Below are 72,089 nucleotides of genomic sequence, written 5' to 3'. Positions count from 1 at the left end.
ACTTTTGCCTAAATTTTAAATTTCCATGTAATGTTTACCGCCGGTTTCATGGCCAATCCCCCTTTGTGGGTAAGAGCCACTAGAAGAGGATCAAGCAAGCAAGCAAGCTGTTCGGTTCTCTGTGTTCTTGCTTGTTAATTCGTTAGTTGTAATTGCAGGTTAAGCGGACTTACTAGCGAGAGTGTAGCTTATTGAACGCCCAAGAATTTTTCCTTCAGTTTGATTGATTAACTGATTGATTGATTGATTGATTGATTGATTGATTGATTGATTGATTGATTGATTGATTGATTGATTGATTGATTGATTGATTGATTGATTGATTGATTGAAGTTTCTATTTTCTTTGTCATGGAGAAAGAGGAGAAAGTGCTAAAGGCCATGTAGTATGAAAAAAGACATAACTCCTATGTGCGTTAACCATGCCAACACATGATTTAAATAAACTAACAAAATATGGGCAGTTTATTGTACAAACACTTCATGAATATACAGTTCTCTACATGAAATCATTATGCACCTTCAAATTGCAGTACTAACTGAAACTTATGTATCCAGTGTACATGAAAATGTTACTGAAATGACAATTTATTCATATGTGATCATAAAATGTAAGGCAAAGGCTTTCATACATTCTTTAGAGTGGTTTACATAAAAATCAGTTTTATGTTGAAGAGTGTTTACTAGCCGAAGTATTTGATAATACAGACCCAGACGTCCGCACTTAGTAAGCGCGAGTGGTGATATCCTTATATGATTGCGTAATATGTATCGAGGAGGAGAAGTGGGTAGCATTACAGGATGGAGTCTGTGATTTCTCATACAGAAAGCGGAACAAGAGCTAAAGGCCGTGTGGTCTCACAGAGAATTTAACTCCTATATGCGTTGGGCATGCATGGAAATGATTAATAAAATGCCTGAGCATTTTACAACACTTCCTAAATACTCACTTCTAATATGAAATTATTATGCACTGTCAAATTGCGCCACAAAGTGAAACGTACACTTCCGGTGTATGTGAAGATAACCGCCAGTAGCTCGATCCCGTTGAATTTTTTTCGCCTTGATACGACCTACCACCACTTCGGAGATTTATAGGAGTTCGTGCGCTACGAAACGAGAAATCGTATGCGAGTTCGTACATTCTTTCCAATTTCGAATCGCTCGTCAAGTGAAGGAACGATTTTGTTCTCTGGGCTCTCGCTCCAAAATGCGTCAACGGTATACCTGCTGGGCGAATGGAGGACATGCGCGCGAAGACTTTTTCTGAATTTCGGGACAGCCCTTATTGTAGATTCTAGAGACCCAATTCACATCGTTGCGCCTTCGTCCCGCGAATCTTCGGCTGACAAGCTCATTCGTTTAAGTGTTTCGGCTCCGCTGCTGTGACAGAGACATGCCATCTCCGTTTATAGCAGCGAATAAGTGCCATTCTGTTATCGTGCGCGCCATTTCAACACAACGTCTTTGTTTTAGTGTTTATATATTTTTTACTCTTTGTCATCGCCTAGCCCGAAGGCACTCCGCAGAAAGAGCAGCTGTCCGTAGGCTCTCGGTGACATGCATATCCGACACTGGGCTGCTGCCGCCGCCTGAATAATAAGCGGATGTGTTCTTCCTGTTAGCGTTTTTGCCAGCCTATAACATTCGTGAGTGCCGAGTCACCACGGAAAGACTATGGCCTCGGGCGGCCTCTACGGTCTTCGTCATCAACCTGCCACCGTTGGTTCGTGTGCTGAAGCAAATGGTATTAGTGATCGTTGCACAGACACTGGCTCTTGTATTCTCAAAAGGACCGCAACCATTAGCATAGCCGTGAAGGAGAGCCGTATTTTCGGCACGCGCAATCACTTTTTTTTTCTTCCGTCAATTTCACATCATTCCTTCCATACCGTTAATATGGACGCTGCACAACTCCGCGCCGGTCTGAAATAAAGTTGGTACCGTGTCTTCCTCCAGGTTATGATCTCCTGTTCTTTTCGTCTTCACGCGCGGATTTATATTCGTATAAGTAATGAAGGTTGTCGTACAAAGCAGTAGTAAATATATAGAATGTGTATATCGCCTATTATGATTACACTTTTGCATTATTTTATTAGCGCTCGCGATTTTTTGATTCCCAACAGTATCCGTAAATAAACTATCAATTCCTTTCGCAGAGGAAACATTGTTCTCATCCCAATACGACAAAAATATCGTGTAGCGTTGCATATCACTGTATTTGGGAGAGTTCTAGCTGTATTTTGCTTATGACCGTATTTAGAAAATTTTGATTTCTGAAAAAGTTGAAACTAGACAAGTTGCCGCTCAGGGCAAATTGCGAAACAATCAAAGCAATGATTCTTGTAGTTTTTAGTTGTCATTATTTGGGTGACGGGATTTAGGTGCACGTTAAAGAACCCCAGCTGCTCCACATTTCCGGAGCCCTCTATCACGGCGTCCCTCATAATGATATCGTGGCTTTGGGAAGTTAAAACCCAACAACTATTATTATTATTATAGTTGTAGTCATTTATCTTGCTTGTGGTAGCATTTCAAAAAAATTTTTGAGAGTGACCCGAAAACAATATATGTGTGAGCAGTTTTCAGGAATAAGGTTTTACGCGCCCAAACGGCGAGATAATAATGAAAGACGACGTAGTGGGAGACGACAGGTTAGTTTCAGCTACATGGAATTCTATAGGGTACAGTGAAAGCTAAATCCAGGAGCGTTTTCCCTCTGCATTTCGTCCATGTGGAATTTCGGCTACAGTGACCAGGCATCGAAGCCGCGACTTGGTGTTTAGCAGCATAGGGTCATCGTCGCTAAGTCACCGCTAGTAGGGTGTCATGCTATGCATGCGAGAAAAGGCTTGATACAAATTGAGAAGCACGGTTTTGTTCTACATCTGCAAGTGCGATGCTTTCCTCTGTTAAATCTTCTGAGGGGGCGAATTTTATTCCCCTCGTTTTCTTTGCTGATGATGTGAGAATGTCAGAGCAGGTGTGGGACTCAACAAAATGACACACAGCCTCTCACAACGCCTGAACTTTGACAATGTTTGAATTGAACGGTAAATTACAAGATCAGTTCTGAGAGCGAAATTTTGTCTTTGTTAATTCTCAGTTGCTCTCTTGTCATTCTTAAAAAAACAAAAATCGTATAATTACTCACCGGCTTTCACTCTCTCCGGCAAATCGTGCAGATATCAATATAAATCTCGATGAAATTTCTCTTATGGAATGCTTACGGGAGTTGCGTTCGTCTTCAGTGGGCGATGTAAAATGTTACAATATGACATCGCGAATACGTTACGAGATCCTCTGTGTGAGAAGTGGTAATATTGTAACACGTTTTGACAAACGAGAAGCGTTATTCAATGAAATACACAGCATCGTCTCATTATGTACACTTATGAAGCTGTCTTTAATGCTTATTCGCTTATCAAGATCGTTAAATTTGCTCCAAGAAAGTGAATATGAAAAACTCACGGATCCCCTACAAAATTGCCTAAGACGACTCGAAGGTCAAAGCCATCTTCTTCGTTTTTTTTTTTTTTTTTTTTGTCAGACGATATATTGATCTTCCAGCCTCCGCCTCCAAAAGCTTTCTGAAGGTATCCTAGTTTCGCACTGCCTCCAGGATAGGAGGCAGTGCACGTTTTCGGCAACTCACAAGGTTTTGCACAGCCTCCGTGATCGGCCTGCCTTTGACCAAGCGGCAATGTCCTGCGATGACGTTATCACAACGTCAGCATGAAGTCACTAGTCCTGGCGATCTGTGACATTATGGCAACGTCCCATGATGGCGTCATTGATTGCATTATGTTACATAGAGCTCATGTGGCTTTTCATTCGCGGACTGCACACACGCCGGCAATTGAGTATCACGTGACCTTTGACCGAAATTTATTACTTAGTTGTTTGTTGCGTCAATCGTGTTGACACCGACAACGGTCTTGCGATCTATTGTCAGGTCTCAGCGGTGCCGCAAAGTATCGTCAGGTCTCGCCAAATCTCGAAGACGCCAACGGTCAATTATCGCTATCGATGAGGCCTCCAAGGATTTCGCCTTAAATATATGCGCACCATATTGTGAAAATGTGGGTTCGCGTCTGCGCCCCTCATTTGTTTGCAACAAATTACATAACCAAGTTCCTCACGTTCAAAATAACCGGTGTTGACAGTGCAGCCATAGCTTGTCCGCGGTCATAAAAATTGTTGAATATTGGCCGCGAGGGCCACCACAGGAGAGACCGGCGCTGCTATCGCTGTGACGTAGAAAACACCATCACGTGACTCTCCTTTGCCGCCGAAAGCTTTGCCAACGCTGCTCGCTGCATCTCATGCCCGAGGGTGAAGCTTTGTTTTTTTCTTCAGCATGGTGTATTGCTCTGTGCCACAGTGCCGAACGTATTCGACCGAGCCCGGTGTGAGTTTCCACGAGTATCTCAAAACCAAGAAGCAGCGAGATGCGTGGTTGATAAAGCTTCGAATGGGGAAGCAACCCAGCACCCATTATCGCGTGTGTAGCAAGCACTTTCGCGAGGATTTTGTGTACTGCATTGGAGCTAAAATGTTCGGTAAGTACTACGTGAGACTTTCTGTGACTGTACACATAGGAATTTACGACGTTTATTCACGCCAAGCTGGAAAAGACGGTGCCTGGTTCCCGAAGCAGTGCCGTCGCAAAACCTTCCTGTCCGGCCCTTGGACCGTCCAAAATAAGGCGGCGACGCTCGGCACAAGGGCGGCGAGAGTGACTGTCTCGGTGTTGTTCTAAATTTACGCTGCATATTCGGACGTGATCGGCCTCATAGACTGCCTCTCCCTCCGTTAGCAGCCGCGATCTGCTGAACTGCTGGTCAATGAACTCGCTGATGCCAGAAACCGGCAGAGTCACTGAAAACGAGATACGGTAATTGTAATTAGTAGTCAAACAAGCGATTCTCACGTGTTGGCATGATATCACATCAGTCAATGTACCCCTCGCAGTGAAGCACACGAAACGGAAGCGTGGATAAAAAAGACAAAAATATATGTGGTTGAACTTCCACTTATTAAAATATATCTGTTATAAATCATCGTCCGGCAACAGTTCTGGCTAAAGGGGTAAGCCGCACTCACCACAAGCGTTGTGTACATTACTGTTATTGCGGCAAAATAACGTATGGCTACCTTTACGAAAGATCTCGCGAACGTAATAACCAATGTCGAAGCATCGTTTGCACTCGGTCATTTGATTACGCGCTAAAAACTAGGGCAAGGCGTTGCCGTGAATTGTGCGCGGCAGTCCGCGCCGATCGAAACGGTACCTCTCGGCCGCGCAACTTCCACGCAAAAGCAAGAGATAGGTGCGCGATGTCGCGCTTGCCTCAATAAACATAAATGTACACGAGGATGCGAGGATGCTTCGAGTTACAGATTATTAGGTAAATTACATAACTCACCTTTAACAAGAGTGGCCTCTTCACGTTCGGTGTCACGTACGGAGCGGTGCGCGCACTCGATCCGTCGAGAGTGCACGACGCGACGATTACAGCGCGTTGGCTCACGAAAAACCTTTGCTGGCAAACACACTGATTGCTTCACAGCTAATACAAGTGCATTCAACGCTTGCAAAACAAGAAATACCGCGGCTGAACACTGGCGACGTCGAACACTCCGCGCACTCGGTACCACGTGATGCCGTTTTATACGTCACGGTTTGTACGTCACGGAGAGATTCCGGCAGATGGCGCCACGGTATGTCCTCGCCGCCAATACTGTTATGGTGTGTTCTAAGCGATGTTTGATGACTCACAGACTTCAGCATAGAGCGCGAAAAACTTGGCGCCCGCGAGCGCGAGGCATTGGGGCCCTCGAAGGTACGTCGGTGACACGCGTATTTCTGTGCGCCGTTTTCTAATAATTGATGCTCGCTTGATGGTGGGCTTGTCGGTGGTCTGCCCTTTCTGATAATGCAATCTGATCTTTTATCGATGCTATCGAGATGACTTGTCATTTTACGTTGCCACATTTCATTGTTGTTCGGCTATGAACGCGTCACGGTGTTTGTTGGCCGTAGCAACTGAAGTGTTGCGGGGCTAAGCACGTGGATAAAGGTGCATGTCTCGGCATGGAGGAAAGAAACAGTTAGGATGGAGTATTACGTGATGCTAAATAAATAAATAAATAAATAAATAAATAAATAAATAAATAAATAAAAGTAGCATACCCGACATGCAGAAGCAAAGCTTCGCTTGCCTCTGTTTTCCCGACTGGGCATGGGCACCTGAATTTTTTCATCAGTGAATGGCAATTTTATTGCCTCAAAAAATCTTAATGGCTTTGGCATTGTGGCGGCTTCCGAAAGAAAATTTCGTAAGTACGTCTCCAAAAAAAGTTCTTGCTTCACTCGCGCATCTGAAAGCGAACGTTCTTCTCTTCAGACATAATAGGATTGGCATGACGGAGAAAAAAACAAAAACAAGTCATCTACTCAGAGCACATCCCAATGTTGTCGTTTCGGAGATGCGCACGGGTCTCCAGCAAGGCTTCGTCCATTCCTTGATCCGTCCATTCCATCCCTCGTGAAGGCGTGTAGGAATGCAGTGCAGAAAGAGGTCTCAGCCTGAGGACGCAGAAAGTGGTGTCAGCCTGATACTGTAGAATTTCAACCCTCGAAGCAGGTGCTGGCATTTTCTTCATGGAAGAAATACAAATGACACAGTTTCTCATCGCAGAGGAGTTGTCGAGAATATAATATAATATCTGGGGTTTAACGTCCGAAAACCACGATAACATTATGAGAGACGCCGTAATGGAGGGCTCCGGAGATTTCGACCAGCTGGGGTTTTTTAACGTGCACCTAAATCTAAGCACACGGGCCTCAAACATTCTCGCCTCCATCGAAAATGCAGCCGTCGCGGCCGGCATTCGATCGCGCGACCTTCGGGTCTGCAGTCGAGCGCAATAACCACCAGACCACCGTGGCGGGGCACGTTGTCGAGAATGGCCACCGGGTCGTAAGTTTACAGTCAGCGTTCGGATACTTTCCACGGTGATCCATGGAAAGGCGGTGGCTATACAGGAGTTCCTGCATCGCGACCGTAGAAAGTGAAACTGCGGATATTATCATGGCTGTTGTCTCTGTTGTCGCCTGATTATCTCAGCGGCTGGAGGACCGCACAACGCGAGCAATTGTTACTACCGGCGGCTGTTTCGATAACCCGAAATGGCGTTGGTTTGTCCACTTGTGTGGGCTTTGTTCACGGCTTGTCGGGGTATGTCCAGTAGAGGAGCACAGAAGCACCTCGCGAGACTTCACGTGGTTGTGACTGTGCATAACACAGCGATAAATCGGTAAAGGTTGGTCAACAAATTGATCCTCGTTGGGCGAAGCTGTGGCCAGCAAAACATAACGCTCGCAGATCAACGACAGCGGCGAGCACGGTAGTCTGTCGACGATAACGAGAGCTTATATTGTTGATAATAAGGGCTTATACGAAACGGAACGTGATTTATACATGAGACATCCTATATTCCATTGTTATCGCTGGTGTTCGCGTGAATCCCAGAATGTACTCAAATAAATTATTCGTGCATACAATTGGAGAAGACCATTGGGAAACATTCCACAAAACGCCCATAGATTAGGGCCTGGTCTGCATCGAATGCTATCAAAATAACAGAGAGTTAAGCTACTTGGTAAGTATTCATGTTAAAGAGACCGGCCGTTAAAGAGACACCACAAACGCCTACTAACAACTGAAGTTTACGTGCCTTCTTTCTCTTCCGCCGTTGTGCGCCTCTTCAATCGTTAGTCGGCGTTTGTGGTGTCCTGACCTCTCTTGTGTCCGTCTTTGCACGCCCCGTCTCTTTAACGTGAATGCTATCATGTGTAGAGGTTTTGTACGGTGAAACATGGTTGCCATGGAAAAGAAAACTATTCAGAGATCCTTGCACTACTCTGAAGATGGAAGCCAGCGGCTGCGGCTGTGTATTTTGCGGCAGCGGCGTTACGTCGTTTTCGCGATTATTCGCGCTCCTGTGCACGTTAGCGCTCCTTCAAATACCGCTGTTCGTCCTCCGAGCAAACGGCACGCGTCCGTCCCATAGCGAGTTCAAACAGCTGCTATTCAGAACAGCGCTAGCGTGATCTGCACTCCACGAGAGCGCCACCGCCGAATATCGCTACACTTGTGGAAGATGTATGGTGGGCGGGGTTGAGGGAAACCTGTGTCGAGGCACTGAGGGGCGGGCAGAACGCGAGGGGCGAGTGACACCGAAATTGTTGCTCTACGCGTATTTCGTCTACGGACGCGATCCGTCATTATACTAAATACAGCTTCTATGTAAGAACACGTATGCGTGTGAATATAGACCAAAAGAATGCACAAGAGATGACCGTACTGCTAATGTGTTGTTCTTCGTTACTATTCATTCGTGCCTGAATACTTAACCAATATTCTGTACGGTCTTAAAGAGTGTATTAAGAAACGCAGACAGTCATGAATCATATTTTATGCTCTAGCAACGTGATAATAAGCCTATAGCTGAATCAACTACATGGGTATTCAGGGCGCTGTAACCCATTCGCGAACTTTAAGGCGATGACACTATTTCTGCTGTCCAATACTTCTCTGACAGTTCTTGAGTATGTAGTTTAATAACAAGCGTTACGAAACTACAAAACATTCTGGTGAGTTGCTATTGCGCATTAATCACTGTGTCTACTCATTCCCTATCTCTAAATTGAACCACTGACTTGCTTGCTACGTTTTTAATACTGGGCGGAAGATTAGAAGGGCAAATGTTGTACGAGTGAATATTTTTTTTCACCATTAACTACTGCTTGCATGAGTTGGCGCTGTGATGCGGTCAGAAAATCTCGGGTATTAATTTTCAATGCGACATAATGAAAGCCTGCTGGCGGGGAAACATTAGCGCGAGCGAAGTGAGATGAAGGATCAATATTTAATTTCGCGATGGAAACCACAAAGAAACTAATGCGGACAGCGGTTAACCGGAATTCTTGATTCCTTTGCAATAAAACAAACAAAAAAAACCTCTGTAGAGCTAGATTTTATGCCCCAAATAATGGCCGAAAGGCTGGATCAGAAAGGTTACTGTTCTTTCTGTAAAAAAAAGGCTTCACGCAGTAAGAAAAAAAAATCCAAAGTCGTGCCGTCCACCATTCTCCTCGTTTAATATTTCCGTGTTTATTTCAGTGTGAGTTTTTTTTCGAGCTGATAAAAAATATTATAACAGGAAAAAAAAAAGCTGTCGCGTCGAAGCTCCGTGAGCGGGGCGGGCAACAGCGCAGGGCGTAGCGGTCGCACCCAGAGCGTATGCGCTTCCTCTAAGAGACACATATAAAAGGCATCGCATTCATTCACGTGAAACTCTCATCTGTGTTATTACAAAATGGCTGAAGCATTCATGCTTCGTCACAGATTCAGCGCTGCCACGCGTGTAAAGGCGTGCTCAGTCTACCGCTGCCTCTCTCTCTTTTCCTTTCTTTATGTGCGCTTGGGAGAGAGAATCGCGGTCACGTGGTACATACAATGTGACTTTTCAGAAATGCTTGTTCCCTGGCCACCGCTTTTGTTTGAGAAGCACGGATGTTCATTTTACAGCGAAAGCTGTTATGAGATCATTTCACCGGCCGTTTTTGGCGCCGTAGTTGTCCGCCGCCGCCGCCGCCGCCGCCGCCGGTGTCCGTAACCAGTATCGATCGAAATAAGAAAAAAAACCAAATAAGAAAAAAATTCCAGGATAGAACGAGTTTCGAACCTGGGCCCTCTGCGTGGGAGCCCAGCATTCAACCTCTGAGCCATTCCGGTGCTTGAAAACGCTTGGCAAAAAGGTCCTATACAGGCTTCATGTCGGGAAGGAACCAGTTTAGCATATGCAATATAGCGTGGTAGAAGAGTAAAATAAGCACCAAGCGTCGCACAACGCGAATTCTGTAACCAGGCGTCACACAATGCGAATTGCGCAACGAGTAGGTTGTGAAATGCTTCCAACCCATTACAAAGATCTCTACCATAATTCTTCGTCGTCATCAGGCACAGCATCAACAAAGTGCGCATAATGCCTTACATGCGTTTAGCAGGTACCACGGATCTCCGTAAAATGACGAAAAATGGCAGAGTGCCTGCTGCCCTACTTCTCAAAAATTAGAATGATTTAGAGCGTAGTGGGTTCCTCGCAAGTGCACTTGTATTGGTTGCCAAGGAAGCCTATAAGCGCAGATACATTTCCTCGGGGTCTCAGTAAAATTACAATGCTTTATAGCGTAGTGGGTTCCTCGCAAGTGCACTTGTATTGGTTGCCAAGGAAACCCATAAGCGCATGATCCATTTCCTCGGGGTCTCAGTAAAGTTCTTTGCCCCCCCCCCCCCCCGTCTCTCTCCCACGTCAACGTCTGGTATACAGCATGACGGGAGACGGAAATAGTGACCGGGCGTCACCCAATGCAAATTACATAACTGGTGGGCCGTTTAAAGCTTCCAACCCATTACAAAGGGCTGAGCCATAATTCTTCATCGTCATCAGTCGTCGCGTCAACAAAGTGCACATAATGCCTTACAGACGTGTAGCTGGTGCCTGGCTTCTCCGCAGAATGACGAACAATGGCTTAGTAGGTGCTTCCCAACTTCACAAAAATTGTGATTTATGGCGTAGTGGGTACCTTTCTAGTCTACTTGTATTGTAGCCCCAAGAGAGCTTACAACGGGATCTAGAAACGCCGCTCTTCCACCTTTCGCTGTGACTGTGCTGCGGTTTCAGCGCAGGCCTGGCGTTTTTTTCTAAGCTCGAAAAAGGGGAAGCATGCATGGAGCGGAACAAAAAGAATGTATGGACGTGTCAAGGTGAACAACTCCGTGGGATGAAACTAGGCACTCGGACGGGAGTAGAGGGCGCGTGTGTTAGCTGTGTATGTAGCGCTCAAGTCGGTTGGGCAGAGTGTCCCGCGAGAAATCAGCCCCGAGCGGTGAATACATAATTCAGGCCACCATTTCTCTTTTCTCTCGGCGGCATCTTTGAGCTACAATAGAATAAAATATGCACGAAGCAAGGCGACCAACGTAGACAGCGAGCTACTGCGTGGATACGTCCGTACGAGAGAAACATTGACCCAAATACCAGTTATTTATTTGCCTCTCTCCACTCCATTATATAGATACTGAAGCAATTGCGAATAGTCAGGGTTTTCCGTTCTGTTTGAATACCACTGGCGTTTTACAGCGAAAGCTGTTATGAGATCACAAGGGCCGTTTTCGGCGTCGTAGTTGTCCACCGCCGCCTGTGTCCGTAACCACTATCGGGCGAAATAAAAGAAAACGTAAATAAGAAAAAATATCCGGGATGGAACGAGGCTCGAACCTGGGTCCTCTGCGTGGGAGCCCAGTGTTCTACCTCGGAGCCCTGCCGATGCTTGAAGCTGCGTTGCAACAAGACCCTATACAGGCTTCGTGTCGAGAAAGAACCACATTAACATCTATAATGTAGTGTGGTAGAAGAGTAAAATAACAAGCAGGCGTCACACAACGTGAATTCTCTAACCGGGCGTCACACAATGCGAATTGCGCAACGAGTGGGTTGCTGAATGCTTCCAACCCATTACAAAGAGCTCTGCCATAATTTTTCATCGTCATCAGCCATGAGACTATTTGGCGTAGCGCGCAACCACGAGGACAAAGGAGGACAGCCACAGCATCAACAAAGTGCACATAATACCTTACAGGTTTTTAGCGGGCACCACGGTTCTCCGCAGAATGGCGAAAAATTGCATAGTGGTTGCTTCCCTACTTCACAAAAATCATGATGATTTATAGCGTAGTGGGTTCCTCGCAGGTGCACTTCTATTGGTTGCCAAGGAAGCCCATAAGGCTCCCATGATCCATTTCCTCAGTTTTCCAATAAATTTATTTCCCGCCTCTCTCTTTCTCACGCTAAAGTGTGTTATAGAGCATGGTGGGAGAGTTAAATAACGAACGGGCGTCATAGAATGTGAATTACGTAACTAGTGGGTCGTTTAATACTTCGAACCCATTACAAAAGGCTCAGCCACAATTCTTCATCGTCATCAACCGTCGCATCAACAAACTGACAAACTACACATAATGCCTTACAGATGGTACCTCGCTTCTCCGCAGAATAACGAATAATGTCGCGGTGGGTGCTTCCCAACTTCCCAAAAATTATGATTTGTGGCGTAGTGGGTACGTTGCAAGTGTATTTGTATTAGTAGCCACGAGAGAGTTTATGACAGGCTCTAGAAATGCCGCTCTTCCAGCTTTCGCTGTGACTGTGCTGCGCTTTCCGCGCAGGCCTGGCGTTTTTTTGAAACGTAGCCCATTGGTGTCACTCTTATTGCTCCGCTTTCAGCACAGACACCATGCCTATGCCTGTAACGGAATATACCTGTATTCTGTACGATTACGTGCTGCCTCTGGTCCCTATATCAGCTGTGTTTTTTTTTTCTGGTACGGAACTTAATATTAATGTTCTAGTAAAGCTCTGTTTGACGAACCTCCTGTTATATGTGAGTGGTTCGTGTTTTTGTACGTACCGATAGTTTATACCATAATGTTCACAGAAAACCTGAAAAGTCCTTCCCAAATCTGCCCAGCATTTTATACTGAAATGCGAATATTTAAAATCTAATTTCTGGTTGAGGCAGACTGTAGTAGCACGCGCCTTTTGGTAAATAATTTGAGCAAAAGCTGAGGAGCTATAGATTTTGGTACCTCTTTTATGCCTCTTTTTTTTAAATTTGATGATAAAAAGTGGCGTTCGTGCATAAAATTTTCTGAGGAGAAGTGTCACCAGCTGCTTCCGTAAAAAATAAATTGTATCTTCATGCGTTCTGCGAGAGCTGTAAGCGACTTATTAAAAAAATTTCAGACTTCTAAACTGCCGTAAGTAGAGGAGAGTAAAGAAAGTGCAGCGTTAAGTAGGGCTCTTTAAATAATGTTATCATTTATACTGTAATGAAGATGAAGTACACTGACACAGAGGCAGCAGCATAGAGCGTGCGGCAGAGGTTCGGGCTATAAAGGTGTTGAGGGTGTATTGCGCGAATTGTCACCCGCTCTGCGTTCACTAAATCAGCTTTGTAATATATAGCTATGTCTTAATGAATAAATTGTTCGATATTGCGAATCTTCACAGAAAACTGAAATGACTAGGCTAAGATAATCTGCCGCTTGAACGCTTATACGAATATGCTCTTTCGAACTTGGTGAACAGTTTTCTTTGTCGAAACATTAGTACTTTCCTGACTGCTATATGTGCGACGCCCGGGGCTAATAACGACTAACGATGTATTATTAGAAACAAGGCATCCCAAGAATCCACTCTTGGGATTCCTGCACCATCAGCCGAAAATTGGTCCTCTCGATTTCTATTTATAACAACCACATGGAAACGAATGTGCTCCTTTTAGCCGTGGCCTCGTCTTCGTATATTTTCTCTTGGCATGGACCACTTCCGTAACGTACATTTCGATTGCTCGGGTCACTAGTATAATGACTGCGATGACATGATTAAGGCGCAGCCGTACCTCGCGGGAAAACCGCAATTTTCACGAGAGCCTTCGGAATGGAAAATACGACGCTACTCAAAGCAGAGAAAGAGAGAGAGAAAGAAAGAGAGTGAAAGAGAGAGAGAGAAAGAAGCGCTAAATGTCGTAGGGCTCTGATGGCAGCCGAAGGATCACGCAGGCGCAGTGAACATCCTCAAGTCATGCCCACGGGGGCGTGGCAGGGAGAGGACCGAGGAATGTGGATCCCGGAAGTGGAAGGGGAAGTGAAGAGAGGGAGTGCAAGTTTTGAGGTGGAAGGAGGTCTAATGAGCGGTACGCTGACAGCGCTAATTAAAAATCATAACCCAATGGCAAGAAGAAAAGATTATTCGTTCTTTACTGAGAGTACAAAACGAATAAAGGAACGCTTTCTTGGTGCAGTCAGCTGTGTTCGCGGTGGCATATTCCTGTATCCTAATTAAAACACAGGACACCGCGGTCCTTATTGGAAGCGCGAACTATATTGGGAATCCGCGTATTTTGGTCTCGAATAACGATAAAAAATCGCCTTTGGGAGCTTCGAAGCACCTCGAGGTTGAAGAGGCGAAGGGCTCATGGATGGAGTGAAAAAGTAGGGGTAAATATAAAAAAATATATATATATGGAAGAAGCACTGTACCGCGAAGGAATAAAATAAAACCAATGATATGCAGTCGTTCGTCGTTTTGTCAGGATACGCGGGAAGAGAAAGATGATGAGAACAAAGAAAAAAATGGGAGGAGGTCTACGAGGAGAGGTATCCCGAAGAAAATGAAGGTTGAGGCGCGGAACGCTCAAGCGGCTCGGAAATAAATGTGGCCCGCGGGAGCAATGCTTCGCTTCTTGCCGTATATTTTATGTACAGCAGTCTTTATCCCACCGCAGGAGGGCCTAGCGTTTTTAATTAAAGTGCGTTTCTCGCTTTCTCTCCTGGCCGATATATGACCGAGCTAAGGAGCGAGTGCACTGTAAGCGGCGTGTCCGGATAATCATCACGGACCGGGGTTAAGTGCCGGTTACGCGCCGCGTTATGACGACGATGTAAGCCTTGCCTAGTTCCGTGCATCATCGTATTCGTGGACCTTACTTTCCAAGATGGAGTAACGACGAAGTCACTACTGTTTAACTGCCGCGTCTAGCCGGGGCGGATAGGAAGACAAATTCTCGTTGAAGTGCTAATGCACCTTGCGATTTCGGAGCGCTGCATTACAGCTATTAATTTTAATTCCGTCCCTTAGAACCAGAATAGATGGCCGTAGAAAAGGCACAATATTCTATTGATAATGCGCGGTAATTTTAAAGTAGAAATACACATTTCGTAAAAGTATTGCACGATGTCAGCTTATATTGTTTTGTCAGATGCTTAGTATTGCATAATAAAGACTGGGGATAATGAACACAATAAATGGTGGCTAATGTAGAATATTTGTGCCTCAAGTACGCGTATAGGTGGAGAAAGGTGTAAAGAATACTGACAACGAATTATATGGTTAGTGTAAAAAGACAATGCAGGATTCATCGAAAGAAGTGCAATTAACACAGAAAATAAATTGAGTGCGAAGGATGTACACAGAAAAGATGATATGGAGATACACTATTACATGTTGTTGGTCTCGCTGACGCATCCTATTTAGCAAATATATATCGAACCAAAAACCAAATGAACGCAGAAAACGGGGAAGCCGACGGAAAAGCGTCTGGAGTACCCATAAACGAGATCACAAGGGAAAATATGTAGGGCATGATGTAACACAGAGGGCAGCGCTTTACAAGTTGATTGCCCGAGCTGGCAGCCTGTGGACGAAAACGCGCTGAGCAGATAGCAACAAGATGAGGCATGTGTCAACTGCAACTAAAGCCTAAAAACTGCTCAGCGCATATCTACATGTACTCTGTACATACGTCTGCATATTCACCCATGTACGCCTCTAGAAGGCGTCCTTCTTTCAAAGGCGAACGAATTGAAAGCTAGTTCTAGTAGTATGTCAGAATGCGACATCAGCAATAAGCGTTTAGTACATTAGTGGAGAACAAAAAAAAAAAAGTTGGAAAACTGGTGTCATTAGAGGTGTAGGGAGTGTGTGATATGGAAAAGTCTTCGTGAAGATCGAGCAAACGAAGCCAAAATGCTATGCTGCGATGGATGTAATAAGCCAGGACTAGATCAAATAGACAAATCCACTATTTACGGCTGCCGCGCTTCAAAGGGTGCGCCAATAAAAATAATCAACATAATTACGATCATCCTAACCACGACTATCCTGTCAGTCTCTCTGCCTGACTTCGTGTATCCAATGCGAGCTTATCAATAGAAAAGAGTTGCGATGCACCCACTGTGTACCGGTAGTAATGAGCTTGCTCGACATATATAGAAGATACATTCACGTGCCGGTCCCAGTAATGTGTTTTCCTTGTCGGTGCCGTCTCTCGGAAGGAAAGATAAAAAGAAACAGGGGCAGCTAGCTTCACTACAAGTGAGGAGAACCACCGATTCATTGGCGTCATATTGGACATTATGAGGGGTACACTGATTAACGCTGCGGGGATAGGGTTGCCATGAGCCCAAGCATGTGCCTGTCGTCTTCTGACACCCATGGTCTCCTCTTTGTCGGCTGTTTTTCATTTTGTGCTCACCTGTCTGCTGCAGCATCATACGCATCGTTGCAAACGCTCTATATGATCGCGTCCTTACATTTAGGGGTAAATTCGGTTTAGTTGCCTAGTTTCATGCCCGAATCGGCAAGTTCTCGCAGGCCTTGCTCGTCGCTAAGCGCAGGCGTTCTTTTTTTTCTTCAAACGTAGTGCACGAAGGACATAATGTGGTACCATCGTTTTTAAACTCCATGTTCAACGCATGAATATTTAACTCGACTCAAGACGCGTTTATGAGTGATTGCGTAGCTATGTCAGAAGAAAAGTAATTATGTATTTCGGAAATTAGAATAGAACAATACTGCAGTGGATGAGGAGCATGTTATATGAATCGTAATGAAATTGTTGACGACGTGGCAGTGCGGGTATACGTGTGGAATTCTCTGTCGCGATTCTTGTAAAAAAAAGCGTGAATGGTGTAAAAAGGCTGTACGCGGCAATAATCATGATGATAATCCTGAAAATTTACATACACCTGCTCTTTACATAGTTCCCATTCAATAACGCGCTTTGAGCCAATATAGAAACACGTCGCGTTACGATAAACGCAGGAAATAAACTGCTCGCCTCACTACGACGCGAGCACTTGACACAATTCTCTCGCTATCATGCATTTAGAACTTATTTCAAATATTCTTGTAAATTAATCAATAAATAAATAATGCAATTAAATAATATTGCCTTTTCACATTACGTGATAAGTTGTTCGTCTGATTTTGTGTGACACCAACCCTTCCATATAGCGCGCACACGAACCTAGCTTTGTTTGAAAAGTGTATGGCTTGAGCAGCTCCGTAGAATGGAGTGGACTGGAACCAGTCGCTACGTAAAGTACGAGGTATCTCTTGAATTTAAAAAATGTGATATATATATATATATATATATATATATATATATATATATATATATATATATATAGCTCTCCGTGTGATATCATTATCATGCTCACAACAATAATCATCGTCATCATCTCTCCTTCGAGTTCTGCTCTCCGATCATGGTCTTTTGATTTCAAAGCGAACTGTCCGCGGATCTCTCAAGAAGTCAAATCAGTGGAACACAAAAATCGACGAGATGCGAGAGGCGAGAGGACAAAGCGGCTTTGAACAGCGAAACTCCATTGCAGCTGTGGCATCTAGAGTTTCCATTAAGTGCCAGTTGTGAAGTTTTCTCCGTACGATTCGACCGGAAATGACATAGGTCCTCTTTCGGCGGCGCGCTTCCGACCACACGGTTCGTTTGTTTCCGTTCGTTGGTGGTTTCATGGTTGTCATCTTCTAATCGGCTACTCAAAATAGACTGAAGAATGGTGTTTTGCTGAGCGAGTTGGTACGATAACGTCATTAAAATAGCGCAAAAAACACGGAAGCGCTGTGTGGTGTGCCCCTTTTTGTGTCCGTATTTTTTACCCTGCGTTTAATGATGTCATCGCAATAGATGTCGGCTCTGGTTTTATTTCGACAGCAAGTTACTAATTCAGACTCGTACTGGAATGTCTTGCTGAGCTCACAACCAGAGACATTTGCGCGGTACGAGATATCTGAGGGAAAGGCCATACCGCAAAAACAAACTCGAGATTTGAGTCACACTTAAAATTAAAACTACATCACGGAATACAGAAAATTGTTACCGCGAAAAGAATTGACATGTCTGTTCAGAAGAGTGGTGTTCACTCGAACTGTGTGGTCATGCTACAGGTTCTACGGGAGTTTTCCCTATTTAATATTACAAACACCGAGGAGCCGCGTCGGTAGCTAGTATAACATATTTCCGATATTTCTACCCTTGAGTATGTGCAATATACGATACCTTCGCATCACATCGGCTAATGAAAGCGGATGAAACAAAGCTTAAACATGAATAAAAGGATACGCGTGTATTCTTACTTGAAAAAAAAAATATGGCAACGTTGCAGTAGGGATGGCAAGCCTGAGGACAGTGCGGAGCAGGACGGCCTTCTTTCGCTTCAGTTGTCTCTTTCTTTCTCTGTTCCTTTGTTTTCTCTCTTCTCTCTGTTTTCTTTTGTCCTTTTTTCTGTTTTTATATGTTACTTTCTGTCTCTCTATCTACTTCTTTCTTTCCTTGCTCTTTCTATGTTTTTTCTCTCTCTCTATTTGTTTATCTGGCCGCCTTTCTCTATATTTCTATTTGTCTTAAAAGAATTGAAATCTGGGCGAGTTTGTAAGATTGCACACTTGAGCAGGGAGCACAAAAAACGAAGACACAAGCGAGGAACAGAGATACAAGACGAGCACTGACGAGAGGTTGGGGAGGAGAGATGTTAGGCCGAGGAGGATGGAAATGATTAGGGGACAAGGTAAAGCATAGCATAGGTAATATAGCATCGCATAGCCATGTGTAGGTATAGTATAGCAAGGGATGGCACATAGAAGGAAGGGTGAAAAGTGATGTGAGGGTGAGAAGGCGGGAAATGACAAGGGGGAGTGTAGAGAATAGCATAGCCATGTATATTATATCAAAAGGGCGGGGTGAGGTTGAGTGATGTGAGTGATGTGAGGGTCAGCAGGATGGATATGAGGACGGGAGAAGGTAACGAGAGCGGAAATCTGAGCGAGTTTGTAAGAATTTATCATAGAGCAGGTAGCGCAAATATTACGGGGATGCTCTAACGTACTTCTCTGGAATCCCGCCAATCTTTCATCATTGATTGCAATCTACATTTGCCGCGCAAGAACGACATCTTGGTATGCGAAGGCATCGCTACGTCTGCCGGGAGTTCAAGTTAGCGCTCGTCTCGTGTTTATGTTGCTTTCTTGTGTCCCCGCAATTTTCGCGCTACCTGCTGTACGGAGAAGGTAAATCATAGCATAACCAGCATGGGATAGCATAACCATGTGTATAGTACAGTATAGCAAGGGTTTGGGAAAGGGGAGTGAAGAGAAAGATGTGAAGGTGAGGAGGATAGAAAGGAGGAGGGGGAGGGTAAAGCATTGTATAGCCATGTATACTAGAGTATATCAAGGGGTGGACAGCGGCAGTGAAAGTGAGGAGGAGAGATGTGAGGGCGAGAGGGAAGGAAAGGGAGAGGTAAGGGTAAATGAGAGCAGCATTTTGGGCCAGTTGGTAATTCATAACTTCAGTACGACTGCGCAACGAAATACACCCACCTTGCGCTAGGTGTGTTCTTCTCTGGTGTCCGTATCTTTATTATTTATTTATTTATTTATTTATTTATTTATTTATTTATTTATTTATTTTGCGAAGTCGTACTGAAGGGAGTGTAGAGCATAGCATAGCGGTGTATAATAATTGGAGGAAGGGCTTGGAAAAAAGAAGCGAGTTTGAGGAGGAGTGATGTGAGGGTAAGGAGGAGGGGAAATAGCGAGAATGATTCACAAATGAAAGCTTCCTTTCACGCCATCGACGCCCAGCACGCTGCACGTTCGGAACTCCAGCACGCGCTTGCCCGTAAACGCGAGCGTCGCTGAAGGGCAGGCGAACCACTGATCCGCACTTCCGACAGCTTTCACGCTGAGTGTAACTGAATACATTTTTTTGCTTTTTATTTTTTTGCTTGGCGCGAAGTGAAATAGAAACTGCATTCAGCTAGCGTAATTCTACTCAGTATGGTTAGTTTCTGTGTCCTTAACTAACCAAGACTGGTCGCAACCTGTAGATCGCGCGAACAGTACTCGGCATCACTTGTATGCATGAATCATTTAGATAGTGTAGTCTATCTTTCTGAGACAGTGTAGGTCGGCAGAAGTTTTTCCGTGTACGCTCTTGTCGCTTTCTCTCTTGTTCTAACTTCAGTAGTAATGTACTCAGTACTCTAAATAATCAATCATTTTTCTAACAACAAATTGAGCCTAATCTTGACCTCCAAGGTGGTGCCGGTGGGAGATTTTTCCTGTGCGTTGTTGAACAATAAAAAATTCGCAGCGTGCGCGTTAACTAAAAGACGAATTCTTCTGTCTCTCATTCCCCATTAGCAGCCATTGGCATGTTCCAGTAGGAAACGTTAGTAGAAGTAGAAGTGTAAGTGTTAGCTAAAAGCCGACTTCTTCTGTCTCTCATTAGTAGCCATTGTTTACCTCCAAGGTAGTGCCTGGTGAGATTTCTCCTGTGCGTGATTAAACAATAAAAATTTTGTTCAAAACGCAGTTGATTGATGAAATAAACCAACGAAAGACGCCGGATGTTTTCTAAAAGCAAAACGAAAGAACGCCAGATGTTCCAAAAACAAAACGAAAAGACGCCAGCTGCTTAACGAAAGACGCCCGATGTTTTCTAAAGCAATGGTTTTCTAAACAATGAAAATTCACAGCGTACATGTAAAATTAAAGTGAGCTGCAAGTCGTCATAACTCTCATCGAATCTTTAGTATAAACGCGCCCGATCTCACGTCGGTGATGATGTACTGGGCAGAATTCACGGAAGATTCACGGTTTACCGGTGAACCTCCGCAGCTTCGCCCACTCATCATCATTCACTCCGTGGATATGCTGTGATTTTTCTAACAACAAATTGAGCCTATGGAATAAGCTAGCCGATGATAAACACAGTATACATTGATTATTTTTGCGATTGCCTCTCACAGCTTTTTATAACGTATATGCTGTGATGCATACATTTCATTAGGCGGAATCAACTATTACGTATCATTTGATCGTCCGTTCGTTTCGCGGTTCAACCACTGACTCCATTGCAACCATTGAATTCATCCCTGCGAGAAAGAATAGAGAGCGATGCCAGTGTATACGCCGTGTTCAAAGCTGATAAAAGGCGCACAAGTACGGTACTCATGTATCGAAAGGCTTTAATTCAGGGCTAAGTAATGCACGCACTTTTGTTTCCGGTGCCTGCATTTCGAGGCATATCGCCGTACTTTTGACTCGAACACTTATATGAGAGCCAACGTTACCTCTACCGCCCAGATTTGCGGCGACATGACGCGGTTATCAGGAACAATTGCTCACAGCGGCCGTTACACTTGAAAAAAAAAAGATGGCTGATCCCTCTGTCATAGGAATCGGTATAACACAAAAGTGAAACGTGTCGTCACAGAACTAGTTGACTGCTTTAGTGCATTGGTATGTCAGAGCTTGTATAATGTCTATTGTTGTTTGGCAGATGTAGCACCGCCTGATATAGACCCACTCACGCTGACGCCTAGTGGTACACCTCCGTACCGACGACTAACGTCCATGATCGTGATTGAACCCTTACGGTAGCTGAAGTTCTTAACATATACGTGGACACCGCATATGGGGGAGTCCCGCGCAAATGTGGCATCAACAAGCACATATTAAACACTGATACTCAATATGCACTCCACGAAAGCGTCGTGAAACGTGGAGAGAAACGCTACGCACGTCGTGTCTTCCCTCTAGCCTGGCAGTTAATTCTTACAGGGCGAGCGGGGAACGCGGTGTGAGAACCAAGCGAGCATCGGAGAGCTATTTTTCGATATGGATGGATGACATGAGCGAGGCTTGAGCTAAAGCCACCACCTCGCGGTGTGTTCAACGAAATTACACTTCTATTGGAAACGCACCGAATGGGACGGTCGCAGCAACGGTGCGTTTTTTTTTTCGTGCTTGGTGGCACACATGTCACCGCCCGTTATAAAGGGGACGCTCATAGCATCCAATCCATCCATCCATTTATCCATCCAAGAGCAATGTGAGAGGAAAGTGGGAAAGATAAAACGTGCGTTCATGTACCATCCGCTATGTGTTTGGCGGTAGCTCAGTGGGCTAAACGCCCGCCAGCCATTGTCGCGGACCGAGGCGTCACGGGTTCGATTCCCGTCGAAAAAGCTTTTTCTTTATCGCTTTTTACTTTGCACTTTGAAGGCGTTCATTTTGCTGACGTATTTCCGTGACGGAAATACGTCACGAAAATATTAGTGAACACCGGCATACAACAATTTCGTGTTAAAAAAACATCGTCGCGTTTCAATCCGTGAGTGTCCTACTTTAAAGGGAAGGTGAAGAGGTTTTAGAATTCGGGAGAACTTTGTTGTTAGCAAGGACTGGCATTACTGTCAATGATGTAATTTTTTCCGCGTTTGTTGCAGCAGGAGCTTTATATTGCGCGAACAAAAAGTTTGTCTTGCTCCACCCAAGCGAGCGCGCCGTAAGCGTGGGCGTGGAAACCTGCGTCATTTTCGGTTCCTTTGGCGGAGCCGTGCTGCACTCAGACGGAAGGTTCCCGCCCCTCGCTGATCCGAACCGCGACAGCGCTGTTTATGTGACGAATGTTCAAGGAAGTATAGCGAAGCTGAAAGTTCTGCAGCTGGATTACAATATCTGTAATAATGACAAACAGCCGAGTGCTACGTGAACAAGCGTCTCTCGTGTCTTCAACCGTGATCTCTGTGACTAATTCGTGGCGTGCCTTTGCCGGAGCAAACTCAGGAGGCCACGCTTTAGCAGTGCTGCTGTTGCACAGGATGACGTCCTACCGAGGATGACGTCACCGCGTTCTCTCCGCATCTCAAGAAGCCTTGCAGTCACACCCTTTTTTTCGTTCTTTTTTTTTGCCAAGGAGTGCTATTTGCGCTCGCTTTTGAGAACTCCCACATCGCTTTTCCAATTCAGCAGGGATGAAACTGTCCTTACACGCTCCGAAGTCATTTTTTTATAGAAAGTGTTTCAGCTTTCCTTTAAGCTACCATGAGCGACCCGCTATTACCAAACGTCACACTGTTACAACGACATTATTACAAGTGAAAGAACTGGGCCATTGTCTGCATTAACACTGCCGAAAAGCTACTCGTTGTGGGGCTGAAACAGTGCGAATGCGGTGCTCTCGCAGTTGTATCACGGCGTGTCCCGCGAACACACTGTTTTTCCGTAATCTTCTATACAATGCGCCTTCTATTCCCGTTACGCACCGGCCCCTTCAGCATACCAAGCTTTTTTTTTTTTTGCACAGTCAGCGACAGATTGTGGGCGAATGCAAATCGAGACCAAGTAGGAACGAATTCCGAACAAAGCTCGCGGCCGGGAGAAGTGACGTCAGCTATTGCGTCACGCTTCGTCGAGTACCCCTCGTTCGCTGAAGCGGTCTCCCAGCGAGCGATGTGGCGGCGTTGCCGTTTGGAATTGCTTTAAGAATCTGCCGACTTCAGCATCACGCAGAATTTAAACCCCACGCCTCAGGGCCTCTGGTAAACACACGCTTCGACCACCTACCATGCCTGGCACTCGTTCCACAAATCACACACACACACACACACACAAACACACACACACACACACACACACACACACACACACACACACACGTCTGTGTGTGTGTGTGTGTGTGTGTGTGTGTGTGTGTGTGTGTGTGTGTGTGTGTGTGTGTGTGTGTGTGTGTGTGTGTGTGTGTGTGTGTGTTGTTTTGTTTGCTGCAGGCACTGGTATTCACCTGCTTACTTGCTTGTTTGTTGAAACGTGAGATGGCTTGATATGAAAAAAATCCGTAAACAGGGTGCTCGAGTCGACGTTTCGACAAGTGGACTTGTCTTCTTCAAGGCTGGAACTGGCTTGATGTAGTGCCTGTATTAAATCAAAATCAGATGGGAGGAACATTTTCAGTTTCTAAGTCAGTACTGGAACAAATTTTGGCCGGCCAAAATAGCCTTAGGTGGTATAGTGTGATAACAGAACTTCTCAAAATTCCAACTAAGTGAAATGTAAAAAAAAAAAACGCAAAAATAGACTCGGCGTTGTGTTCAACAACCACAGTAACAACAGCAGCAACAACGATGAGGACGAGAAACTAGGCCGAGCAAGGCGATCAGTTGTTTATTTACATTGCAGCTCACGGGAAATATGCTTGAAAATCGCCGTTTTAATATGCTCTAGTTTTGAGGAATCTTCATAGTTCACTGGAGTTTATGATTATAGAAAGGCCATATTTTTATTCATCCATACCAATTCCTGCAAATCTCATTAAAAAGTTCGCAGTTTAATGTAGGTTGCAATAAATGGCAGAGAAATAATGTTGCTGTTTGCAATCAATGTTTAAAAAAACTAAGGTAAATAAACCGGGCATCACAAAAACAGGTATGCGCAATGATAATACCTAGAAACTGTTAAAACCTTACATGTAACGCCATTGTGTGCACCGCTAGTTCGCCTTCTCTCGTTGAACTATTAATATTTTTTTCTATTCCCGCATCGTTACGCCTACGGAAAACACGGGTTAATTTTAACGTCAGTGTATGGCGGAGAAATAAACCGATATTTCTTATTGAAATTGTTCTCAGTAATATGAAAGTGCGAATGTCACACAAAACTCTGGGGCCGCTGTTCGATGATCATATGGTACGCTAAAGTAAAATGAGGTGAACTTAAATGGTGTGCTGAGAAAGGCTATTCATGCAAAGGCAAGTTCATGCCATGGTATATTGGTGGAAGGTTGAGACAAGACTACGCATTTAATTTGGCTACTTTCTTCACACATTGCAGACTGAGGAAGGTCTTTGAAACTTTCGCCTGCACAATTCGTTGCCTGTCCTTTCGGCTGGCGCTGTGAAGCGCTAAAGTGTTTACATTCGCGGTCCACGGCACTCGAAGCGAATCGAGGAAGCGTAAAGCTGCAAATACCGAAGGATACCACGATGAAGTGGCCAGTGTATGCATTTCAGAGAAAAGGAAAGCAACAAAGATACGTAAAGGGAATGCAAACTTTGGATCCGGGCTCCGTCTCAAATTCCTGCACACACATGCAACTGAGAATGTCGATTTGGCGCCTTGAGGCGCTCAGTCGAATGCAGCTCTAAACTTTCCGAACCTCAGCTTCGGCAGTTCACATTTACCGTTTTTTTTACACGCCTCTGTCAACTTGAGCCGAGAGGAGGACACGGGACAGAAGAGATTTTATTGCCATAGCAAATACGCTAAAGTAAGTGAAATGCCCTCTGTATCCACTGAAACGTTTTCTTTAGTCACTCACTGGAAAATGCGATACCAGCTTCTAAAGTTAAATCTTACTCGTTGAATGCTAAACCGCTACCGGTGAAAGTCGTAGGGAGGAAAGCAAGAGAAGTAGCGACTACATTCCAAACAGAAAAGGCGGCACTAGGTACACAGTATTTGTGGCGGAAAGTGAAACGAAACACAATTTCGAACTACGGTGACAAGAAATGTAGGTTATTGCTACTTTAGCGTACATATTGCTGAGCGAATCGCTCCGACTGCATGCTTCTAAGGAACGGAGCACTTTGAAATGCTTTATATGGCCGAATATAACAGCGCCGTTTTGTACTCGCTAGCCACACGGTTTGAAATCAACCTAAATAAATGCAACAACGTTTCTCAGATAGGTGTACTGCCCTAGTTGAATTAGGTCAAGAAATTGATTTCAATCCTGGTACGCCGATAGCTCTTTAAGTATTACAGAGCTGCGTCTAATGATTTTCTGTTCACCGTCTTGCACACATTCCTTGCCTACGAAATAGGTGCCATAGACACCTATTCCTGGAGTCCGTTGGCAAATGCTGCTGACCGTGCTCCATGGATGGCTTTTCTTAGCTTTAGAGGTCTCGGCTGAAAATACGTGTCCCTTAGCACTCAGTTGTTGCCTGATATATAATATATGCGATCTCATCCTACTGACATACTCGTAATTATCATCATTGTCGAATTACTATATTATTGTGCCCATTGCAGGACGAAGGCTGCTCTAAGGATCTTTTATTGTTGCTATCCTCTGCCAGTGGATTCCATTTTATGCGTATAACTTTCTTAATTTGATCAACCCCTGTAGCCTCGGCTATGTGTCGCATCGCTTGGTAACCCCTCCATCGCTCTAAATCCCCATCGCAGGCCCGTAGCCAGGAATTTTTTTCGGGGGGGGGGGGGGGGGGGGGCACTTGCTGAAAGCCTTAAATATTTGAGAACAACGCATATTTTCATTATTTATTTTCGGTAAAACATCATGTATCATAAAAATTTCCCCCCCCCCCCCCCCCCCCCTGGCTACGGGCCTGCGCCATCGGATGTCTATACTTCGCATTAAGTGACCGGCTTATGTCAACTTTTTTCTGTGAATCTCAATTTGGATATCGACTATCTCTCTTGGTTCTCTTATCGACTCTGCTGTCTTCATATCTCTCAATACTACCCCTGTCACTTTCCGTGCCGTTGCATTCTTGAGATATCTTGTTTGCTACACTTCTGCCTTCTCCCAGAAAACCTGCCTTATGTGCTGAGAATTACTGGATCAACAGAAATTAATCAATACGGGCGTAAGACAGTATTCGCAATTTTCCGAGTTGCACTTGTTGCGTTTTGTTCAAGCGCTTCACTTGTGGAGCGTAAACTTGCCGCTCCCCTTGTCTGTCATGCTGAAAGATCTTCGCTTATCTTATAAGCAGGTTTGTGCAACTAGGACTGTCGTTGGGTATTGGGGATCCCGGGGTGTGTGCAACTGTCATAAAAGCAAACATTTTCGTCGTGCCAGCTCGCATGACATGACCAACGGAGCCAAAGCGGAAGGTCAGAGAAAAATTGGGGGACCCTTAAGCTTCGCCTTTAAGTTGGACGCGATAGCGAAATCCGGCCCCTACTGCGCACTTCAACCACTAAGTGCATACTTATTAATGTGTGTTGTTACACACACACGAACTCGCACACAGACACACACACGCGCGCGCGCGCTATGTATCTATAGTAATGGTACAGGTTTTCTATCTAAAGCACTCTAAAGCACTTCCCTGTGCTAGAGTCGAGACATATTTTTCACAATGCCTCACAGATGGCAGCACATTATCTAATGTTTGCTGTGTGCTTGATCAACGCCTCCTCAAGACAGGAGGCAGTAGCTTGACATGTTTTCCGCTAGATGGACATAGTTGTCCATTTTTAGAGCTGTTTGAAAGTTTGTGTGTGTTTTTAGCGGTGATGGCTGCACTATCCCGGGTTTTTTCGAAGCATGGCGTCGCGCAAAAAACGTAGTTTGATGGCCTCGCCAATGAGCCTACAAATCGCCGAATAGGCTCATTTTCGTCGTGACACCTGCCGAACAATATGCGTTAAAGGAGACTGCTTCCAGTACATGGCATTTATGTACTGTTCTTTCGCGAAGCAGTTGCAAGTAACCTCGTGGCTTTGTGGCAGGACACTGCTTCGGCACGCAGACGGCCCGGGTTCGATCCTCAATGGGACCGAGGATTTTTATTGTTTATTTTATGTGCATCTTTCTCGATTTTTCGGTCAGCGACGAGTTTTCGCCTCACAGGCGACTTAGCGACGCCGACACCGACGGCGGCATTTCTACGAAACGAGCTCTGTAACGCTATCGAGTTAAAACGTGCACGATCCATATAAAAAATGGTGAGACGGCAGTATAGAAACCACAAGAAAACGTCTATAGTCGGATACAAATTTAGAAGTCCGCAGCTTTTCCTCCTCAAAGGCGGATGCACACAAGCCTACACCAATGGGCGCGCACTCCAGGCTGACGTCATGAGCAGGTCGGCCGGTGGCCCCTCCCTCGGAGAACACTGCCGAGTGCATGAGCGGGACTATTCCTTTAGTCGCGGAGGCGATCGGCTGTCATGCTTCGGTCGTCTCGGCGCGGCCTCTCAAGGAACTTCTGAAGTTGTATCGGACTTTAGATGAGCTTGAAGAATTCGACGCTACTTAGCAACAACATTTCTTGTAACTTTTGTTCCTTGGGTAGTGACATTACGTGGAATTTAAAGACCGTGGCATATTTTGGCGCATTAGTAGTCTCGTGTGTGGGGAATAATAGAAAAAAAATGCTCACAGTTAGAAAAATCGTTAATTTTCTACCCTAGTGGTCTAGAAAGAAATATATTCGCACTTTTACGGGTTCAAACATTTAGTACGTGTTGACCTTCTCCGAACGAATTCAGTGTTCTCTGCTATTAGCAATTATGTTTTAATATTTATCTGCCGTGCGACTAGTTCTTGTTGGTGATGCCTTTAAAGCGCCCACTAACCTTCGACAGCTTATTATTTGTACACAATAGCACTGTTGTAAGAACAAGACACATAGTACACAAAACATAGAAAACACAGCGATCACATGTTCTTTGTAGCCTCGTTCAACATTGCGCGTTTTAAGGTCGTCAACGTGGTCCCCAAAAGGCATAGCCAACTAAACTATACAGTTTATGGGTACAAAATTATGCCCAATGTAAAATAATGCCGCATGGTTGTGTGAGCACCCACAGGTAGAAGAGGACAAAGAAGTTCCCTGTTCCGTCAGACAAGAGAGCAGTGCGACGTTTCCTCGGCTTGTGCGCGTATTATCGTCGGTTCATTGCCAACTTCTCGAAGATAGCCGAACCGCTCACGCGACTCACCCGAGATGATGTACCCTTTGCCTGGACTACAGAACAAGAGGCAGCTTTCGCAGAGTTACGGCAGCGAATGCAAACAGCACCTGCTCTAGCCCATTTTGACGAGGACGCTGATACTGAAGTACACACAGATGCCAGCAACGTCGGATTTGGCGCCGTCCTTGTACAACGACACGGCGGCGCTGAGTATGTCATCGCTTACGCCAGTCGTACACTCTCCCGAGCCGAGGCCAACTACTCTACTTCAGAAAAGGAATGCCTCGCAGTCGTGTGGGCGACGGCAAAGTTCCGACCTTACCTTTACGGCCGTCCCTTCAAAGTGGTGACTGATCACCACTCGCTGTGCTGGCTGGCCAACCTCAGAGATCCGTCTGGCCGTCTCGCTCGATGGAGCTTGCGCTTGCAGGAGTTCGACATCACGATTGTGTACAGGTCTGGGCGCAAACACGAAGATGCTGACGCGCTTTCTCGAGCACCTGTGGGGCATTCCGATATGGACTTAGAGGAGGCCGATGCTTTTCTCGGAGCAGTCAGTGATTCTGACTTCATGTCAAGACAGCGAGCAGATCAAGAATTGCGCCCTGTTATCGATTCCTTAGAATGCCGAAACTCCCACGTTCCTCGACACATTGCTCGCGGGCTGTCATCATTTTGTCTTAGAAGGGGCATCCTTTACAAGAAAAGCGCGCGAGGTAGCGACAAAGCCTTTCTCCTCGTTGTCCCAGCCGACATGCGTGATGACGTCCTCCTTGCGTGCCACGACGAGCCCACGTCAGGACACTTGGGCTACTCGCGGACTCTCGCCAGGGTGCGCCAGCAGTACTACTGGCCACGACTATCGGCTAGCGTACACCGCTACGTGCAAGGCTGCCGCGAGTGCCAGCGTCGCAAGACGCCCCCTGTGAAACCCGCTGGCCTTCTCCACCCGATTACACCACCGCGGACTCCATTCGACCTTGTGGGAATGGACCTTCTAGGACCCTTCCCTTTGTCGTTCACCGGAAACAAATGGATTATAGTGGCGACCGATTACTTAACCCATTATGCCGAGACAAAGGCGTTACCCCGCGGCACGGCGTCTGAAGTCGCGAAGTTCTTCGTGCACCACATCATCCTGCGGCATGGCGCGCCGTCATGTGTGATTACGGACAGAGGGACGTCATTTACGGCACAAATGATGGAAGACATTTTTAAACTGAGCTGCACAAGTCACCGAAAAACAACAGCTTACCATCCACAAACAAATGGACTGACGGAAAGACTTAACAAGACCATAGCAGACATGCTCTCAATGTACGTGGACGTACACCACAAAACCTGGGACGAGATTTTGCCATACATCACGTTTGCGTATAATACGGCAACGCAGGAAACAACGCGATTTTCACCTTTCCGCCTTGTTTACGGACGCAACGTGCAAACCATGCTCGATGCTATGCTTCCGTGCGATAACAGCGATGAACTTGCCCCAGACGCCGAGCAATACACCCAGTACGCCGAAGAAGCTCGTCAAGTGGCTCGCGTAAACATCAGTCACCAGCAAGACGCAGATGCGCGACGTTACAACCTTCGCCGTCGAAACGTCGCGTACCACCCTGGCGACCGAGTGTGGGTGTGGACACCTGTCCGACGCCCAGGCTTGTCTGAAAAACTTCTGAGCCGCTATTTCGGACCATACAAGGTTCTCCGACGTGTCAGTGACCTCACCTATGAAGTATTCCCGGACGGCGCAGTGTCTTCACGTCGACAACTTCGGCCCGAAACCGTGCACGTCGTACGACTCAAGCCGTACTACACACAGTAGCCCTTGTGCTTTCGCGCTACTTCTGTTACCATGTGACTCCTGTGGTTGTTTTCTTTGTATTTTCCTGTTTGCACATGGCGCAAGTGTCGGTGCGTCATCTTATTTTCCCTGCGGTTACTGGTACTCAGAATCTGGTTCTCTGCGTCTGCGCGTGTTGTAGTTATTCTTTTTTCTTTTACAAGCATCGAGTCGATGCTTTTCAAAGGGGGGACTAATGCCGCATGGTTGTGTGAGCACCCACAGGTAGAAGAGGACAAAGAAGTTCGCACTGAGCCGCTTCTTGGCCTAACCAGCCCAACGCGCAGAACAACACAAGGTTCTCGTCATAAGTGTGACATACTACGTAAACGCCACTCCTATTCATGGCCAATTAAGGTTCAGGGAAGCTGAATGTTGGCAGAGTTCAAATTAGCCTGCGAAACAAGACAAGATAGATTAGTAAATGTAGAACGTCGTTTGTTGTTTTGAAAACTCGATGCATTCTAAGTATAAGAAGGCGGTGCCCTGTACGAGCACTCCATGGCCATCAGCAGCATCCTGTCTTGTTAGTTTATCAACGTTTCTTTGTTGACGCGAAGCGCTGACCGAGCAGCGTTGCCCGTGTGCTCGTTACCTATGACACCGCGTTGTATGTGGCTTTGAAGCGTTTTCAAATTTCAAATAACCCTTGTTTGTATAGTCCGTGCCGCAAGGTTGACGGAAAAGATAGCAGCGCGGCTCCTCTGGAGTCGGCCAATTGGGACCATTGTCGAAGTTGTTCTTGTTCTGCGATACGAAGTGCATCTTGATGAGGTATAGCTTCCGCGGCTCTCGAAGTCTGTTGGTTGCATGCGTTGAAACTGACTGTAGCAGCCCTCGCGGAGACGTGCACTGTTCTGCAAAAAATACATAAAAAATTGGGAAGATACAGGCAACAGAAACAAAGCAGATCAAGTGAGGTTACAAAGGATGGCGTAAAGAGCAATGAACATTTACCAAAATAGTGCTCGTGTGCGGGAATCTCAGATGAACAGGCTTCTTAGTCATATACATGTTTTCGAGCTAAGGTTCATCGCACAAATTTTTTAAAGTAATTTTTTGAGAACTCTCGCAAAATAATAACGCGTTAGTAATATATACATTCGAGTTAAATAAACGTCGCATCATATGTCAGCGAAACCTGCATGTCCTGCCATCTCATTATCGAAGGAGCTCAGCGACAAAAATCGCGTGGCTCATCTCTTAAAGGAAAGAACGCCGCATATTCAAGAGATGCCGCCAAAAGCACACTTTGCAATTTGGCAAGACAAACTGTGCGTCATGTACATTTAATCGGGCACTTGTCGCGCAAAGTGGAGCTGTATGAATATTGTCCGTTAAGCGATGGTCACTTACGCGGCAGTTTTGTCGACCGCCTCAGCTGCACACGCTGTCCAGCACGTGCACTGAGAACAGCTGAACAGAGACACAAGGTATTTTTGTAATTAAGCTCATTAGCATACTGAGCAGTGTCTTATGAAACATATAAGCATGCTTAATATCGGGTCATTTGAATTTCCAGCGAAGCGGGCCAAGCACGTGTGAGAGCTCAGGAAAAAATAATAAAAACGACGGCGAAATGACGGATGCCGGGAAGGGGAGTATAATGGCGCACAATTTTCTCCCCTAGCTTGATGATCGTCCCCGACTTGGTCCGTGCTTGCAGTTCCATAGCGACGAACCAGGTTAGCAACCACACTTGGTGAGGATGATGGGCTTCGCCTCTTCAGCGACATCTGAAATGACAGGGCAGAGAGTGTTTGCTCACTAATGAATGAATGAATGAATGAAGTAGCGTTCAATTTCCACAAACCATAGGCGTTCTCCGAGCTTTCGCGCTTTTTTGTGAGGCGAACTTTTAGAACCATGTATATAGAAGAGAACGTAGAATAGTACGGTAATAATAACTAATCACGGCCTTTCTTCTGACAAGTTCATGGCGAAAAGTGGAATAATTAATTATTTTATTCGAACACTGAAAAAAGGAACACTTGGGTCAAATAAATTCTGGTATAAGGAACCACAGGGTAGACAAATGTAACAATTCACTGTGTGTTGTAGTGTGTGAACACACACAGTTACATGCGCGTGTTCGCAGATGGTGAATGTCAGTTTAACTTATCGCCGACACGTATTGAGAGGTTATGCACTCCGCACTACAGTATTAAGGAGTAACTCTAATCGTAGCTAGCATAGCTAACCGTCAAAGGTGATCACGTGCACTTCCTGTGATCCTAATTTATTGAGGGAAAATATTCGCCCGAAATTTCGTCATTTTTTTTTGTTGTACTACGTTTTCTCGGAGTGATGATTCGTTGCACATTTTTTTGAACGTGCATTGTTTCCTTTTCCTGTTCAGTACAAATGCAACGTAGGCTTCTATGTACATATCACGTACTAATTTCAGACTAAATCTACACATCGTTCTGGGCATTAGTTTGGAACGCACTCGGTCGTGATCTAAAAGTTGAGTACACCGTTATTTTCGTTCCTTTCCTTTCAGAACCACATTAACACGTATGAAGCAATTCACGCGGACGTTCTTGTTCTACTGTAGCGCGGTCTGAGTGCACATTTGGCGCGAAGCTCTCTCATCGAGCGTATCCCGGACCTGTCCCCGTCTCTGGACATGTCACATTCTCGGACACAAGAAGCAGCAACCGGGCGACGTGTCTCGGAAAGGCAAGCGGCTTTGAAAGGCAACCGCGGAGCGTGTGTAACAAGGATAAAGCCAAGAGAAAGATGTCGCAAACGTAGGCAAGATAAACGACTCCGCGCAGCTACAGAAAGAAATAAGCAACGTTAACAAGGAACCTAGAAACAAACGGAACCATCTAAGATAAATGAGAAGAGAGCCGACAACGCGAAGTGGACGGCGGAGGGGGGGGGGGGGGAGGGGTAAGGCTTGAGTTTGTAGTGATACAGGAAAAGGCGCGAAGACCGGTGTCTTATATAGGCGGATGGCAGAGGCTCTGGTTGAAAGCGCGTGCTTTATATTCCCGCCTAATTTTGCTTGCAGGCCCCGTTTCCTTCCTCCCGCCCTCTTGCCCACCTGTTTTAACGCCTAGATCGATGGTCGTGCAAATCGATTGCTATTAGCGCTCGCTTGGCCGCCGCTTGACCTGCAGCTCGGTCTCCCCGTTCGGGACGGTTGCGCACGGTCCCGATAGCGCCCTCGGATGCCGTCGCTGGTGAAGCAACGCCGGCCTCGTCTCCTTCCTCAACCCAATTCCCCGCCTTTGCGTGCGGCTTCCTTGCTTACCCTTCTTTTGCCCTCTCTCTCTTTTTTTTTTTTTTTGGCGCAACCATCGCCATTTTCCTGCGGCGCCTGCAGTGTCTCTGTCCTCTTTCGCTCCTTTTGCTCCTCTTTTGCTTATCGACTCCAGCTGTCCCTCGGGTTACGCGATGTTTCTGCGCAAGCCCTTACACTCTTCTGATAATTTTCTCTCTTTTTTATTGCTTTTTGATGGCGAGGGACGTTTCCTCACCACCACCGACGGGATCACGGCAGACTAATGACAGTTACGTACCGTCCGCGACAATGTTGCGAGCAGCTTAGGACGGATGACAATGGAACGAAACTCACGCACGCGGTGGCAGCGAACAGCACGACTGAGTGAGAAATGATCGTCCTTGTAGCGAAAGGATTTCGGTTCTTCTCAAGCGCGAAGAACGTGGGGAGAACAGAATCGTAACCCAATAGAAGATAGCAAACGGTGTTTACCGGGACATGATCTATCGAATACGCTGGGAATGGTCGAATTCGTCGTGTTCATTCCCCTCTCGACGTGTCCTCGGATTTAGGGACGTTGCTAATATTGAAGCTACGGTGCACTAATGACTAGGTGAGACGACCTGAAAACCGAGCATCATCGTGCGTAGTGCAAGTGGCGTGAGCGTGTGCACTTTGCCAGAGGTCAGTTAATTCGAGAAAGCTTTACATGATATGACCTATTTTGGATAGAAAGGTATAATGAGCATCTCTGCGAACGAGCAGTGTTTCCGCTCTCAGAAAAACACTGTTACAAGTAGCAAGGAAATTAAGGCTTTGCCCCGTAAAAGCGTATGATGTTATAAAGACGCACCCTCTTGATGTTGTGAACTGCAAACAATTGAAGGTCAGCGAATCCTTCGAAATATCATGCTTTTCAAAAAACAAAACAAGAAAAAAACAAAACAAATATTACCCTTTGAGTGAACTTGTGTTTTCTTGGGATAGATAAATAGATAAAACACTTTATTTAGCTCCTGGTGGAATCCACCCCTGTTTTATAGGGGGAGGATCGCGGGCCCCTCCCACGTAGGGACGGGGAGGCCGAGCCTCGCCGCCGCGTCGTGGGCCTTCTGGACAGCCTGGACTTGTTGTAGCAGGACCGGGCTCTTTATCATAGAATAAAATTGATCTTCAGAGAATTCTTGATGCCTTCCCTGTACAGAAGGGCACCTCCAAAGCATATGTCTAAAATCACTGCGATCTTGACAGTCCGGACGAAGTGCTGAAATGTCGTAGTAATGACGAATAATGAAAAGGCTAGGGTATGTCCCCGTCTAAAGCATGCGAAGAGAGATTGCCTGCGGCCTAGACAACTTTTCGTGCGGGAGTGGGAAGGACCTACGGCCCACTTGATTGTGTTTTGTGACCTCGTTGAAAGTAGTCAAAATGTCCCTAAATTGGAGGCTGGGGGCTGATTTCGGGAATTTCAACAATTAATGGAAGAGCATCTCAAATTCAGGGCACCTCCTAGAAAATGCCTGAAGGGAACAAAAACTTGAAAAGAAAACGCCCCTTTCTAAACTAATCAATACACCGTGTTTTCAAAGAGACTGAACTGAGAAAAGTAAGGGATTAAGTAACCTACTTGGATAAACTGCATGCCTGGGGCTGGTGGTTCATTTATATACTCTTATTTGATCTGCATACACTGGGACACAAGGACACAGTGAAAAGAGGTAAAGCGCAAGCTGGCAACTGCCATCTGGAGGGGCACAACGCCTGCCTACTCTTTCGGGAGGATGAAATAGATAGAGGAAACACGTTTATATGCGTCTTTTTTCGTGTTTTACCTATTTTTGTCCAAGTCTTCGTCATTTTATTTTTTTACTTTCCATCTTCTTTCCTCTTTCTCTCCTCCTATCTTCCTTTCCTCTTCCCTCCTCCTGAATGAGTAGGCAGGCGTTGTGCCCCTCTAGGTGGCAGTTGCCGCCTTGCTCTCCTCGCCCACCATGATCAAACAAGTTCGCGGCACATTTAGCCTCGTCATAGCTGTGATGCAATTTTTCGTTTGATATGGCTATGCATGCTATCGGTCCCCTTCGCGTCTGCAAGGGCTGTCCTTAAGGCAGGAACACTGAAAAAAGAAATGTTTCAATACACCAAATATTGTCCCAAATAAGAACGTTGGACATCAACATAGCGACGCCAGGTAGTTCTCCACTATTTATACGCGTCTTGGGAGCCCTCTTCTGAGACTTAATCAAGCTCCTCCGTTGCGGTCCTTTGAATATCTTCCGCAGTGTGGTATTCGTTTCCTTTCAATGGGTATTTTATAGTCCGAAGCAGAAAGAAATCACCGGGAGAGTAGCCTGGGCTGTAGCGGTGCAAATGTGGTTCGCTAACATCGAGATACGCATGCGACGGAGCACTATCGTGCTGCGTAGACCACTATGGTATATCAGATGTCCACACACGGGTAGTAAGCACATCAACAACGTGATTTCCATTTATTATTGTCCCACAGGGTACGACTTCCTTGTGGACGATTTCATTCCAGTCACAGTGCGCGATTAAGATGAATTTTGCTTGGAATGTTTAACATTCACGCCTTCCTCAAAGAGAACTGTCCACCAGAACTGTTGCCAATCTGAGCTCTGTCTTTGCTGTCTAGATCAGTTTTAAAGACCTGCATTTCATTCCCAGTAATAACGTTTCTTAGGAAGTTTTTATTCAGTACGTTTTCATTATTCTTGAGTCAATAAGAACTACAGTGGAAAGAGTTATTAGGGCCTGCCTTTTGAACACGGTTCGAACATTTCTGTACGAGATTTGCGCACATCTTTAGCGCTTACTAATAATTGAAGTACAAAAGTTATTTCAATACAATTATGAAACACATTTTGACGTATGTTACAGCAATATTACGGAAGCCTAAACACTGTGTGGTCGGTGTTCAATAAGGCACGGATGGTATCAACACTGTCGCTCGTAACTGTCGTCTATGTGTAAACAAGTCATTGCTTGTCATGGACGTCGTCTCAGTCGTCCTTAAAGTCTTTCAGCCACTGGAACACTAGAGATATGTACACTGCATGATCACCGAATGCTTTCCTTGATCATGTTGAACGTCTTTGTGTTTGGCTTGCATTATATAACGCAACCCCACATAGTGTAGCGATGTTCCAGCGTTCCGCATATTCGTGCAGCAATGAAGCGACGAAACGGGAGTTCATGGTTAAGCATGTACACTGAAATGATCGGTTCGAATCCAATTGATCTTATCGCGGTATGATGCTGAAGGTTCCGTCTCATTCTACCGCCACTAGTTTTTCAATCAGGCGAGCGTACGGGTTACTCCACGATTTGCCTCCTGACTTTTAGTACAGGCCCTGTACTAAAGGACCAAGAAATGCGGTATAAGAAAATACCTGGAAAACATTCATCAGCACAGTTGTAAGTTTAATATTTTTTTCATATTTAGCGATGTCACTATAATTTCTATTTTTTTCGGTAAGATAACCTAAACCTTCTAGTAACTGATCTTCTGAAGATAACTTCAGTACACCAAAAACGTTATTGGAACCCCATTTATTTGTTACTGTAAAGAATAATTATTCAATTTTAGTGCACATATTTTTTGTGCGATCATCATGAGCAGCTCGGTCATCCATGCTATTGGCGACTACCTTACACGTGAAGGGCAGGGCCCGCTTGTTCCTCACGGTGGCAATAGAGTGAACGCCGGCGACGTGGTTTCTAACTAAACAAAACTGCCCAGAGTGAGTTGCTGTGACGTTTATACCCATCGTGCGCGCTACCTCCTACAAAACAGCGCCTCATTTAATAGAGTTCACAAGGGTGGCGGCTTGGGCGTGTTGCAAATGCATGACAGTGTACGACCAGCGCGAAGACACCAGGACGAGAGAGAGGACGACACATCGTGCTGTCTTACAACATAGTTTTAATGCTGCAGCCGTTTCATGCGTTCATATACAGCGCAGTGTGTCGTACTCTCTCTCTCTCTCGTCCTGGTGTCTTCGCGCTGGTCGTACACTGTCATTTAATACACCATGAGAGTGAGAGGGAAAGCGAGAGAACGTGGCTGGTGGCCCTCTTTCGTTTTGTCCTCTCTAATATTAATTTCGCCTGGAAGCGCCATCTTCTCGCGATTCCGTTTATCTCCAGGGATTGCATTTTGAATTGAAATACCCGCAGCATTGCCGATCCCGGCATTGTCGCGGCATCTGATCTCTGCTGTAGTTTTGGAAATGTTTTTCTTCACTTTGTTTAGCATGGTACCATTCACAGTGCCTCAAAATATTGGACGGTCGCTTCTTGATAGGAGGCGGAATGAAAACAAAAAGAAAATGTCCAGTGCCGTGCATTGACTGAGAGTAAGAGAACACGTGGTCATGAAAGCTAACTTGAGGTTTTTAGTTCGGTGATTCTCATAAGGCCAGTCTGCAGCTCTGGAATTTTTAACCTCACACAGGCGATAAATGTCTCGCAAGTTCTACTCTTTGAAACGCAAAACCATTTTTTGGGTAAAGTTGACATCATGCTTTTGGAAACACGAATGTGGCTTACTTAGAAGCCTCAGTGCGTCACAAAAAAAAATATGCCTTAGAAACTTCCAATCTCTGTGGTATGTGCGGAACATGCCCGCCGTGTGAGCTTAACAAATCTCGAGCCTCGTGTCTGCCTCTAGACCGGACAACGAAATTATTCCGCTACATTTCCCTGCGCTGCTTGTGCCGCGTCGAAGTAGGCTTATTTAAATGAGATTACACGACGTTGACTTTCCCATGTGCCACATAGTTTCTCTGAACCCAATAAATACACTTAAGGTTGATAATAATAATAATAATATCTGGCGTTTAACGTCCCAAAACCACGATATGATTATGAGAGACGCCGTAGTGGAGGGCTCCGGAAATTTTCACCACTTGGGGTTCTTTAACGTGCACCTAGATCTAAGTACACGGGCCTCAAACATTTTCGCCTCCATCGAAAACGCAGCCGCCGCGGCCGGCATTCGATCCCGCGACCTTCGGGTCAGCAGTCGAGCGCCAGAACCACTAGACCACCGTGGCGGGGCCACTTAAGGTTGACTACAGGGGCGTAGCCAGGGGAGGTTGGAGGGTTGAAACCACCACCCCCCCCCCCCCGAATTTTTTTTGAGTTTGCATGTGCATATATACAAGCACACATACAAACTAACGCACGAACATACAAAAAGGATGGTTAAACCCTAAACCCTGCCCCCCCCCCCTGAAAAATATTTCTGGCTACGCTTCTGGTTGACTATAGCTCGCGCACCAGGCACCAGGGTATGACTATCACTGTAGCAAAGGAATCACTAGCATGCAGTTGGCGCAGTTTCCCAGGTGTGACATAATGCGCCACGCATGAGAGATTGCGGGAGAGGTAGCCTAGAGTGTTCGTAGTTTCGCTTACATTCGTAAGACATTCAACGTACATTTTTTTTTTGCCTTCGATGTAGTTTCTTTTGCGCTTATTTTGCAAGGGTTGACGTTTGGGCAAGTGGGTGTGGATTCATTTCAAAATGTGAACGGCGCATTGAACGATTAGGAAGGGACGAGACAACTGAGGTAAAGAGTTCTGATTTTCAACTAGCTTTATTTGTTGTCATTTTGCTGTAAACCCTCCCCCCCTCCCCTCTCAATGCTGCTCTGGGACCTGTACGGTAATATGAATACATAAATAAATAAATAAATAAGTAAATAAATAAATAAATAAATAAATAAATAAATAAATAAATAAAAGGCTTTTGTTTCGGAGCCAACATACACATGGCTTGTTTCGGCCATCAACCTAGGGGCGAGAAATGTGTTTTTATGGCGATGATAAGTGGTATTTTATGGTCCAGGGGCGCGTTGTGGCCACAGTATGTTGTAGGAAATGAAGAATCCTGCTTGGGGCCTTGAAAAATTCATGTTTCGCTTTATTGCAAATGATATTATATCAGCACTGAGGGCGCATTTTAGCCGTCGATGTGATCTTCCGTATAAAGTCCAATCCGATAGCATCGCCCCGCACGTCGTATGTCCTATGGTCGAGTGAAAGCGTGCAAGGACTGCCAACAATCGCGACTCAAGCGAAGAGCGAACGCACCGGCCGTCTCCTTTGTGCGAAAGCAGCGCAGAGGGCCGCAGAAGAGGCGCTACATTCCTCCGGCAGAAACTTCGCACTTTCACCTGCCAAGCGTGGTTGCGCGTGGTCGCGCACGCCGTATCTTCAACAGCGATCAGCAGATGACTCATACCTTTGTACGCGTTGCGTTCTCACACCTTCCTTCGCAATGAAGCGATAGACACCACTGAGCAGATTTAGGTCGCGGAAGCGGCACTGTTTCCTTGTGCCAGCTCTTGGTTAAGTCAGGTTGCGTGCCAAAGGAGTGAGATGCTAGCCTAACTTCTTACAACGTTCCGTTTTTTTTTTTTGGCTATCGTATTGATTTTTTCGCTACTGCGGCAATACCGTGACTATTTTATCAAATAAAACAGCAAGGTTGTTGTATACCGTTTACCGACAAGGATTCGCATCGATGGATTCTTCTTCTCAACGTAACTTGAAAGTACTGCAGCCAAGAAAGGCAGACTTCTCCTAGCGAAACTAGGAGGAGACACGTGCAAAGCAGAGGATGTGGGCTGTGGCTAGCTCACCCGCGTCGCAATCGCCATAGTTTGGGTCAAGCGACTTGTCAGGTTCTTGGACTCTGGACACGGCCTGTCTGTATAGTGTCGGCATGTCAACGCAGAAAAAAAAAATATCGGTGCCTCTTCGTTTCGTGATGATTGGTCTCGTTTGTTTCGCAATGCAAAAAGTTTGCTTAAAGATTACGAACTCACTAATCGGCACCAGAGTCTTGCTAGGCGAGAATACATCTTGCTTAGAAGAGCGCAGATGCGGTTGAGAATAAAGTGCATAGGACACGCCAGTATTTCTTCTCAACCACTTCTGCGCTCCCCTACGCAAGATGCTGAAACAACTGGCCCAACAACTGACTATTTTGAAACGAAAATAGTTTGCAGTATAATGTAGAAGGCAGTCATCTTTTGTAAAGGAGCCGTTTTCCTGACATACGGGCACATCTGTGGAACCTAGCGATTTCTGAACGTAAGTAGTGATTGCTGTGCCTCTTTGTCACAATTTTAACATGGAAATATTTTATGGTGGGGTCCACCGAGACTTCACTAACATCATTTTCGCCACATAATTGACGTCGGTAAAGTGCACACGTAGAGATGACAAAGACAAACTATATGAAGACCTTTCGTTGATTTGGATGACCCGGGTGTCGAACCTACGTCGGTGATGATAGATCATGCACACTGCGCTGCCGACGCACATACATGGCGCTTCCTAAACGCGCCTTAGCTCTCACCTTCTTCCACTCACTTTTCTCTTGGTTGGCGGGGACAGTGTCCCCACCTGGGAGCGGTGAAGTGAAGTACTGCATCATGACTCAAACGAGCGCCGACAGAGACCGCTTCGGTAGTTCCAGCAGTTCCAGCGCAACGGAGGTTTTCGGTGCAATATTCTAGGAAACTCAACGGTCGGTGAGGCCGGAGACACTCCAGCGGGAAGCGCAACTCCCTCCCACGTTCACGGCTCAAGCTACGCGCTTTACTTCTCTCGTTCTTGAAGCGCTGTGTGATATACGCATGAGCACCGGCGTAGGTTACTCTATTACTAGGGAGCTGACACCTTGCCGTTTCTCTCCTCACATGACAACGCATTGAATGAGTGCATATCGATTGAGCACCAGTGTTTATTATGTGCTTGTTGCTGCCAGCTTCGCGAAGTATTCACCATGTGCTGTGCCCAGCTGTATGGTGACTACTTTAGCTACCACAGATCATTGACGCTCGTCGTTGGGATGGTGTGCCACTATAGGCATCAACTTGGGTGTATCCAAACGTTGCTATAGCTGCCAAATACCCATATAAACTGTGCAAGCTCTCATATATCAATGAAGAATAAACATTCAAGTACTTCTGGGAAGACACAGTTCACTTTCCTGTAATGCCGATTTTTATGACGGAGGGTCAACCATGTTTTTTTGTAGTGAAACCCTGTACTGAATAATGAGAGCTACGTAAGCTAACGTAGAGAACAAGTGCAGCTGTTACGAAAGACAACCGGCGCACTAGCGGTTTCGTTGGCGTCGTAACGGGTTCTCTTTTTTTTTTACTCGCATGGCGTTCTAGTAGCTCAGAAATACTTGCAGCCTCCGCTTTTCAGCTGTGATACTCAACGCAATAGCTTCTGTTCTTTTTTTCTTTTTTAAATGTTTGGCGACTGTGTTTGCGAGCATTGTCACAGCACAGTACAGACAAATGCCGTGAAAACAAATTATGCAGGCCCAACTTTCCGAGTCACTAAATGTAAAGCACCAAGGTTACGTTCTTGTTTTGTAAATATTTATTCAGTCGCCTTCATTTACCTTGTGCTTTAGTGATGCAGTGGACACGGTAATCAACTATTGCTTTTGTATATGCATTCATATGAGCGTTCTGTGAGCGTATCTAAACGAGGCAGAGGCCCATTTTCAACCATTTTCTCGCCGCCTGAAGAAAAATGATAGTGCCTGGCCAATGGCGGGGAATAAGAGAGGGAATGAGGGGGTGGTGGGCCAGGAAAGAAGATCATTGTTTTTTGCGACTCGTGAACTGATAAAGCGAAGCTCTCTTAGCTGTCGCATGAGCTGCTTCCTCATTTCTCTCACAATGCCCTTATGAAGCATGAGAGAGTGCTCGCGCAGCGATTTTGCAAACGACGTGCATCATTGCAATCGTTTCTGGCGCATTTCCAACTCAATTGGCGAGTCCCACCACGATGACCCGTATATGTAGCGGCAATGGCGCGAGCCAGCGGGTAAAAGGTAAACTGAAGCAGCTATACATTGGCAGTCACCGTATATCATTCCACGACAGCAAGCTGCGTTCATAGCGCAGCCGAGGGTGACGCTAACCACGCTAAAGCCCGCTTGCTGCCGGTTCCAATTATACAACGCGGTGGCCGTCATTACTGGGCGCGTGAGAGTGAGCGGACCGCAGCCATAGCTGCCCAACATGACAGTCTCGCGCGTCTATCCGTTAGAAGGGTCCGGGAGTACGTCACTACAGCGCAGCTCGATGGCGCATCGCAAATGCTTGAGGGCGGCACGGGTCTGCCTTCTTCCTCTCCTGAGGCCTAGGTGAAAGAGCTGTCACGTTTCGCTATTTCAGCATGAAGTCTCAAGAGCAGCTGGCAGCGGCTGCTGCATTCTGATGGGGGCGTTATACAGTCGCGCCCAGTAAAGACATTTAGACGCGCGGTTCAAAGCTATGGGTATAGGCAAGATTTTGCGGAGGCCAGCAAAGACATTCACTTTGAAGAACAACTTGTATGATGTTTTGAGGTACTGAGCGATTTCGACAAGATTACCACGACAGGATAGGGATGTGCATGCCAGGCGCGAAGACGTCGACTGTGCAGATTGTAGAAAGATGGATACCAACTACGTGCTACCTGAGGACATGCGTGGTATCATATATGGGAGTCCGAAGAAGCTCTTTAAGCTTTTTCGTCTAAATGTTAGATCCATCCAATATAAATTTGACGAAAGCAACACCCTTTTAGTATCACGCAATACTAGTTTCAATGCACTTAGGTTCTCTGAGACTTCGTAGAGTGAAAATTCCGATCACTTTCTTTTACCGTTTTCTGATCATTTCTTTCTAAAACGAAAAATTGCAGGGGCGGTGAAGTTTCAGTTCAGGTTGCTTTGTCATGTTTTGAAATTCTACAAGAATTTAGCACTGTTACCTGTGATATTGAAGCTATTTGTATTAAGAAAAATATCAATGTTTTTGCTGTTCTGTGCAGATCCACCGAGTTCCACCGAGTGGAAATATCTCGGCGTTCTTGAAGTTCTTTGATTCTTTGCTTTCATGTGCCAGCGAAAACAGATGGTCAGCAGTAATAGGCGGCGATCTGAACACTGACGTCGAAAAAAAATCGAATGTGGCAAACGATATTTTGCTTGTGTTACAAAGCAACGATTTCCAGAATTTTATATCAACGTCTACACGTGTTACTCTTTCAACGGTATCTGTGCTAGATATTTTAATTACCTGCCTAAACACTGATTGCATTCCCTCTAGAGTTATTAACACTAACATCAGTGATAACGTATCAGCATTTTTGAGCGCAAAATTTCATTGAAAAAAGATTGGCCTAAGCTTGTGTACAGGGAAATATCGTCTCAAATGTTAGAGATGTTTAGGGGCACTATTTTTCAAATATATTGGACGAAAGTATTTGCTCTGGAAGACAGAAGAAATTGCAATGAATTACTTTTGAAAATTGTCAAGAAAGATTACTTGGAGTCCTCATCGCGGACATACCGTAAACATCATCATCATCATCATCACCATCATCATCACCATCATCATCATCATCCTGTCTACGCCCACCGCAGGGCAAAGGCCTCTCCCATGTTCCGCCAATCAAACCGGTCCTGTGCTTTCTGCTACCACGTTATACCACAACATGAACAAAGTGCACATAATGCCTTACAGGTGTTTAGCGAGTACCACGGTTCTCCGCAGAATGACGAAAAGTTGCATAGTGGCTGCTTCCCTACTTCACAAAAATTATGATGATTTATAGCCTAGTGGGTTCCTCGCAAGTGCACTTCTATTGGTGGCGAAGGAAGCCCGTAAGGCCTCCATGATGCATTTCCTCAGGGTCTCAATAAAGTTCTTTCTCACTCTCTCTCCCTCTTTCTTTCTCACGTTAACGTATGTTATATAGCGTGGTGGGAGAGTGAAAGTGCACCCGGGCGTCACAGAAAGGGAATTTCGGAATTAGTGGGTCGTTTGAAACTTCGAACGCATTACGAAGGGCTCAGCCATGATTTTTCATCGTCATCAGCCGCCGCATCAACAAAATGCACATAATGCATATTCAGATATGTTGCGGGTACCTGGCTTCTTTGCAGAATGACGAATAATGGCGCAGTGGGCGCTTCCCTACTTCACAAAAATTATAATTTATGGCGTAGTGGATACCTTGCAAGTGTACAGTGGTGAGCACTCTTAGGGTGAACACGCGAGCGCGTGGCCGACGGCTCAGTCGGCGCCGCGTAACGGTCATCGGTGGAAACATTGCGCATGCGCATCGTGCGTTCTACGAAATACTCTTTCCACCGCGCGCACACAAGCGTATCCCCAACAAGCATATCTATGACGCAGTGCGCGTGGTGGAAAGAGTGTATCGCAAAGCACATACTGCGCATGTGCAATGTTTCCAACGATGGCTGTTACGCGGCGCTGATAGTGCCGTCGGCCACGCGCTCGCGTGTTCACCCTAACAGTGCTCACCGCTGTACTTGTATTAGTAGCCCCAAGTGATTTTACAGCGTGCTCTAGAAATGCCTCTCTTTCAGTTTTCGCTGTGGCTGTGCTGCGCTTTCAGTGCAGGCCTGGCCGTTTTTTTTTCTTACTTTGTTTACGAACCGCGATTTGAATTTATAACGTGAGCTCTCTTCATTGTGTGTTGCAGCGTTCTATTGCGTTACGACGCGTATTCAAGAATAGGAGAGTGGAAAAAGCGTACGAGCCGAACGGTACCAATAGCTTTTGTATCCGTGCACGGGTTTTTGTGCGTTTCATATGTCGGCATGTATGTAAGTTGTTCTCTTATGGGATGTTTATTGAGTTCGTTTGCCTGTGGATACTTTAGGGCTGCGTGCATACTTGCGTGCTTCTCTACAGAGACCTGCGTTTACGCGTGCGACTGCGGCTTGCAAGAGCTAAAGAAGATTCAGAAAGTAAAAAAGGTGGTACAGTTTGAACGCTAAAATGTTACTGACGTGTAGAAACTATGAATATAGGAAATGAAGAAACAACAAAAATTTCTAGAACCAAAAACGAAAAACCCAAAAGAAATGAAAATAAACTAGCACTCAAGTGGGTGAGAAAAAGAAATCTACTTGTTAATCTTACCGAAAGCCTACTTTCCACACTTTGCGCGACTTTTCCCGGGAGATATCAGTTTGAGGTTAAGAATAACGCTAACATCTACAACCCATATATCTCTCCTGGGGCGTTCCATCGTGGGGGAAAGAAATATAGGAGGGAATGGTATTTTTTAAATGAGTACCCATGCACAATCGAGAGCCACGTTTGAGTACCTTTCTAACTAGAGTAAAAACCGATTGGTGCCTGGCAGCGGTGAGTGCGGAACCCTGGATCTCTTGCATTAGAAGTGGACGCTCTGCCGTCCACCGCTGTTGTCGTATTTATCCCGCCTCAGCTAGTGTCTCCTTCTTCTTGCTCCCGTCGTTCTTTTCCGCCTCGGCAGTTTCGACCGAAAGAGAAATCGAGGCCGTATTTTTTGCGGTTTTTCACGAAAGCAGCCATATTTCTGGCGAACCGGACCGTTTTCTTAGTCGACTTGTCACTGGTTCCACTCTTTTTTTTCTTTTTTTACGTCGCTCAGCTTTTTGGTCTTTTCTTTTCTTTATTCAGCCGATCTCCTCATTTCACGGTAACGTCCCGTGCCAGCTGGAATCGATGAGCCCGTATTTATTCGGGTACTGGACATGGGCTCTCTCTATTTTTGCCCTTTCTATCTTGCTGTAACTGTTTGTGCCACGTGGGCACTTTTTTTTTTCCTTTTCATCGTCGTTGTCGTCGATTCACTTCGCGGTCCTCGTCCTTCCTTGGCTCCCATCAATATCGCCTTCAAGCTATCCAGTCGATGTTTCCACTGCCGCGCAGCCCTTTTCTATTCGTTTCCTTGCGATGGAAAATTCGTTTCTTTTTTGTCACTGGCCTCCTTTATCAAGCGGTTAGCCTTGCCTTATATTACTTTCGATTTTCCCTCTCAACTAACTGTCCAGGCGTGCCCCGGAAATTGTTGTGCCGCGTGCTCCTTGGCCACACCTCTATGGCAGGGCCAGCAGTTGACATCCTTCAATCAACAGGGTACTTTCTCTCAACAACCATTCCCATTTCCCCTTGCTTCGCTTCCTTTTCCAGTGTTTTCTTCTCCTTAAGCTACTGTTTGCATCGGGTACTGCCTTTTAGTTGTTGTTTGCTTCACTGGATGCTCTCCTTATGAATCGTCCCACTTTCGGACCTCCTGGGTTGCTTTGCTTGATAGTTGAATGCGCTTTGCCTCTCCTTCAGCGAACTATGGCGATTCGTGATGCGATTTTTTCCATGGCTGATATTTCTTAATTGTCGTCGCAGTGTGGTGCATTCGACATTGAAGTGGACGCTCCTTGATTACAATGGCGTGCGAGGACTTCTTCCGAGGCGTCGCAAGTAATAACCACTAAACCTTCTCAGCGAACGCGCATGAATAGCAGAGATTTCTCTTATATTTGATTTCCTACAACTCGAGTTCGAGATTCTCTTGCTTGCAATTTGAAGCCGATCAATGCTGAAAGATTGATAGCGGTACAACCGCTAGACCTTCCCGCCAACTTCGCAAGGAGCGTGTTTCTAATTTCTGATAAAATATTAGCTGACACTTTAGTGCCAGCTGGTTAAAAACACGAGAAAACGTAGAAACCGCGATGCGCTGTTAAATAGTTCAGGCCCTTTAGACATCGGAAAAATGGGGGCAAGTGAGGCTTTGCCACTGCGTGCCTGACGTACTGCTGTTCTTTCTTTCTTTCTTTCTTTCTTTCTTTCTTTCTTTCTTTCTTTCTTTCTTTCTTTCTTTCTTTCTTTCTTTCTTTCTTTCTTTCTTTCTTTCTTTCTTTCTTTCTTTCTTTCTTTCTTTCTTTCTTTCTTTCTTTCTTTCTTTCTTTCTTTCTTTTTTTGCCTCATTGCTTCTTTCCTCTCTTTCCTTCGTTCCTTTACTTTTCTTTCTTTCTTTACTTTTCTTTCTTGCTCTCGAATCGCGTAATGCTCCCTGTTAACTGTTTCCTTAATCTCTGTCTGGAATTGGATCTTTGTATCTATAGATTTTGCCGAAAGGCTGCATATTCAGAGGGCCTCACTTGTTAAACGTAAAATAGTTTTGTTATATACGCCCTGCACAAAGCTTTGCCAACCATGAAATACGTAGAGCATGAGAGTAAACGTAGATACAGAAAATAATACTACCTGCAAATTTCACATTAAAAAGCACAGAAAATATAGACCAAGCCTTCGAAAGTTGGGCATAGTGATCAGGTAAATGCTAGGTTCGTTTTCCAAAACATCCACGGAATTAGGGGCTTCTATGAACTGGCCATTTATACTTCTCTGAGTACGAGTAAGCTTTCACGAGGGGCTGCAGCACCAGTGCCTATGTTATACTATTAGGAAGATAAATCTCGCAAGAAAAGAGAAAACAACTGTATTCAAAGAAAATCGAAGTGCCAGGAGGTCGGTTGGTAAAGCTTTATTGTTGGTCCTGAGAGACCCCACTGGCGCGCAGTAGGCTCCTCCCACGTTGGGACGGGCAGGCTACGCCTGACCGCCGCATCGTAGGCTCTCTGCACGGCCCAAAGCTGATCGCCGTCAATGGGGCTTTTGATGCGGAGCCCACTTAGCTTGGTTGACTTCATTGGTGCCCACTCACGGGGGGTATTGCTAGAGCATGTGACGTAAATTAGCTACCTGCCCGCCGTGGGCCCCGAGCTTTTAGTGTAGGTGTCCGGATAAATTTTGTGCAATAAAAACAAATTTGTGTATACTAATCTGGAGGAGTCGCTCCATGTGGGTGTATTTCGGGAGCCCTAGAACGCTCTTGATGTACCCTCCAAATAATGGCGTTTAGTTTGTCCAGTTGGGCCCTGTGCCAGACATGCATGGCCGCGACGTGCATAAAGTGACATAATAAAAAGGCGTGGATGAGTTTAACTAGGCAGTCTTCTTCCAGGCCACTGTGTCTTTTAGATGTTCAAATAGTTCACAACACTTCTTGATTGTTCGTTGGTAGTTCTTCACAAAGACTGGCCCGACACCGAAAAAGGGAACGTCACTCTACGAAGGATACAGATGCCTCACTAAAACAGATTGAACAAATGAAAGGGAAGTGATCAAGGGGTCCCTGTCTTTGTTATATACAGCCTATGAAAGTAACATGTAGTGAAGCCAAGAAAAGTATAAGGGACTATATTTGTAGTCTTTTAACTGTTGTGTACGTTATTAGGATAAAATTGTAAAAACAATAAAAGCGCACGAAAGGACATCATGCCGCCGATAGAAACCGGACCTACATCCTTCGGATAACGCATGCGATGCTCTACCAATTTAGCTACAGCAGCGGACATCCTCCAGACTACGTATTTGGGTATTTCTGTGCACGTAAACCTGGCAGCACTTTTAGTGAACATTTGAGCACAGAAATGTTCACTTGCTGTGAAAAGCACTCTGCGAGGCTGGCTAGCAAGTCTCTCCCTTTGCCTAGGTTTCTGACTCGGTAGCGAGTTCGAGCTCGCAACCGCCCTCGACTGCGGGGCGCATAGTGGCCGATGACAGCGGTCGTCTCTGCCAAGCTCAATGATCGAACATCGTAAATAGAATAGAAGCGGTCATCTCAGCAGAAGTACTTTCGTTCGCCTGTAGAATTCGACAGTTTCAAGAGATGACCTTTCGAAGGGTACTACGCTGGGCGAGGCAATCGCGAAAAGGTATTACGCAGCGCACGTGATTAGGGGAGGTCTCCTGGAAATGACCGACCCTTGTCACCATTTGGGACTGGAATACAGTCGGATGTAAAAGAAAGGAGTACACACTCAGAGTAAGGAGGAGAGGGCGAGCGCTTTGGTATAGAGGATAGCACTGCGGAAGTAACTGACGTAAAATAAAGAGGAAAATAATCAAGAAGGCAAAGGCACGCAGCAGCGGAGACCACCGAATTGGAAGCATTGATGAGAAGGAAGGAAAACGGGAAGAAGTAGCAGGAGGAAATTGAGATCATGAGGAGATACTGCCCTACTGTCGAAGTGAAAAAAAGATATTACAGCGGAATTGGAAGCAGCTTCAGCTGAGGTGGGCAGTTTAAACTATGGCAGTGGCTTTTCGGTAATCTCGAAAGTGTTCATTTGATAAAGGCGCTCGGTGCCGAAGATACTGTGAAAAAAGTGGAAAAATTTCGGTGCACATGATCATGCCAAACTCATTTCCTTGTTCTCGATTTTTCTTATGGGCTTCCAGTCAGCTTTATTATATACAGCGCTGAGGAACGAGTTGAGTATACGATTATGATATATTTGTGTTATGAAACTGGCAAGGGTAGCGTTATTGGCACATGTATCCCGCCTTCGGTTTTCAGGGAGCTCGCTTATGTGGTGCAAGTTCTGTCCATGTCACCTAACAAATAAAGCACGTAGAAAAAGGAATACAAAGGCTAGGAACACAACAGTTTCCTTCGACTACGTAAAATATCACTTAGACGAGATACAGCAATGAAAAGTTAGCTAGCAAGCGATTATTTTATACCTTTTTTGTAATGTGCGCAATAATGATTCTGTGAGCTCGCACGACGTTCGTGGCTGTTTCAGACGGCAAAGAGCTGACTTGCATGGCTCCACATCCAAGTCATTGGACAGACCCGTTGATGGTTCAACTACTCGTCTTTGTCTTTTTTGGAGCGAGACGAACCTCAGGTATACCTGAGGACGTTATGACGCCCGCGCGGGCCGCGCATCCGCGGTTGGTGCGACATATAACGAGAATAAGTGTCGAGCGCCAGTATGAAACAGATGTCGTTATAAAGGGAGTGATCCCATTTTGTTTCTTCTGTGACCTCTCGACAATATCCATTCTTGCAAAAGTCTTTCAGAAAAGCGATGCAAAAGGATATCGCTAATTAACTGGTAAGAGCTAACATTCTAGCGACTTTACAGTTCGAATCAAACTAGGTGAGGCTGCGCACGGTAGGTGCGGCGAAAATTTGTAAATTTGCGAATACAATTGATGAAATAAGCTGTCAAGAACAGCAAGAAAACGAAAGCGAAGACACCAGAAACCAGAATTGGTATACGTTCCATTACTGGACGGATCGTGCAAAGACGTCCTTGCAATTAAAACTCAGCAGCCATTCCTTAAATGAGTGAAACATTATAGAACCTAAATTTAGCCTATATTCGTATAGTGGCTCCTCATTATCATTTAGCATCATTCTAAATTTGAGGCTCATTAACGGCTTTAAGGAATACGCCGAATGCCGCTCGGGCAGGTCTGGAAGACACACAGAAAGAGACCATTGTATTTTCAAGGTATCACGCTGCCAGCAGACTTCGAGTACTTGCACAGGAGATCACGCTCTGCCAATGGTGCACACCAAGCAGCCAGACCAACCGAACCAATCAACACCATCTGGCCCCTTTGACGCACCTCTGTATGCCAATTGAACTCCGCCGAAGAGATCACTCTGCTTTATCGCGTATGGCTATGGGTGGCATCCACAAGATCTTATTCATTTCGCATTGCAATGGCCGACGACGCTCTTTGCGATGCCTGTCTTTGCGAGCAGACGCTATAACACATTGATATAACGCTCAGAGAGAGTCTCTGGCGTCCGTTCAAGCACACCTTGACAATAGTCCAATGTCTGTTGAAACCATTCTTACATGTCGTCGACAGAACACATCGCAGCTGAAGGCGACGAAAGGACTTCTTAGGATTTAAAAATGAACGCACCTGAACAAGAGGCTGTGACAGTGATATCGCCTACCACGCGGACGTGACGGACTGTGACTGGGACCATGCTGTCTTTCTCTCTTTTTGTTCTCTTTGCTCTCCATATTTCAATCTCCCCCATCCTGTTCCCATGTGTAGGGGAGCAAACCGGTTGTCCTAAGCTGGTTAACCTCCCTGCCTTCTCTACTATTTCTTCCTTTTCAAAAAGATTTAATGTTTGTATAATTGATCTGTGATAGATTAAAAAATAGGCATCAGTAGACTCCGTTTTCTGGCAGAATTTTCATGGGAGCCATATTGCCAAACTTTGCCTGTATACTGTAGGCTTAGGGGAAGAAATTAGCTGTATAGACTAGAACTAATAGTCTCTATTTCTTTTCACTGGGTTCCATTGATTTCTACAGGAAAATGTGAGCTATTGTAAATCTCTGAAAGATGATGCAGTAGAATTTCTTGGTATGAAAACATTCACGCGCATAACCGCTGCGATGTATTCCAGGACTGGCAGAATAGAAATCGTTGACCTGCGTCAACATGCTTGCCCGTTTGCCTAAACGTATCACAGAGTGAGCAAATTCATGTCATAACCCAATGGGTGTAAACAGGGGAAAAAACAAATGAAATCAACGCTTTTAATATTGACTAATTGACTCACGTTTCTAAGAAATGACCAGGCAAAAATAGCGCTGTTGTGTATATATGTTTTCTTCCTTTTTTTTTCCTATTCCTTCCTCACTTATTGTGCGATGTCCTCAATTAAGAAGATCTGCATATAACAATATATTGTCACACACTGCGTTCGCACCCATTTAGCTAAAAATTCTTGAAAGCCATTGAAAAATCAAAGCGTGTTCTACCCCAAGTGGAAGCTGTACGAACTGCGGAGCGTTGATTCGCCTGTGTTTCCCTTGTGCTTATCTTGCGATTAACTCCTATTTTCTGTCTCTTTTTTTGTGTTGTGTTTATTTGCTCTTTTCGGTTCTTTTTGCGCGTAATGTTATATTTTATGATTTTTTATGCTCTTGTGATTATCTGATTTGTTTTGCGATTATCTTTTTTCTGTTCTAAGGTCTCCATGTTACTCTCTTTCTACTGATTGCTGCTCCCAGCGCGGCGCGCCTAACTTTCAATGCTGCCGTTTCGCTGTCGCTTCGCTGGCTCGGACAGACGAATTAGCCCTTCGGCGACTCTGGCGTTCACGGGCAAGCGTTCCAAACATGCGATGGCGTTCCACACATACAGCCTGATCGGTGTATGTGTACCAAGCGGGGGACCGTTATTTGTAATAGAGGCACGTAGGGACAGAAGAAATAAGTTAGACAAAGCGCGACCTTTTTCCGATTTCATATTTAGCGACACGACGAGAGAGGGCTTCTCTGTGAGCTTGTTTTATCGCGGTGTATGGAAACACGATAAAAGACACAATGAAGCAGTTTTGGAAGAAAAAGATAAGAAGAGGGGCAAGCGTACAAAGCGATGCTTCCTCTGTACCTAACGACATCTTTTTCTTTTGCTTTGTCTGGCGCGTAACTTGCGTTTTATTGCGATAGCAATTATATGGACACTCTCGGCTGGATTTTGCCGTCGCCGTCGCCGCCGTCATGCACCGTATATGTATAAGTATGTATATATATATAAAGGCCCCAAAGAAAAATAATTCAGAAAAATGCTTCCGAAGCGCGGAATCGAACCAGGAACCTCTTGTTCCGCAGCGAGCGGCGCTATCCACTACGCCACGAAACGCAGATCCTCCACGTAGCTAACGGCGAGCGTTATATACACACCACTTAGCGCTGGGCGGACTCAGAGACAGCAGGCGATAATAGGCGTTTCTTCATTACCAGCGAGGTGGCGCTAGCAGCCCGACGGGCGCATTTAAAAGTCGTCGGCGAGCTCGCTCGCTTCTTCTTATATTTGCGCATGGGAGAAGCTTGCCCTTCCGCTGTCTGCTCGCGCGGTTTTCTCGTGGCGAGGGGTAGAGGAATGTTTCACGCTCTCACCTTGATGTCCGCGCTCATGTTACGGCGCGTACGAATGTCACTCGAGCTCAGGGATGCCGCTAAACGAACAAACAGAAGATGAGCGCGAACTATCAAGTGTCACAGCTCGGCACTTGAAGCACGCTAGTTTCCTTCGCTGCTTCGACCGCCTTTGCAACAGAAGCGCTGTTCAAACTGAGAGTATCCATTGGCGAGCCTCACTTCGTATAGCATTAGTTCCTTGCTATCGCATTCATTGCTTCGCCCTTGCGGCGAAACTGTGACTTTTTTTTTTATTTCTTACATAGAGCTTTGTATCTTGCCCTGGCTCACTTTTTCTCCAAAAAACTGTTTGTTTCGTTTAAGTTGTGGCCGTTTTTACTCGGGCCAAACTCGATGGGAAGCCGCATCGATTTAGCTCCCGTCCCTTCCTGCCAGTTCAACGGGACTGTGGCTAGCGGAAGAGTCCGGACATGGGTTGCGACATGAAGCAAAGTAAGCTCTGAAAAGATAAAAGAAGTTTAGTACCTTCTTTTATTTTGACGGCGTTTGTCTTCATATTGAAGGCGTTTTGAGGACCTCGCCTACGCCTCTGAGACGTAAAAGAAACATCAAGGACTTACTTGTCAGTGAGTTCGTTCCTTCAGTTGAGCCAATGACGAAAGCCTGCAACGCTTGTCTGTCTCCGGTAAAACATTTCCGTTTTCTTTTACTCTCTCTCTCCATTTCTTTTTTTTTTCTTTGTCATGCGAAGTTGGGGAGTAGAAGCCACAAAAGTTATTTTTGTTCGCCAAACGGGACAAGCAACACAGAGCTCCAGGGCCGAACTCTAGGCGCGATAAGAGATTGGCATTCAGGAAGGTTTCCTGTGGCAGAACATCACTTCTGTCTGTACTCCGTTGAGGCTCGAAGGGTAATGCAATATGTCATTTTTCGAAGCCCCCGGCGGATGGGTCTGATGAAATTGTCGATCAGTAATGTGTGTTTGCTTCGCGTCAGCATTGCGTCATACTCGACGCGCGTCACTTTCTCTCAGTTTGAAGGTTCTAACGAGATTGTTGCTTCAAATGCCGTGAACTTGTCGTGGTGGTTGTCGGGGAAAACGGCGATGAAGACAGGAAAGCAGGTAACAAACAGGATTATTTTCTAGGCTCACTCACAGCCGATATGGTTATTGCTGAACTCATAGGATTCAGAAACGGGTAATATGATCTCCTCGCGAGTTAAATACTGCCGCGTATATTGTCACGCGGGTTTGTTGCTCCCTTTTAATATATTCGGGTTTCACCCGCAAGAAACTGTTGGCAACGCTCGGCCATGTGGCTATTCTTTCTGTACATATTCGCTATGTATCTGTACGCATCTTGTTGTTGTAATAGAGAGCAGACTCCTCTCGTGCAGTGTGCAAGCAAGGGTACGCTTCTGGCAAAATTGAAAGTTGAAGCCTTTGATAACTCAAAAACATCAAACAACCAAAACGTACCTCTTCAACAACAGCTGTCTAAGCATACTGTTCAGTTTGCATTCGCATAGCGCTCGACGCGTTTTCTTATGGATCTGCGAACGTCTTATAATCTATTCATAGCTGCGAGATATCGCAAGTGGGCTGCCGCTTTTGTTTATGTAAAGATTGCGCGTTAGCTGTGTGTTTCTAATCAGCTGTCAGGATTATCCCATGCTAATTACGGCACGTATTGAAGGTTTTGTCTGTTTTTAGCGCAGCTCGCAGTTTCCTTTAGTTCAATGCACAGGTTTTTTTTATGATTCGGTGGAGAAAAAGGCCACGATATATAAAGGAAGAAAAACAACATCTATGCTTATGAATTGAAGATTGCGTTGGCTGTTTCTATTATGGTTAAGTAATGGAACTGCATCGCACGAGTCACGGAAGAGTCTTAGTTACTGTCCTGGTATCTAATAATACGGCACAAAAGAATGTAGAGGTATCGTGAGTACCTACCTGATGCAGTAAACTTAAAACAATCTATTTTTAATCATAGCTGGCTGGAGAAGTTCGTGCAGAAAGCCCCGAAATATGACAAGCAATGAATAGAACTCGAGTAGTGATGTTTTGTTCATATGAAGCCGTACCAACAAGATCAAGTTCAGAACATTTGAAAGTACTAGACCATGAGGTCTTGAAGTTTACAAATGAGATATCAACATTACGCAGGCATAACAGAATAACCTGAATTTTCTGCGAGGCGCACGTTAGTCGTGCAAACAAGGTGCACCACAGCGTTTACTTACTTACTGCGTATCCACCAAACGTGTTTCCTATGTTAACTTAAGACGAACCGTTGTGTTGGTTTGTGCAGTTTTAATAGGCACCCATCGCTGTTCAATTCATTTTGATTAATTCTCGGAGCTAATAATATGCCGTTTCTCACGCTAAGTGTATGCTAGTATACCATATTTATCATATACAACCCTTTATTTCTCCCTTTTTCTATCGTTTTGTTTTTGTTTGGGGTTTTTAGAATTTAAGGACAACCCCATTCTGTTATGAATCTGGAGTCGTCCGCAAGGAACTTAATGTGGCTAGATGCGAACGACATCAGCAAAAAAAAAAAAAAAAGGCTGGGCAATGTTCCAGCACTCGCTTGCATTTGCAGGCAAACCCATTAATTTTGATTTTGAGCGTATACCGACTGTTTCATAGGGGCCTCCGAAACAGCACTGAACAAAAGGGCATTGCCTTTAAAAAACCAGTGGTCTTAGTTTGTCTTAAAATTACGACTGTTATTGACTTTGGGCCACGTGTCTACGAGAAGACACTATGTTGAGCACGAAGTAGACTCGCTGGCCAAATATAGAAAATGGCAGACGGAGGAATTGAACATCCCGTTTGCTCATCTTTAACACGAACAACCTAATAGCGGAAAAAATAAAGGAGTGCTGAGGCATACAAGAGAAATAGACATCGACTGTCACTGTTCTAAAATTGTTTTGTTTTTTGTATGACTTCGATGCGAATGTCGCGGCGTACCTATAGGTATGAAGCTACTGGACGGCTTGAGAGATAGAGCGAGAGGATGGCAGGGGAAGATGGCTTTGTTTAATAGCGACCGCCCCGCTTGAGAACACAAGGGTGGCGACAAAGAAAATGAAAACCAGGAAAGAAAGAAAGAAAGAAGGAGCTCACCGGCGTTGCAGAACTCGAGTGAAATAAGTGTAACTGCGCCAAGTGTACGATACAGCAGCGCAGGTAATTTGCTGTGCCGCGAATCAAACAATCGTAATAATGTGCAGCAAGAGCAACTGAAGGGCTAGGGGTCGGGGCAGTCTATTGTAGGAAGCAAAAAAAAAGAAAAACCACACGCACACGCATGTTGACGAAGACTATTTTCTGCCCTTTGGTCTTCACAACTGTCTCTCAAAATTGTGGCAGCTCAGCGCTTCCACTTTTGTCGCTGTGTTCGCTTTAGAGTTGAAATGCCACATTGTTTACCTGCTGACTTTTCAACTTTCGGGCAAAGGAGAACACGATACGCTCTTCTGGAGTGCTCAAAGATAGTTCGAAGAAAAAGGACAAGTTCATTAGCGCGAAAGCTGCGGCAAATATCGTGCGCTATATTAACAAGGCTCTCGCCTAGGGGTCGCATGACGCTTAGGCCAAGGAATATGCTATAAAAATTTAGTTTACGGTAACAATGCGCTGCATAGGTGCGCATAGATAACTTACACAAGAACTCGAAACGACAGCCATCCTGCGCCTTGCGAGGACTTTGCAAGGACCTTGCGTTTTGTGTTCTTGTGTCATTCGTCTCTGTGCATCAATGCAGCGCATTGTTACTCTTCAGTATGCCATACCAATTAGCCCCAGTGGAAGCACTTTTGAACGTTATGAAAACATCACATGAAACATCACATCATCATGAAAGAGATTTCATCTCTCTTGCTCAGGCACAAGGTACGCCTGCATCGAGCTGCAAGCTCGCACGAAACTAGAGGTGAATGTTCAGCCGACAAGCTGCGGTCCATATCAGTGGACCGCTCTTAAATAAATATTACATCAAAGCCGCAGTGTGTATTCTAACGAAGTAAGACCAATGAAACTAAAAATTAAGTTTGTCATCGTGCGCTCACCAACAAATCGATAGTCGCACAAATCCACGGTGGCGTGTATGCTCGTATATGAATGAGTTTGGTCAATACATCGCAAGCGCTACTCTTGCATATTTATGAGACCGTGCGGTGTTCAGCATGGGGCAATTTAACTGAAGTACACACTCGGCGCTGAAGTCACAAGTGGCACCAAAGTCTAGGTTTTCTGTTTCCCACCCAATAAACTTGCTGTGGTTTAATGTAGAGCGCTCACGCCTCGAAAAACTCGAGAGAGGGCTGCACTGCGAGAGGAATGAAAACCAGCGGAAAGCACAGGATGAAAGCCAGCGAAAACACAGGACACAACGAAAGAAGTCGACGGGACTTTTGTGACTATGTACCAACTAGCCCAGTCCAACGCCCTGGTATCGCAGAGGGATTACACGTAGTCGCGCTGTAAATAATAAAGCAAGGTTTGAAACTGGGCTAGTTGGTAATCCAACTAGCCCAACGCAACAAAGTAATCCAAAAAGTCAGTGGGCTCCTGCGCTGTCCAAGCGGAACGTTTCAGAACTTTCTTTTTGTCCTCAACTAATGAGCCAAAGTCAAAAAGTCGAGAATATCCAACGTGTGCTCCGCTTTAACGTAATAATGACCACGACATTACCAGCACCACTTTTCCTCCAGTGCGGTACCCGCGCCATAGAAATAACGTACCAATTGGCTGACTAGGCTCGAGGTAGTTTAAGCCTTTCTTCGACAAGCGTCGGGTCAGGACTCTTCAGTGATGGCCTTGGTGTGTAAGTGTGTAAGGTAGGAGGGGAGGGAATAATTGTGAGGAGCAATGAGTGAGTGTTTCGGATTTATTAGGTTTGTATTATAGATATGTATTAGGCATCAATGGGAGGACAAAAACAAGACCATGAAATGCTTATTTCAGTCATTTACGCTCAGAGACTGCATCTCTGGCTACTTTCAGCATAACGAGATCAGAAATAGAACGCGTTGTGAGTTCCTGTACAGACGACACTGACACTTAGGTGGAGTGACACAAAACTGACGTTGCTCAGCCTACGCGCCTCTGATGGCGAATCTGTCGTGTGACTGAGATCTCTACGGCCAACACGATCGAGTGCACCCACCACTAGAAAGCGCTCTGTGCCCTCTGCAACCTCCGTCTCTGTATCTGAATTGCATTCATTTTCATTCATTTACATTTATTTCATAAGTACAGCACTACATTTAAAGACTACAAACAATGTCCCCTATGCTTTCCTTGCATTCATTACCTGTCGGTTTCATGAGTGTGTGTTTAACAAACAAAGGGGTACTTGATCCATTCCCCTTTTTTTCGTTCATTCATAACGAGAGTCTCGCTCCGGCAGACTTACTTTCACTAGTATATGAAGGATTATTGGCCATTTGCCACCTCGTAAAAAGGTCACGTGCTACGTGATACCGACCGAAAAAAAATGGTTTCCTCACACTCGCTGCCATGGCCACGAGCGGCGCTCGCTAGCAATCTCAGGTGTACACGCACCTAAACTCCGAGTAATGTGGAAGGGAGAGTGACCGCCGCCATAGCTTCCTTGGTAGAGCATCGGACGTGTAATTCGAAGGTCGTAGGTTCGCAACCTACCGGCGCCACAGTTGCATTCTTGCCCATGTCATGATTACTACACTGCGGTCACACACTACAAGTAATGTCCCGTATACTTTCCTTGGCTTCATTGTCTGTCGGTTTGATTAGGTTGCATCGATGTAACGGGTGATATATGTAGGATAGGTATGATATATAACACTTTATCCCCTATTACAAGCCCTCGCATTATTCTGCGTGTAGCTGCCATTAGCGAGCAGTCTCGACCGGGTTAAGTGATCGCTTGTGGGCCTGTAATGGGCAGGCGCGCAGGTACCCTGACATTGCTTTCTTCCCTCTTCTTTCTTTCCTTTAATCCCTCCATCTCTTGCCCCCAGTGTAAATAGCAAACCGGACGTGCGTCTGTTTGACCTCCCCGCCTTTCCTTCCTTTCGTTTCTCCTCTTCCTCAATGTAGGCCCTGTATACAGAGTAACCAGTGACCAGTAAGCTACGTGTGCAGCGTTCGTTAGAATGATCATTTTTGAGCACAATCAAGCAAGATGACGATGTGGGTTAAGTAGTTTCGTAGAATGTTAGCGTGCAATGCAGCGCAAAGAAACAGGGAGTATAAGAAAAATGCCCGCTATCGTGTTTCCCGGCATCTTCAGATTTCTTCGCGCTTTTTCCAAGTTATTGTTAATTGCGCAGCACAAATATCTTTTATATATTCATGAAGCTACAGATAAGCGAATTCAACCATTACCTTAAAGATATTGCTGGCCGCGTTGGCCATTTGATAACAAAAATTTAGGAGCCCTTCTTCATTGGATAAAATGGGGGCAAGCAAAGCTTGATGTGCGAGTGACTGGCCTACTATTTCTTCTTTCCTTCTTTTTTATCGCATTGCGCAATGCAACCTCGGAACTATTTCTTTCCTCTGTTATTATTATTATTATTATTATTATTATTATTATTATTATTATTATTATTATTATTATTATTATTATTATTATTATTATTATCACTTTATTTGCATACAGAGAGGAAAGAGGCAGAGAGCCAGCAGCTGGCAACTACTACCACCTAGATGGGCCAAGGCCTGCCTACTCTTTCGGGAGGAGGGAGAAGGTGTAGGATATCAAGACAGGAGGAGAGAAAGAGAAAAGAACATAGAAAAGTAAAGAAAAAATGACGAATACTTGTACAAAAATAGGTAAAACCACGAAAAAATACCGTCGTAACTTCACCCACGTGCTAGCAGCACAACAATTGTGTTGCTACATGCCGCAACGAGGGTCACGCGTGTAACAATGAAACGTAACAATGAAACGCAGTAATGACCACGTGAAATCACGAGCGACCTCTATAAAAGATCAGATTGTCATATCAGAAACCATTGATTGCCGGCAAGCCCACGATTGAGAGAGCATCAATTATTGCAACGTGGCGCGTACAAATACCCATGTTTCTTACTTTATTTTATTTTATTATTTTATTTTACTTTATTTTATTTTAGTTATCGGCGCACTTTTAAGGGCCTATTTCTGTGCATTCGCCGGCGCCGATTTTTTCGCTTATTACGGCGCCGCCGCCGTCGCTGAAATCTGTATTTTATAGAAGCTCCGCCTATAAGACGCTTTATTTTCTTCGTCAAATGTTGCGGTGCTTCGTGTGCGCTGTGGTTGGCTTATTTAACGATACATTCATAATGGTTTCGATCTGCCCGCTATAAAGCTGATGCAACATTTCCTCGCTACTGCCTAATATGTCGCTTCAGGAAGGCAGCTGAGCCCGTGTACTTAGCTTTAGGTGCACGTTAAAGAACCCCAGGTGGTCTAAATTTCCGGAGCCCTCCACTACGGCGTCTCTCATAATCATATCGTGGTTTTGGGACGTTAAACCCCAGCAATTATTATTATTATTATTATTATTCAGGAAGGCAGCTGAAGGAGCTTAGACTTGGTAGATCGCGCTACATTGCGGCGGTCAAAGCCCCATTGGCAGAGCAGCTGTTACCAGAGCAGCTGTTTTTACTGGCAGAAAGCCGTCTGGTGTAACGCTGAAACCACCGCACCGAACTATGACGTCACTGAGTTGCCTATAAACCGCTTGGCGCACCAACGCGTTGGAGGAAAGAAAGTAGGAGAAGACGCGAAGAGAAGTGGAGAGGAGGAGGAGAAGATATAAATAAAATAAAATTTCTTGGTGAAGCGGGATTCGAACCTGCGTACCAGTGATTAAAGGACGAGCTTCGTAACCACTCGGCTATCCAGGCACGCTAGCAGAGCGTAGCGTAGCCTTGTATAGTGTATTATAGCAATGTGGTGGGAAAGAAAAGTAAGGGTGAGAGAAGAGAAACGAGGGCGGAGATGAGGGAAAGGAGGAAGGGCGCAGAAGCAAAGAGAGGGAGAGATAGAAAGAGAAACAGAGAAACGGAAGAGAGTCGAGAGAACGACTACAGAGATAGAGAGAAATAGATAGAAAGAAATATGCGGAGAGAGAAAGATATAGAAAGAAACTGGCACAAAAACACAGAAAAAAAAAGAGAGCAAGCACAGCCATTATTAGTATAGTATAGCAAGAGGTGGGAAAGAGAGATGTGAGATGGCAAAAGACTAGCCAAGCCAGGAACAGCTCGGTGCTCACCAGCTCTGCTGTGACAGAGCCTTACGCGATTTAGTGAAAACTGCGCTAATTTTTTTCGTCCACTTCATTTCATTTGAATTTACGTCATATCTACTACACTACTGCAAAATAAGTGGTTTTTCAATGGAACAACGTTCATTTACATCTCTTACTAACACACTGCATCTTTTCGTAATCTTTTTCTTTCAAAGCAAGCAGTATTTTCCTAATTTAGCAGTAATTCTTGTTCGTAAAGGGAGATATACATTCAGTTGAGCTGCACTATACCTAGTGTCCGCTCCAAGAAATAAGTTATGAAGGATAAGTTATGTCGGCTTTTCTTGCAAGGATACAGAACCTTGAAAAAAGCCTATGAAAGCATAGCCCCTTCGATATTTTATCGTGACTTCATGATCGCCAGTGTCTTTGCTTCCTTCTTGCCTCTTTTTTCATCCACCTGCCTTTTCGCAGTTTCGCCATCCTTGTCCCCGTTCTGTCTTGGCTCACGTAAATGCGTAGAACACTGTAAACTTGAACAATTTCGTAGTTTCAAAATGCAAAATAATATTACATGCCTGACGAGTGTCTTTTTATTTTCATTTAAAATTTACATTTTTTCTGAAAACACGTAAGTAAGTTTCATCTCGTAGCCTCTTTTGACTTCTAAACATATTGCGCGGTCATGTTCTTTTTTCACACGGAACCTTAGGATCGATGAATTTCAGTCCTTGTTTGCTGCAATGAAGACAGAAACGAATATTTGTTTTTACACTGTACGAAATATTTAACGAGACAGTTATACGCACTGAAGCTCAGTACTTTTACACCTAGTTCAGTATTAAACAAGACGATTATGCGGGATGCTAAATCGCATTGTGGAGTGTGGTGGAGTGCATCTTCGTGAGCCTGCTCCAGTTCACTTTAATAACACCGCTGAGCAACGCACGTTTCCGAAATCGCGGATCGGATACAATCTACATGCAGATTGAATTCAGCGGTGGCAAAGTTTATACGGCTGCGGTTGGGATGGTGTATATATATGTCTCTTTTGAAAGTTATATCTGAACCGCCGCGCTCCTTGCTCACATCTGCTTTAACTAGGCTTACGGCGGAGCAGCTGTATCGATAATATTTGATTGGAAATTTTAGTCTGAGGATTGGCGCGTTTCTTTGATGAATACACCGTGTTACTTTCCTCTTGCGTATTACCGCCTCCACCTATGTGCATGCTTTAAAAAAAAAAGGAAGCGTAACTGTGCATACGCTCTGGTTGCACCAAGTTTTACCGGGAGCGGCAATTACAGCGTGACTATAGAGAATTTAATGCGTTTCCAGTGAAACTGTACCCTAATAAAAATTTATAACAGTAGCCCTCAGCGAAATAAAAGGTAAAACGCATAGCGTTTACTTGTAAAAATCTCTATATAGAGAACTACTAAGAACGTGTCTTATAGACATCAGTGAGGTAGAGAGGTGGGCGAGTTGGAAACGTCGCATATTTGAAAAGTCAGTGCGAACATAACTGAGACAAAAGATGAGGACTCGTACTGTGTCGATCAGCGCTCATACTGTGTCCTTCTTGTCTTGTGTCTCCGTCGCATTCGCGCTGGTTTTCCAAGTATGTTTATAAACTTCCTATTTGGTTCGTTCTCGATTCTAGGATGTTGAACACTAGTTTGTTGAATAATGCTCGTGAAAACAACAACAACAACAAAAAAAAAAGAACGCCAGGCCTGCGCGGAAAGCGCAGCACAGTCGCGGCGAAAGCTCGAAGAGCGGCATTTCTAGAGCCCGTTATAAACTCTCTTGTGGCTACTAAAACAACTACACTAGCGACCTACCCACTACGCCACAAATGATAATTTTTGTGAAGTTGGAAGCACCCACCACGACATTACGCGTCATTCTGCGGAGAAGCGAGGTAACATCTTTAAGGCATTATGTGCAGTTTCTTGATGCGACGGCTGATGACGAGGAATAATTATGACTGAGCCTTTTGTAATGGGGTGCAAGCTTTAAATGACCCACTAGTTACGTAATTCGCATTGTGTAACGCCCGGTCGTTATTTCATTCTCCCACTAAGCTTTATAACATACGCTAACGTGAAAAAGAGATCGACAGAGGGAATTAACTTTATTGAGACCCTGAGGAAATGGATCATGGGAGCCTTATGGGCTTCCCATATGGGCTTCCTTGCAAGTGCAATAGAAGTGCACTTGCGAGGAACTCACTACGCTATAAATAATATTTTTCGTGACGGAAGAAAGCAGCCACTGTGCAATTTTTCGTCATTCTGCGCAGAACCGTGCTACCTTCTAAACACCTGTAAGGCATTATGTGCACTTTGTTGATGCTGTGGCTAATGACGATGAAGAATTATGGCAGAGCCCTTTGTAATGGGTTAGAAGCATTCAACAACTCGCTCGTTGCGAATTTCGCATTGTGTGACGTCAGGTTACATAATTCGCATTGTGTGACGCTTGGTTGTTATTTTACTCTTCTACCACGCGACATTACATATGTTATTGTGGTTCCTTCCCGACATGAAGACTGTATAGGGTCTTTTTGCAAGGCAGTTTCAAGCGCCGGCAGGGCTCAGAGGTTGAACACTGGGCTCCCACGCAGAGGGCCCAGGTTCGAACCTCGTTCCATTCTGGAAAGTTTTTATTTCGTTTTTTTTTTTTTCTTATTTCGAGTGATAGTGGTTACGGGCAGCGGCGGCGGCGGCGGACAACTACGGCGCCAAAAACGGCCCTTCTTGTGACCTCATAACTGCTTTCGCTGTAAAAATGTTTACAGTTGCAATAAGCGTAAAAGCTGTAGGATGTGCTTATTCGCCTACCCTTCAGTGACGCTAGCGTCCACGCGCAAGTGCGCGCTGGCGTTTCAAGCGAGCAGCCTGTTCGGTGTCCATGGCAGGGAAGGAAATGTTGATTTGTGATGAAGTGGCGCCATCTCTCTCCCGAAGCAAGTGGTGGGATAGGGAAGTGAGGGTAGGGACAGGAAAGGAGGAGGTGAGATGGCAGAGTATACCACCGTCTTGTATAGTATAGTATAGCAACGGGTTGGAACAATAATTGAGGATGAAGTTGAGGGGAAGGAGGAGGGCAACGCCACCAGCTCCGCCGCTTTCTCAGTATTCGCACCACTAGTGCGTAGCTGCCCCGGTATTCTCTTGTTGCTTAGGAAAAGAACCAAATTCATGTTTCTTAGAAATAGCCACTAAGTGTAGGAGTCAAACATCTAACTTAATTTCTTGTACATTCGAATTTCATTCGCCGACTGTATATTATATACGAAATTATTTTAGAGGGGTGGGTTGGTTCAGTCTTCTCATTTGATGCTTCAAGAATTTAATGTTCCTAGCAGACACCTACCCAAATGCTATATGCACGTCGCAAGAGATAGATATTAGGTGAAAGGCTTAGATGATCGCCCATCGTAAACGGACCAAAATGATTGTGGAAGCGAAACCTGATTACTAAGGCGAAAGCTTTAGAAGCTTGATCAAACACGAAGACTAACCATCGAAGAATGATCATTACAAAAAATCACAGCATATCCACGGAGTGAATGATGATGAGTGGGCGAAGCTGCGGAGGTTCATCGGTAAACCGTGAATCTTCCGTGAATTCTGCCCAGTACATCATCACCGACGTGAGATCGGGCGCGTTTATACTAAAGGTTCGATGAGTTATGACGACTTGCAGCTCACTTTAATTTTACGTGTACGCTGTGAATTTTCATTGTTTAGAAAACCATTGTTTTAGAAAACATCTGGCGTCTTTCGTTAAGCAGCTGGCGTCTTTTCGTTTTGCTCTAGAAACATCTGGCGTTCTTTCGTTTTGCTTTTAGAAAACATCTGGCGTCTTTCGTTGGTTTATTTCATCAATCAACGGCGTTTTGAACAAAATTTTTATTGTTTAATCACGCACAGGAGAAATCTCACCAGGCACTACCTTGGAGGTAAACAATGGCTGCTAATGGGAATGAGAGACAGAAGAAGTCGGCTTTTAGCTAACACTTACACTTCGACTTCTACTAACGTTTCCTAGTGGAACATGCCAATGGCTGCTAATGGAGAATGAGAGACAGAAGAATTCGGCTTTTAGTTAACGCGCACGCTGCGAATTTTTTATTGTTCAACAACGCACAGGAAAAATCTCCCACCGGCACCACCTTGGAGGTCAAGATCTGGTACTAGCGTTACGACTGGTTACGCACTACTACGACTACGACTACGATGGACGAACGGGTGCCGCCTTAAGGAGCTTCGCCCCTAAAACGCCAGGCCTGCGCTGAAACCGCAGCACAGTCACAGCGAAAGCTGGAAAAGCGGCGTTTCTAAAGCACCGTGGTAAGCTCTCTTGGGGCTACTAATACAAGTACACTAGCAATGTACCCACTATGCCATAAATCACAATTTTTGTGAAGTTCGGAAGCACCTACTAAGCCATTATCCGTCATTCTGCGGAGAAGCAAGGCACCAGCTACACGTCTGTAAGCATTATGTGCACTTTGTTGACGCGACGACTGATGACGATTAAGAATTATGGCTCAACCCTTTGTAATGGGTAGCAAGCTTTAAACGGCCCACCAGTTATGTAATTTGCATTAGGTGACACCCGGTCACTCTGTCCCTCTCCCGCCATGCTGCATAACATACATTGACGTGGGAGAGAGAGGGGGGGGCGGCGAGGAACTTTACTGAGACCCCGAGGAAATGGATCATGCGCTTATGGGCTTTCTTGGCAACTAATACAAGTGCGCTTGCAAGGAACCCACTATGCTATAAATCACTGTAATTTTTGAGAAGTAGGAAAGCAGGCATTATGCCATTTTTCGTCATTCTACGGAGAGCCGTGGTACCAGCTAAACGCATGTAAGGCACTATGCGCACTTTGTTGATGCTGTGCCTGATGACGATGAAGAATTATGGCGGAGCCCTTTGTAATGGGTTGGAAGCATTCAACAACATTCTCGTTGCGCAATTCGCATTGTGCGACGCCTGATTACAGAATTCGCGTTGTGCGACGCTTGGTGTTTATTTTACTCTTCTACCACGCTATATTGCATATGTTAATTTGGTTCCTTCCCGACATGAAGCCTGTATAGGACCCTTTTTCAAAGCAGTTTCAAGCACCGGCATGGCTCAGAGGTTGAATACTGGACTCCCATGCAGAGGGCCCAGGTTCGAACCTCGTTCCATCCCGGAATTTCTTTCTTATTTCGTTTTTTTCTTATTTCGAGCGACAGTGGTTACGGACACCGGCGGCGGCGGCGGACAACTACGGCGCCAAAAACGGCCGGTGAAATGATCTCATAACAGCTTTCGCTGTAAAACTTATCATCGCGTGATGAGATCATCATATTTCATCATCATGACGTTTGCGTCATCATGATGTCACAGATCACCAAAATTCGTGACGTCTTCGCGACGTCCCGTGATGTGACATTATATTATGATGTCATCACATCACATTGTCGCTTGGTCAAAGGTGGGCCGATCACGGAGGCAGTGCACAACTAGGGGACGTGTAGAGAGCTTGCAATACCTCCGACCCTAACGGCACTGCAAAACAACGCTATGTGCAGAAAGCTTTCGGATGGGTGGTGGGAAGACCAGTGCATCGACTGAAAAGAAAAAAATGAGAAAAACAAGATGGCTTTCGCCTTCGAGTCGTCTTAGGCGAATTCATAAGAGACCCTCTGAGCTTTTATTCACCGAGGTATTGCTTAAACACATTCACTGCATCTTGGGTCACCGGTGGGTCACCGCCTGTGCTCCACCTATGCGGCTGCGAAGTTACGTGCATTCGTCTGCTTGCGGCTGCCATAAATTTATGACACTTGAACGCAGATTCTATAATTCAGGATTTTCGTGCAGTGGAGCATACGCAAGCATCCTATCAAAGCAAGAGGGGAATAAAACTTCAGAGACGCTTTTCACAGTATAAAAATGGAGGGTGCTCATTAGCATATTTGCCAAATCGAACGGTGGCTAATGTCGAAAAAGAGGCCGTTGGGACTTGCGCAGGGTCTGCGAGCTTCTTGACAGTCCTTCCACACCTTTGAGGCGTGTGTCGGATCGCACACGTCAAAGGAAGTTTGAATGCAATGGCTTTCCCTTGTTACGAGATGCACCAGGGTCTCGTGGGTAGCATGACACGAGGGCCAAAGGACCGGGCTGGGAAGATCCAGGCAGTGGCAAGGCAAAAGGTAGCCAACGAAAAAAAAACGTTTAATACATGACGAGGACAAAGCACACACAACGCATGTGGAAGAAGAAGCCCCCGACGCTCGATGCGCCGGCCTTTTATCAGCCCTCAGACGCTAAGAGGAGGAGGGCGCAGCTCCGCTGTTCGGACGCGTCCGGCGTCTCCGAGGAACGCGTCCAGTGTCTCTGAGAAGGACGCCAGCAAGGAAGAGAGCACTGCACAGGGGTCGCGCGTTCTGCACGTTAATGCAGCTCCGTTCTGAGGCACCTGCCCAGGTAGTCGTGCTCGGGGTCCCGCCTGTGGGAGCCTTTACAGTGGTGGGTCGTAGCGCGATCATAACAGCTTCTCCGCCGGGGTATCGTTGTCCCGATGGACAAGGGTCAGCAACCACTGTCCAGAGGGATACTTTGCGGAAATCTGAAGTGCGCCTTGCTGGCGACGCTTGGACTCGCTGTCGTTCGCGGCACAATTGTCGTCCTGGAAAGTGCACCGCGATAAGGACACACAGCAACACCCATTACACACACCGCTGTATGGATGGCTTCCTTTTGGTGCGTCGGTTGTGAAAACTCAAAACAGTTCTGGCCTTGTTGTACGTATTCAGAAGTGCGATCTTGATGGTGGCTTCACTAGAAGTACCTCGGTGAAAGCAACCCGCAAGCGCCAGACAATTCACCCAAAGACCTACCAGGCTCAGTTTAAAACAATCAATAATGTTGGCAGGCGACAGGAACAAAAATCCAATGCCCAACGCATTAGCCAGTACCTCAATTCTCAAAGTGAAAGGAATACATTTCTTTAAAACAAATAATTACATTTTGCAAAACACTGCAGACGCGAGTTTGCAATACATTCAGGCACACTTGATTATTCGAAGCAGCCACTTAAGCCCTCTGCATTACCGCTCATTTTTCTTTTTTTTTTTCGCCGAAGACGACGTCTCGCCTTTCTCGGTATTGCCGGAACAAAATGCCATTGCTCTTTGGGACAGCCACATTTTTCCATGGTAGCTTGCCCTTGCGCCTCCGGAAACGCGGCATCTGTTCTAGCAACGGTTCTAGCGTCTAGATCGGCAACGCTTTCTGGAGTTGGGCCATCCGCGTTCGGCTGTGGCGCCTCGCATGCGTCTATCAAGGCAGGCGGATCATAGTCCGGCTGCCTAGAAAGATTTCGTGCTTTTGAGCGGGTAAGCGGGCAAACCTCCCCCTGTTCAAAACAAGTTCCCATTTTCCTCAGAAACATTTCTGATTTATTCGAAAATAAGTAGGAATACTGTGGCGGGAGTCTGGCCGAAACCGCAGCTTCAGTAGTAAACGTTCCAAAGAGCCCCTCGATACGGACGCGCGCCAGTGGAAGACAAACGCTGTGCTCCTGCACCACCTGTCGTATCCATGCACACTCGCCAGTGAAGTCCTTGGCGCTGACATAAGATGGATGAACGACATCCATGGTGGCTGCGGAATCTCTAAGTACCCTGCAGCGCTTTCCGTTCACCGTGCACTCTTTCATGAACGGCTTAAGTAGCTCTAAGTTCTCATCGTCGGCACTGATATACGAGAATACACTGAGACTCTGATTTCGGCAACCTGAGGCAAGGTGCCCCGGTTGAAGGCACTTATAGCATGTTATCGGCTTCTGCGCTTCAAACTGCTTGTTCTTCTTGTCTTTAAATGTAGCTTCAGGCAACGTCTGCTCAATTTCCTTCTCTGGATCTGGGCCTTTCGCGTTACCGTTGCGTCTGAAAAGCTTTGGGGATCCATTCTCCGCGCCTTGCTTCGGAAACGCGTCGAGCGTCCGCCCTTCCCTTTGCTGCGATGCATGACGCGACGCGTATTCTTCCGCGAGCTCGGCCGCTTTTTCAACTGTGGTCACGTCGGGCCTGTTGAGGATCCATAAATGCATTCGGTCAGGAATTGTGTTGTAAAACTGCTCTAGGCACAGGCACTCGACAACCTTCGCCATGTCTCCGTAAACTTCCGCGCTTCTTAGCCATTCAACGAAGTTGAGCTTTAAGTTGTATCCGAACTCAACGTACGACTCGTTTTTCAACTTGGTGGCTTTTCGAAAGCGCTGCCGAAACGCTTCTGGAGACAGGCGGTATTTCTTAAGAAGGCTGGATTTTACAGTATCGTAGTCCTCATACTGCTCTGCGCTAAGTCTCCCCATAGCGTCCGCTACCTGGCACGGCAAAACGGTTAACAGGCGCTGTGGCCATGACGCCTTAGAGAACTTCATTCTTTGGCAAGTGCGTTCAAAGTTCACGAGAAACATTCCGATGTCCTCTCCTACTTGGAAAGGCTGCATTAAATCCTTCATACTAAAATTTTCTCGCGCTTCTGCGACTGGCAGGTGCGCTTCGACGCTAGCCGCCTTCGCGTTCTGCAGTTCCAGCTCTAAACGCTTTAATTCGAGCTCAAGCAATAGTCTCTCTTTCTCATCAGCACGCCACTTTTCATCGTTTGCCTGACGCTCTTTCTCATCAGCCCGGCTCTTCTCTTCGTTTGCCTGGCGCTCTTTGACAATTTCCCAACATTCTAGAAGCTCGCTGTTGTCTGCTTCCAAGGCAAGCAAAGCCTGAATGATTTGCGGCTTCCGCATGGCGTTTCCCGCTTCCACTCCCAATTCTGCGCATAGCAACAACAATTCAGGCTTGCGTAGAGAATTGAGATCCATGACCAGCTCAGACGCTGAACCCCTCTCCCAGTGCTGGGCAGTATCGAAGATACATGTATCTTAGATACTATCTTAGATACTCTATTGGTATCTTGTATCTGTATCGCGATACGTCTCGAAATACGAGTATCTGTATCTGTATTTCCGATACATTCGATAATGTATCGTGTATCTTAAGATACAAGATACTTCTATCGCAACACAACCGTGCGAAACAGTAATCGTTGGCCAAGCTCCGCTTCTCAAGCTGGTACTGGTGCCACTAAGCCATCTGAATAAGTCTAAGGGCAGTATCGTTTTATTTTTACGCCAGAGTCATCCAGTGAGGGTAGAAGATCAGGAAGACAAGCACGCGGACGTCTACACCCAGCCCACGTACCTTTTGTTTTCTCGATTTCTTTTCTTTTTAGTTGCGCCAATGCCGCGACACTTACTCTTAGCCACTGTCGTGTGCCGCGTACTCCACATCGTGCGGCGTCTATCGGGCAAATTTTGACGATGTTACAGTGTCGTTATTGAAGATTCGCTTGCGTCTTGCTCCGTAACAAAATGTGATGCGTGCAAGAATGGGGTTGCTTTGCGTCGCGTGGATTTTACATATCAGCGATTTGAAGGATCTCGTGGATGTAAGTTTGAGTTGCATGGAATTAGTTAACTTATATGCACATAAGATTCTAACAACTTTAGCACCACTGGTACTGATGCTAGACCTAATAGAGCAAGCGTTTACCTAACAGAAAATATCTTGGCGTACCGTATTTTTCACTTCCATCTACATTTATTCAAAGAATTTATGAAGTCATAATTTGATCATTAGCACAAGTGCTTTCTTAGCTGTCATTTTGCATCACATACATTACCTAGGTCTCTGCACTGTTTTCCCGGTCTGGACACCGCAGTATGCCTTTTGTAACGCGCTCCCAAAATAGGATTTCTGCTTTACTCTTCTAACTGCTTTAGTTCTACTACTGTTTACATATTTACACGTTGCCAAGGCGATTTTGAAAACAAATATATTATTATGTGGGCGTGCCTTGAGTACACAACATAAAATATTCTGCTTACCGCTCTAAGGAAATAGCGAAATTGAGTTTGCATTATAATAATGGAAATCATTAGAAGCCATCGTAAAGATCTTAGGAAGGGGATTTGAGAAACGCTGTTATACCGAATGCTCCGTTTTACTCATGAGCGTCCCAACCAGCCGTTTCAGGCAATTTTCCATATGCACTGAATTTTCTATTGTCTCAACAGGTAAAACTACGATACTTGATGCTCATAGCTATTGGACGCCGTGTGTATTGGGTTTCTGTACTCATTCAATGTAAATGTTTGATACAAAACCACATCTCTATTTCACTTATATTTGTTTTCCTGTTTTAGGCCTTCTTAAATATTTTTCGCATTACTAATCGCCACGTAATGGGAGTTATAAGCGGCAATAGCGCGAATAGCGGCGGTGTCCTGCGACGCTTTGTGCAACTGTACAATACGTCTGAGACATTTCTGTGTTGCACATGTTCTCTCGTTGAAGAAAAATTGCTAAAAGATTGTATGTCAGTGAGTATATGCAACAAAGAATCCCTTACGCCAGCAGCTAAGTAGTACATGGAAATTCATTGCAGTTTTGCGTCATCTACAAATACACAAGGGGTCTCAAACTCAGCTTATAGCCGGCGGGCCGTAGTCGCGAAATTTAGCTCCAAAGGCCGGGACAGTGAAGATGGTGAGGTCAGAGAGAGCTTGAACAAAATGACGTTGCCATTTGAAAGGAAGTCTTTCCCATATCTCATAT

This window comes from Rhipicephalus sanguineus, chromosome 5 (genome assembly GCF_013339695.2).
Source record: "Rhipicephalus sanguineus isolate Rsan-2018 chromosome 5, BIME_Rsan_1.4, whole genome shotgun sequence".
In the NCBI taxonomy this organism is placed as follows: Eukaryota; Metazoa; Arthropoda; class Arachnida; order Ixodida; family Ixodidae; genus Rhipicephalus; species Rhipicephalus sanguineus.
The sequence above is the reverse complement of the archived record's forward strand: the minus strand, read 5'-3'. Positions refer to the sequence as shown.